This window comes from Toxorhynchites rutilus, chromosome 2, assembly GCF_029784135.1.
Source record: "Toxorhynchites rutilus septentrionalis strain SRP chromosome 2, ASM2978413v1, whole genome shotgun sequence".
NCBI classification, from domain to species: Eukaryota; Metazoa; Arthropoda; class Insecta; order Diptera; family Culicidae; genus Toxorhynchites; species Toxorhynchites rutilus.
In genome coordinates this window covers 315,279,119-315,331,380 of record NC_073745.1, presented here as the reverse complement: position 1 = coordinate 315,331,380, position 52,262 = coordinate 315,279,119, and the positions used below count along the sequence as shown (strand labels likewise).

Sequence of the window (52,262 nt, the reverse complement as noted above, 5' to 3'; positions counted from 1 at the left end):
TAAATATAAAAATGTCACATTAAACACTGAGCTACACTTGTTTTCTCTCGACCAATAATGTTTAATCATTATATCAAGCTTCAAACTACCAAACATATAATAAAAAAAAGAGAGGATTTTTGGATATTAAAATTTGATGCGGGGTGATTTGGTCATGTGTGTTTCATCGTTCTGGGATCAACACCAGGTGTCTTGGCCAGATTCCATTTAAAATTCCGCATGGATCTTTTCACTGTTTTTCGATCATTTTCAAACACTCCCCCTTATTCCTCGCGGCGAGTGACGTGAGACAGCAGAGTTTCTCGCTCCATTGTGAAAGCTACCTTACTTTTCAACATCTTTTTGATACTCGACACGACTTCAAATCTCACCTAGTGACAAATTATAGTCACGCCATTCGCCTACGGGAATGCAATGACTTGAGCTATCTCACCTCACTCGCCGCGCGGAATAAAGGGGACTTTCGTTGCTTTTCACAAAGAAAATACATCCTTGATGGACTGTGTTGTTCTTTCGAGCTCTTCCTCCAACGTTGTCTGCCGATCCTTTTTTTGTTTTTTCGCGGCATCTGAAATCAATTAGAGCGAGAAAAAGGCTTCAAACCTGTATGACCAATTCACCCCACAGGAACGTGTCCATATTACCCCACACAACATCCAAAAATTAAAATACAATAAATTCAAACTTACATTTTCGCTACATCAAATTGTTCCTCTTCTGTAGGCGAACAGAACTTTAATGCAGAATGCACAAAAGGTTTGTTTAACCAGCGAAAAAAAACCTAAAACCACGACCGTAAAACTTACATTTTCTGACAATCAAAGTGCTTGTTTCGTTTATGCTACCTTTTTCTTCTCCTTTTCTACGTTAGGTACATACGACATTGTAAAAAATCCTAGTTGAGTGGTACTTTTCCAAATCGCTCCGTATGTCCAAATCACCCCAACTTATCCTACTGTTGTTTGCTCGCTGCCTAGAGTTACACAGAAACACTGAGCTTACTGAATATCCAAGTAGTTTTTCATTATTTCTTAGCTGAATTTCATTTCCAACGCTCCAAACAGAACGGCAACAGAAAATCTGAACCGATTCGGGTGTGTGACCAATCTTAACTTCGATGGATTTTTTTCTTTTATTCTTTAATAGAGAGGTGTTCAGCCTCCTGGGCTGGTTTGCCCCTTTATCGACGGCATTGCCGCAAGATTTCGTTGAGAACAGATTGCACATAAAATTATCACATAAAAATTGGACATAAAAATTAAACACATATAAATCCTTTTACGAAACAAAACTTAACGAAACTCTTGCTGTTTGATTGTGGATCAGATGGCAAGGATGTCCTCGGACCATGGCTCCAGACGAGTGGAGAGTAAGCCGTGCCGCTAAAGATGCCGAAGTTATTTTTCCCCTTCATCGCGGAACAAGGATCTTCTTGACTGATCCATTGTTCAGACGCTAGATCTTGAAATAAATTGAAATAGTTCGGCATCTTTTAGGTAGCAGAAAAGCACTGCTACTCTTGCTGAATCGTCCCTCAAGATGTATCTTACACTCCCGCTAATTCCATGAAGATTTCGCAGATCATCAAGTTTCGGGTAACCACACAAGAAGTGCTCGACGGAGTTGTGGATTTGGCAGTGGTCGCAGAGTAGATGGAAAGGTCCTCTATTGAATCCGTGTGAGACCGAGCAGTGACCGGTCCTCAGTCTGGACAGGATTTGTTGTTCTCTCATTCTTTTTACATCGTCAAACCTGACAATCGAGCGCTTGATTTTTCTGAAAAACTGCCCTCTCTCTGCGAACCACCCTTCGGTCCAAAAGGTGCGGAAAGAGTTGGTGATCCACAACTTCACGTCGTCAGGTGGCACATCTCTAGCGAAAAACGGTTCAGTGTGACCGATTCCGGCAAACCGGTCGGCCGCTTCATTCCCTGCGATGCCGTTGTACCCAGGGACCCACATGAGCACAGTGTCGGGCAACATGTACTTCCTGATGGTCTGTACCCATGGACGTTTGGACCTGCTCGCACTGATAGAATCAATGGCGTTTGCCGAATCGGAGACGACCAACAAAGGCTTGGAAGATGAAGTTGTAGTTGCCTCGAAGATGCCGACCACTTCGGGGGAAAAGACCTGGCAGATTTCCGCGAGTTTCTTGCTGGAAGTCAGACTATTATTACTATCGCTTACCTCAAATCTAACTACTGATGGTCCTTTTGAGCCGTCAGAGTATCTGATCTTGCGGAGAATGTATTTTGCTGTTATAATGACCTTGAAATGTTCTAGCAGACCGGTCGAGCTCTCCCCGGCTCCGAAGTTGTTTAATACCGTTCTCGACTAGAACAGTTGGGAACCTTCAGTCATTCGCACCAAACCAGGATTGTTTTGCCACCGGAGGAGGTTGTAATGCGCCACCCGCTGCAGGGTCGTGTTGCTAAGGGCGGTCAGGAGTGTCCCCCCTCTACCGCTGGTTTTCGACAAGAAACTGGCAGTCCTGGCTACGATCGCCGAGTCTATGATTAGATCGAAAGGAGGTTCTCCCATTTCAGTGCAGACAGAGGCAGCTGGTGTTGATGGCAGTAGACCGGAGACAGTCCGTAGTGCTTTGTTGTAGATCGGTGCCAGCGTTTTTGGGAGCTTGTCTCCAGCCAAACACGTCAGTTCGAGGCCATAGGTAAGGCGGCTGCTGTTGATAGCTTTGGCCACTCGTAGCAGGATATTTCTGTTGTTGCTCTGGTGAGGTTTGGAAATGGTTTTCAACAGATTCAACCTGGTGACACAGTTCTTAACTTTCTCCAAATGACGGAGGAAGCTAAGTTTGTGGTCAACCAACACTTCGAGGATCTTCAGCGTTTTTCGGCGAGGGATGTTGTTTTTGTATAGCTGGACCCTGGAGTTGCATCCTATGGGTGTCACTTCGATGAACTTTCAAGCAAATTAATTGATTTTCGTGATTTTATTTAGTTATTTATTTATTTTGGCTAAGCGTCTTTACAACATGGCCTGATTCACAATTTGTCTTGTGTATCGTTCGTTGCTTGGTGTTTTAGTGGTGCGGCTTGCAAGGCCTGCGACCAACCTCACTATCTCGCAGGAGGACCATTCGCTTAGAGGAGCTGTTTCCGGGTTTTTGCGGCTTTTCTTGGGGACTGGCAATGCCCAATGCTCATCCCACCACACCCTAGACAGTTCCCCTTTACCAGTGCAAGCCAGAAAAACGATCTATGACGATAGAATTTCTGACCCGAACGGAAATCGAACCCGAAGCCCCCATCTTGGCAAGCGCAACGCTTACCACTAGGCCATGGGGAACACTTTTTCGTGATTTTAATAGTTTGCTTTCAAAGCAATGTTTTGAGCTATGGGAAAGTTGGATTAATAAATAATATCCTTGCACTCCGGCATGAAAAACGACACGGTACCCCGACACCGTACAAAATTACATATCTATTAACGTGCCAATGAAAATGGTCATCTCCAATTTCAAAAAGTTACCCCATAAAAAATGTTCACCATCTCGAAATGCTCCTCGATGCGAAATGTAAGCTCAATCGGACATGAGGGAGAGTGGCGCATTGGTCAAAGTTTGAGTTTTTTTTTTAATTCGACCAAGGGTGGAGAGTAAAGGAAATTGTGGTTTTCAAAAAAAAAAATGCCAAAATGCCAAAAAATGATGCCAAATGTCATAAAAAAAATTTTCACTGTTTTTCCGTCTGAAAAGTTGATTTTTGACATCTTTGAGATAACTGTAAACCTCGACGTGTCATGCAATTTTAAGACATTTTGCATCAATTTTTTTTTTAAATCCCGATTTCCGGCGATTTTTCTGCTTTCAAAAAACTTAAATTTTAACGTCTGCGACACTAGTAAATGATGTCCGATTGAGCTAATATTATGCATTGAGTGTTTTTTCGAGGTGGTGAACATGTTTTATGGGGTAACTTTTTGAAATTTTAGAGTAAAATTTTCCCATACATTTATTGGTACCATGAGTTATATGAGAGCAATAAAAACATTTCTGGACAATCTTTTCATTGTGCACCACTTACTCAAACTGTCAAACATAAATTAAATACAAAGTCGTTCGAGAAGTAGTCGGCCGACAGTTGACTAGTGTGCGTACTCTTGACCAACCCTTTGGTTGGCTCGGTGTGCGCACTAGCTACCCAACCCGACCAAACAATCGACCGAAAAGAAGTCTGCAGTGAGCGGGGGCTCTTACGCATTGAAAGTTTGTAATTTGCGTTGATTACATGGCTTGTTCTCGCGACCCGTTAAAGGGTTAAACCTGTTCCCATCCCAAAGCACAGCCTTGTCTGCGCTAAGATCTTCATTAATAAAATGCATCGACTTTTGCTTTCGCTTTATTATATATTAAACAAGATCCTCCAAACGTCGCAGACGATGGGGACTTGCGTTTCCTAAACCAACAAATTCAAATCATTTCAGGATGTTTCTAGATGTTCTTGCTTACACAAGACAATGTGAGATATTTTTTCTTCTGGAATAACGGCGTGTGTTTCTCGCTAACTACTTTTCCCTTCCGACGCACACGCTCGCTTCCCGTTACTGCGTTTACAAATGTTTACAATCTTCTTATTATGTTTTTTGAGTTAAATACTAGGCCATAATGACAGGAGCAAAAAAGAAGCGCTTTCTTATTCGAAATTATTTTGAAGAGCCAAATCCTTTGGGCGGATCGCTTTTCAGCGGGAAGTGCGCGCTTACTCCTCGGTTAAAGTGACTCTGTCCTGTAAGGTTTACCTCTACACTAGAAATCGAATAAAATCAACTTCTTTTCTGGTATTTTGTTTACAAATTCAAAAGCAATTTCAAGAGCATTTTCGATCTAAACCTAAAGCTCTAGCAAATTGTAAATAAAATTTGAAAAAAAAGCTGGGATTACAATTATGTAATTTTAAAGGTAAAATAAACATTTTAAAATATGATTAGTTATCAACTAATATCACCCCCTAATTTTTAGCATCACCCGAACTATTCTAAAAAATAAAGGACGAATCTGAAGTGAAACTATCATCGATCCTGCCCTTCTTCCACACCATTTCTCTCTCTCTCTCTCTATCTGCCTCTCTTCGGCAACCCTTTAAATCACTCCCGACATCTGCACAAATTCAAGTTAATTCTTGCTATCTTCATTGCTTTTTTCGCTTGTTTTTACTGTTTAATGCTTGTTGTGGTTATTCACTGTGAAAGGAAGTATGTACTTATCGACACCTATGTCGGATTTAAGCAGCGGATCCCCTCTCATCCAATTGGTGATGTAGTTGAAGAAAATGATTACCCAGAAAATGTCGCTTAGGCACTTGCCTGTATAACTTGCGGTTGCGCAAAGTTAGCAACATTGGATCTGTCCTGGTTATTCCGACGACGCCTGGGTTGACGCTGGCGGAACTTTTTGTCGCCATTTGGCGAAATCGGTTGATTCATGTTGCTGCCTTTGTGGTTATTGTTGTTCATATCATTTTTGTTCATGTTGTTAGTGTTGTTGGCGTTATTTCGTCCACCGATGGGCTTCCGGTTTTCTTTGTTGATCGCGTTTCCTCCCTTATTGAAATGGGGATTATTTTCATCCATGGAGGTGTTATTGTTGTTTCTGTTAGCGAAGAACGGACGACCTGTGGAGGGATGGATAATACAAATATAAACTGTATACCGATTGTATATTGAGGGGAAAGGACAACCTCTTGAGGTACGACGACGAGCACGCTTCACAATTGGCTTGAGCTGCTGCTTTTCCGGATCGAAGTGGCAATCGAGTAGTTCCAGTAATTCGTTGCGTTCCTCCTCCTTGAGATCGGTAATATTGGTAATAATTTTCTCCAAACCCTCACGCTTATGTTCGGTCCAGACTTGATGCAACGATTGGAAGTCGTGTCCGTACTCGGCTAATACTCGTCTGTACGTTACAGCCTTAACTCTGGAATAGGAGTATCCGTATCAAACAACCTCATTTAAACAACAACTCTTGGATGATACTAACCTATGGTAGATCGTCGTCTTGAAGTACTGCAAAAACACCGGACGGAGTGAATTCTGACGCAAGAGAATTGTTTCCTGCTCGTCTAGTTCCGAAATCTCGCACGTGATGGGAGAAGCCAAATCGCAAAGGACGGTGCACATCTTCTCTCGCTCGGCTTCGGTTGTTGGCCGCGAGCGTGGCTGCGGTTCTGGAACTGTCGTCAGATGACCAGTGACGGCATCCACATCGGTCGCATGTAGTTGCTGATCGTCGTCGGTAAACGTTTCACCGTTCTCGTCAACACTATTAGCAGGACCACGCTGCGGCTTGGGATGCTCAGTGTTATCCTCTGTCCCAGCGACGTCGTCCGGTTTCTGTTCGTCACCGCTCTCAAGCTGGCAGAAATCGCTGCTCGATAGGTTGTGGCCTTCTAGTGAAATGTGTAATTATACACGAAGACAAATGAAAAATAAAATATATTAATGGCTTTTTTCTGATTTCTTTGAACTAGGATTAACATTTAACTATTGTTTGATATACAATGCATAAAATGGCCGCACCATAACAAAGAGGAAACAATAGCACTTCAAAACAAAGAAACAAAATGGCTCCACTCACCATTGGCCAGCCGCCGCGTGATCTGATAGGCAAGCCGCGCCCGATAGGCCGCATTGCCCTCGAAGCCATCCTTGGCCTCGCTTTCATCCAGCACCAATTTAGCCAGCTGGCGGATGGAGAAGAACTTGATAGTCTTGCTGCATTTCATCTCAGCCAGTTTGAACCCGTTAGCGAAGGATTTGACCGTTTCGGCAAAACGATTCAGCAGGTTATACTTCTTGAGCGCTTCGATCACCATGTAGGGTACGAATTTCCGCTGCTCGTGGTAGATCAGAACAACACCATCGGAACCCTCGTCCTCGCGACGGCGCTCCTCGATCCAGTCGATGAACTCGTTCAGAGCCGAAACTTCCGTTTTGGACTTTACAACGCGATATGTTTGCATGCTTTTCAGCATGCGGAAGAAGCCGACCGTGATGACACGGACCTGGTGGCGCTGACGCGCTGCCGGGTTCAAGTTCATCAACGGCATGATGTATTGCGAGTACTGGTGGTCCGGAGTGTAAGCGGAGATCTGGACAATCTCGTCGATCAGTCTACGGCCGGTCGTATCGATGTCGATACCAATCAACGTATACTTGCCGCTTGGGAGCGGATGTGTATTGATTGATGTATCCGTCTTATCGAACTTAGACGAGAGAGTACCGGCGGGACACCCATCGCAGTCATCAAGACCACTTTCATCCAACTGGTGGACATACTCCACTTTACTTTCGTCGATTCCTGTGACCACCATTTTGTTGAGCTATTCAAAGGAGAACGAAGAAAATTATAAAAAAATGGCCACTTAACTTAATTTTCTTTTAATTTGTACTTACCAATTAGAGAATTTAGTTCGAAGAAATTCACAATTTTTCTTTGCTGTTCACTGCGCACTGCACGTGACTTTTAATAACTTTTTTTTCCACTTCTAACGGTTGACGATAAATCGTTGAAAAACACGCGGCTTCCAGAGCTGGTGAAAACGATGTTCTTTATTCGCTTGATGAGTTGAAAGTGAAAACCTTTGTTCTGAGGGGTCATCGGCAAGCCTTCCGAGAAAGCGGAATTGTACTAGAATGAGTGACAAACAAAAGTTAACGGTAGCTTGGTTGCGAAATCCCCAAGTGTATGGCACGATTATAGCTATCTCACTCTACCTACGGTCACAAACTATCTCACAATCCATCTGCTGTTGTAAAAGTTCATCATCGACATCACGATCAAGGCGCCTAGAAGTATATCCTAAGGTGGGCCAACTTGCTAAAACCACTCTTCAGCCATCTTGGAAGTCTACTGTGTTTTGTTTGTAAACAAAACACAATACGCTAGTGCCGAAGCTCGCTCGTGATCAGTCTGTCTCTTTCTCGCTACAAGCAAATAATTCCCCTTCTGCTTTCTTCCGTACTGTTTTCATATACCGCTCTCATAACTAACTTAGTGACGAAACGGCCTCACCTAGTACCATAGACTAGAGGTGTGCAAATCAGCTCATCATGATGAACAGCTCTGATCATATCAGCTCATCTAAATGAGCTGTTCTTTATGAACAACTCTTCAGCTCAGTTGTCAGAGCCGACTTTCAATTTGGGTCCCAAACTCGATAGCCACGAAGCCAGTTTGAAAATGTTAAAATTCAAATGAAAATTTTCACACCATATTATTAATTACTTGAAACACGTATTCCAGACTATTATTTACAACAGACTCGGCGAGTACAACATTTCCGACATTTTTACTGAGGCTTTACATTACAATAGAAAGTTTTCTTCAAAAAAAAAAATCTTATGAGATTTTTGCACCGCCTGCAAACAAAGTGTTTTTCATTGAAATAGAATACTCATTTGATACACAGAAGTTAATTTTCATTAATAATTTGAATTTTAAAAACGTGTTCATTCTGCCTGAGAGCCAATTATTATTTTTGGCGCCCCCTAAACTGGTAAACAAAGCTCAATGCCGTCAACGCGAATATAACAGTTGAAAAGACGAGGGACAAATGAAACTAAACTGATGTCTTAACACGAAGAGCGAGAGACGGTCAGTTCATTTGAATCTTACAGCTCACACACTCTCTTCAATTCTACAGCTCTTTTCTCTCCTTCATCATCATCAAAGTGAGCTGAAGAGCTGTTTGATTTTTTTTTGCGAGCTGTTCCGCGTCAACTCACTTCAAAGAGTCGATTCTTCGGAACAGCTCATGAGCGGATGGCACATCTCTACCATAGACCCGTCTTGATTACCACGGCTTATACTTATGACAGACATACAGCTGTACTTGCGTTGTACTTCGAAAATTGTATGTCTGTCACCATGTACAGCGCTAGAACCATGCAAGCAACTCGGTACAATCGCTGTACCTGTACCGACCTGTTTTACCGCTGTACATGGCTACAGTTGTACTGTGCACAGCGTCATAGACGGTTAGTGGTGGGTAGCATGAACAAGCAGAATCAAATCACTTGATAAACGTTCTTTTCATTGACTTTCTCTTAAGTTAATAACTCAGATTGGAAACTTGTTTGTTGTGTTTGATAGTTTAGACACTAAATAAAAACCTTTTTCATTGAAATATGTGGTGGAAATTGGAAAAATATCTGATTGTCAGTTTGACATACGGTACAATGTACAACCAAAGTATGTCTGTCATGGTACGATGGTACCTGTACAACGCTGTACACGTACAACGCAAGTACAGCTGTATGTCTGTCCCTGGTATTACAGAGACAAGGCTAGTTCTTTAGCGAGTAAACATTTTTTTTTTATGACATCATCCGAATTGTCAGTGTAAACAGTCGCCAGTTGTATTTTGTTTTCCGACTTACGCGTAAATGTTCCTGTAATGAAAAATCGAAAATGGTTCAATGCGCTGTGAGCGGGTGTATAAATTATGGAAATGACATTATCGGACCAAAAAAGAGATCCTTTCGCTTTCCGAAAAACCGTGAATTATGTTCTTTGTAGATAAATGTTTTATCAAATTATTCATGGTGTTTAATATAATCAACTATATTATCAACGCACAAACTTACAAAGCACGAAAAATAAAAAATAAGAACACATTGTTTACTTCAACGACTCAGATGACGTCACTAAAAAATGACTGATCCGGAGTAGCTAGCCTTGTCTCTGTAAGCCGTGTTGATCACGATATGTCAGGTGGTGGTAAATTGGCAAGGTACGTAGAACAAGAAGGTATTCTCCTCCCTGCTTTGTTCAAGTAGTGGTAGGCAAAGAAAAAAAAGCAAAAAATAATAATAAACCATCGATCGAATCCATATAAATTCGAACATTTTTTAATTTTTTTTAAATTGTAACACAAGAACTGTCTCAAAATATGCTTTGAATTATCGTACCTGTATTATAAAAATTATGCAAAAACCGATGAACAATTGTGTGGAGAGGTTACATCGAAGCAGTGTTGTTCCCGCAAATTGGTAATATGATGGAAGATTAAGTCCCACACTGCTGATTTTTCCTCTCTTAATAAATCATCCATCAAAAGTCATCGCGACGCTTACATTGGTTTTGGTTTGGAGTGTTCAGCCGTAGTGAGGCCACTTTGAGGGACCAAATTGGTGTTTTTGGAAAACGAGGAAAACTTTTCCTCCATCCCGGTTATCTTCCGAAGTGATTGCAAATTATTATTTTGCACTTCCGCAAGAAGAAGTGAGGTAAAGTGAAAATATAAAATGGGATTTGCGTGTGAAACCATTGGAATTATTCTGCTCCGGCATTGTGGGACGCGGCACTTCGACATTTTGCTGAAGTAAACAAAAATTGTTCAGTATGAAATCGATAAAATATCACAAAAAACATTACCTTCAGTGAAAATGCGGTACACTATCGTGTTCATCGTTGGCTCGACTTGCGATTTTGTTGTTTTTTATGGTTTTTGAGAACTATTAAAATCAAGAAATATTGAAAAACTTCAGAACATCCAACAAATTGAGGATTTTTTATAACTAACTTCTTTGGGTGTGTAACACATGCGCTTTCCCTGAGCATACATAGGAAATCTCCCTTACCTTATATTCTACGTACTTTGGTAAATTGGTAATTCACGATCAAAGTACGTAGAATAAGAAGGTAGCCTCCTCCCTACTTTGTTCAAGTGATAATAGGCAAAGAAAAAAAGCAAAAAATTGTAATAAACCATCGATCAAATCTATATATTTTGACGTGGGATTACGTCTTTCGGGAACATATTGGGGTACAAATTGAAAATCGAAAATCGAGCACATCGTGAAAATTGTCCAATTTCAAACGCTTATTGCTCAGTCATTCCATGATGGATTGATGAAATTGTTGCGTCAATCGATTTCGGTACTCCATAACAATTTTTAATACTGAAGAAAATAATATATGTCATGAAACTAACTATCGAACAATTGAAAAATCTCAACCCCTATCGTAACGGAAATACCCACTTCTGGTTGGTCGAAATTGACGACACATGCGGCGGGTCCCTTACAGAGACATCAAAACCAAGATAACTCGGAGGATTCGGCATTTCCAATACATCAAAGTAGGGGGAGCTTTTGCTGCCACTGAAATGTGTTCCATAACAGAGACATAAAAACCAAGCTGCCTGGGTAAATCGACATTGCAAATACATGAAAGTAGGGGGAACTTTTGTTCCTACCGAAATGTGTTCAGAGACATCAACACCGAGAGACATCAAAACCAAGCTGCCTGGGGGGAATCGGCATTGCAAATAAATAAAATTAGGGGGAGCTTTTGTTCTTACCGAAATGCATTCCCTATCAAAACCAAGGTGCCCGGAGGAAATCGGCATTGCAAATATCTGCAAGACGGGGTATTTTTATACTGCAGGTAAGGTAAGTGATTCGATTAATTCTAGCAAATAAAATTTAAATTTGGAACTTTAATGTTGGTTGCTTCGTGAAATTTCTTATCAATGACCGATCGTGTGTTGTGAAAAATTTAGTACAAGTGTAAATGTAAAATTGTATATGGTAGCAGTTGTGTTAAAAAGAACTTGATATATGAAATGATTCATTTGAATTTCCATAAATAAAAACCAAGGTGTGTTCCCGCTCGAGAACGGGTCGTTTGGTTTAAGCTGTTTGTTTCGTTGTGTTCATTTTCACCCAAAGAATGTTTCTACGGCGAGAAAAATTGGAAAAGTGAAGAAATATTAGGCAAAGTGATTTCCCATATGCTCTACATATAGTATTAGTTGTTGTTAGTCCAATTAAAATTTTCATTGGGTTGAATGAACTCTCAGAAAGTAAAGATTATAAATGAAAATTACCATTTCATTTCAAATATGTTTTCTCTATATTAAAGTAACATGTTTTACTGATGAGGAAAAATGATAATTGTGTTCGCCATTGGTAATTTTCTTATATTAAATTGGTGAGTTTTTTTTTAATTCATCCATACATAACATAGGAGGCATCTCGTCTAGTATCACAGAGGGCGGTTTTCATCATATCTCGTTCCACTTCGGTATCTTCTACCTGATACGCACCATCCAACGACTGTTTACCATCCTTCTGTCATCATCACTTGGTAAACACTGTTGGTATTAATAAACAATACCCAACAACCAAACAAAACGGCCCTTTTCAGAGCCACCAAATCATTATCAAAGAGTTTAACGAAGTGATTCTTCAAACATATCCAAAATCAACAGATAGCCTAACGGAATCCTACGTCAACTATGCGGTCGTGTCCTGGGCACAACCCTCCTGTGACTTTTTTTTTAACTGTACCACAAGAACTGTCTCAAAATATGTTTTGAAATGATGAAATAGCAGTCTACTTAATCATTTTAAAATTTAAAACAATAAATTATCGCACCTGTATTATAAAAATAATGCAAACACCGATGCACAAATGTGAGGAGAGGTTATTGGCGATCTAACGTACAAATCTACACCTAGGCGGCACTGCGGTGAAAGTGATGATGGTTTTAAGTTTTGCCATGTGAGTTTATGGAAGGTTTGTAGTTCTTTCCATAAATTACAATGTTATAATCATAAAAGATTATTTGATTGCGATGAGTTTTTAAGAAATTTATATCTGCGCATTTTTATATATATAACATGTAATTTTCTTATCTCTTTCAGTAGTGATTTCTTGATTTTTCAGTAGAAATATTGACAATGGTTGAATCAAAGACGGAAATTCGAGAGCACCATCAAAAAAAAGTAGAAAAATGCATGGTTCTTGCATGTGAGAACTACCTTGGAAAATCCGGAAGTAAAACATACGTGATTTGTTTTTCAATTTTAAGTTACCTTATCATCATTTTCTTAGTTCAAAAACAGAATCCAGATGTCTCACAGATCGTTTACGTTTTGCGTTAGATCGCCAATATCGAAGCAGTGTCGTTCCCGCAAATTGGTAATATGATGAAAGATTAAGTCTCACACTGCTGTTTTTTTCTCTTTTAGGCGGCGGTGACACTGAATTCAGAAAAGGGGTCGTACAAATTGTATGCAATAGTGAGAGAAAACAACCACATTGAATTGTAATGGTGTGGTTACATTGCTTCGTTGGAACTCGTCAGCTTCTATCGAACAAAATTGTTTGTTTCTCTCCGTACAATCAAATTTTCGTGCGTACTCCGAGCCAGTGTCATCTTACCCTTATTAAAGCATCGTTCGAATATTCATGCGAAAATTGCCAATACGAAACATTGGAATGGTTTCCGGTAGCAGCTTCAGCAGATTCTCTGGTAATGTTCGATACGCTACTAATGGTAGCGGGAAGGCGCCTAGAAGTATATCCTAAGGTGTGCCAACTTGCTAAAATTACTCTTCAGCCATCTTGGAAGTTTACTGTGTTTTGTTTGTAAACAAAACACAATACGCTAGTGCCGAAGCTCGCTCGTGATCAGTCTGTCTCTTTCTCGCTACAGGCAAATAATTCCCCTTCTGCTTTCTTCCGTACTGTTTTCATGTACCGCTCCCCTAACCAAGTTAGCGACGAAACGGCCTCACTTTAGGATATACTTCTAGGCGCCTTGTCGTCAATAAGTGCGCCAGTGGAAACGGTATGAATATACAGAGGACTGTGGAAAGGGATTTGACTGCAAATAGAGATGTCTAAATGTTTTGTTTATTCGATTGTGGATTAATCATGGGGTCATTTTTGAAAATTCGATTCATTCGGATAATTGTTTTTCAGTATTGGATTAATCGAGCGAATATTCATTTCGTGTGATCAAAACGAACAGACATTTATAATAAAAAAAAAATGTCATAATTTTAAAAGTTAGATGAAATATAATTTTGAAATAAACATGGTGCAGAATAATGATTTTTGAATGAAATGGTATTTCGGTATATTGATAAATTTACCATTTCATGATTTTTCGAGGACGATTGAAAAAAGAGCACACCATGAAAATGATGCACAATATTTTTATTTCACCAACATAAATTTTTTTCTGTTCAAAATTACCTGTTTTTCGAATGTTGTTGAAATAGCTGATTTGTTTGAATTTTTCTGCTTGGTCCCTATAAGTACTAGTTCAAAAGAAGTATATTTATAGAATCATTGACCACTAGTATGGTAGGTTTTCCTTTTCCTATGAATTTGAATACTAATATTAGAATTAGAAGAATATTAGAACGGGAGCTGAGACCACCTTCTTCAAGTTCGCATTTTACTTCTGCAGACCTTGAATTCTTCTTCCCAGTCTCCTCCACCACCAGGGAATCATTTTTATGCTTCAACTGTAAATGGTTTAGCATATTCGATGTATTTCGACGAAACACCATGACGGTTAAACAAATTTTGCACTGTATTTTTCGAAAAAATGGTTCCCTTTTTCATTAATCGCGATTACCTTGATAATTATTCGATGTATTCATGTTTTGATTTTTCATTATTCGATACAAAATTACTCGATTGAAATTGCAGATATTCGATTATTTGAATAAATCGAACGATTAACCGACGTCTCTAACTGCAAAACGCGGGAAAAATATTTCCATCACCAATCGACACCGAGAGTTGATTTCTCGCTTAACTTTTGAAAAGGTCCTATGTAACAAAAGTAAACAAATCGAGTTAATGGATGCACGCTCTTAGTTTTCAATCATTGAATGCATTACAAAAACAATTGTTCATGTATCTATCTTCTTCATCTTTTTATCGTCGATACAAAAAATATCCAATGTGCAGATTCGTATTTTAAGCACTCGGCTGTTACTTCGGACGCCACTTTCCTCCGACGCTCGGAACGTCCGAAGTAACAAAGCAGTCAAAACAACACAAAGTCGTACTTCGGTCGTTTTGGGTTTTTGTTTCTTACAGCCGTTGTTAGCGATTTCAGTGCAATTCAACGAATGATAACAACAATAATACGTCTTTGAAACGAAATGCTGATATTTGAATTGCTGTTTAGTAGTTAGTTTCAGATTCGCATCGTGCAACGTAATATGTCCAATGTGCAAACGCGGCAGTCAAAACGTCCAATGAAACATTTTTCGTTCCTAGGCTTCAAATTTAACAAATTTTTACGATTGGTTTTACAGAGTTATTCTTGACTGTTAGTGGTGAAAGTAGCGATAGACATCGATACTTTTCAATACAATTCGCAGATTAATGTTCGGGTCTTCAACTTCGTTTTTCTCGAGTTGACGAAAATGTTACATTGGACCTTTTCAAAAGTTATGCGAGATTTGTTCTCTTGAGCTCAAACATAAAATAAGTATATTACAAACCTAGCCTTAACCGTAAAAGACTTACCTTTCAACTTTTCAATGCTCTTATTGCCACCAAAACAATTCCACACACAAAAACAAAAAAAAAAATATTGCAAAAGCTTTCCATTAAAATATATAATATACTAGCTGACTCGGCAAACTTCGTCCCGCCCAAAATTTGATTTTTGTTATCAATAGCAATAAAAAAAAATCAATACCTTCAAACATTCACGTTTTCTTACTAAATGCAAATTCATGAGTCCAATCCCAGAACTGTTCATTGATTGATTTTCTAATCGACCCCGTTGAATTTACCTTTTACTAAAAAATTCCTAATACTTCTACCAAAACTCATCATTATAATATCAGATTATTTTCAGACACAATTCTCGTTCAATATTTTTCAAACACTTGCAAATAACATGTTTCTCCGTTACATAGAATAAAAGTTTGATACAGAAAATATGATAGAAAAAAGAAAATATGATAGAAAAAAGACAAACCCCTCCCCTCTTCTCCCCTTAGAGAGAGAGGAGGAGTGTCTAACCACCATAGAAACATTTTATGCCCCCTAAAACCTCCACATGCCAAATTTGGTTTCATTTACTTGATTCATTCTCGAGTTATGCAGAAATTTGTGTTTTATTTGTATGGCAGAGCCCCCCCCCCCCCCCTTATAGAGAGGGGGTGGAGTGTCTAACCACCATAGAAACATTTATTACACCCTAAAATTTCCACATGCCAAATGTTATTCCATTTGCTAGATTAATTCTCGAGTTATGCAAAAATTTGTGTTTCATTTGTATGGCAGCCCCCCCTTAAAGAGGGGGGTGGAGTGTCTAACCAACGTAAAAATATTTATTACATCCTAAAATTTCCGCATGCCAAATGTTATTCCATTTGCTTGATTAATTCTCGAGTTATGCAAAAAATTGTGTTTCATTTGTATGGCAGACTGCCCTTAAACAGGGGGGGGGGGGGGGGTGGTGGAGTGTCTACCCAATGTAAAAATATTTATTACACCCTAAAACGTCCACATGCCAAATTTGATTTAGTTTGCTTGATTAATTCTCGAGTTATGCAGAAATTTGTGTTTCATTTGTATGGCAGCTCCCCCTTAAAGAGGAAGGTGAAGTGTCTTACCACCGTAAAAATATTTATTACACCCTAAAACCTCCACATGCCAAATTTGGTTTCGTTTGCTTGTTTAACTCTCGAGTAATGAAGAAATTTTTGTTTCATTTGTATGACAGCCCCCCTTAGAGAGGGGGGAGGGGTCTGGAAATATCATGAGAACCTTCCCGACCCCAAAAATCCCTACATACCAATTTTCATGTCGATCGGTTCAGTAGATTCCGAGTCCATAAAAATCAGACAGACAGACAAACAGAAATCCACACACACAATTTTTGTATGATATTTTTTCAATACTTTCAAAAGTGACTTTTATTTAATTTGATTTGGGAAAAACAATTTTCATTCATAATTTTTATTTTAAAAGAGTGTTCATTTCTTCTGCAAACCCATATTGTCATGCCTACTCCCCCATTCCGTAATACAAAGCTCAATGCCGTCAACGCGAATTACATTCGAATGTCCCTCATAGCAAATTTGAAGAATATGGCATCGATTGTTTACGAAATTCTCCTTTTTAACTAGACCAAAGTCCAGTTAAACCTGGTTCAATTATCGAATATTTACTGTACCTTATGCCATACTGTTTTGTTTTCCTCCGCTAGATTAAGAATCATCACATGAAACCTGAAAAATATAATAATGAATTCAACTTAATTCCCTGAAACGATTCAACAGTTAATAAATGATAAATGACCCGAGAGTAAGTTAATCCGACAATATGCTCGCTTATATCGTCAAGCTTAACCTCACATTTGTGGAATTCATTTTCTTATGGTTACATTTCAGGAAGGTTATCATTTGTCACAAAGAAAGTTTATTTGGAAATTTAAATATACTGATATTTCTAAACTGAATAATTCCATTTAACAATTTATAATAACCATAGGTATGACTACCAGCAATCAACCTTAATACCATACAAAACCCTTTCCCCAGTCTGTCATAAGATTCCTATCAGTCTTCTCACTCCTCGTCTTTGATACAAGTCTCCACCAATTGCCTCAGATTGGGGTTTTCCATCGCGGCTGCTATTCGTTCTTTATCATTAATCTGCTTGTTAACTGTCGATGAAGTAAGTAAGCATTATTGTAAAGATGAGTGATTACCTTTCTTTTATCTTACTTTCGTCCTCTGTTGAGTGTGCTCCTTTCTTAATGTAGATGTCCAGTTTGAGATTGTGGTTGATATTGCGCTGTACCTTGACGCGGATGCACAATCCGATGAGTGTTGCCAGCGAACAGTGGGGCACCGTTGGATTGAACTCTATCCGCACGATGTACACGTTCCCTTCGGTTGGCTTTTGCACGAATATTCCATCCTCGTATACAACTTTTAAATCTTCCAACGTGTTTGGTTTCTCCGGATCTCTAATTGTGCGTAAGAAGTCTATAACCGAATTGTAAGTATTTCGTTGGTCATAGTTCGTGGCAGAGGAAAAACTACTAACCGTAGATGGTTTCCTTCAGGTCATTTTCGTTACGGTAACCGAGCTGAGATAAGGATGGCGATGGCAAAACCTCGATACCAACTTCCATCCCGCTCGACGAAACTCCAAGGTCTTCCGATGTTTTTCTGCGGAAGAATGATAGCATTTTATGCAAGCAGTACTAATTGTCGTGTATAAAAACGGAAGCGAAAATCAGTTTCGTTTTATCACAGATGTTGTTTTGATCTTGCACAACACCAATTTCTCCTTTCTTTCTGAATTGTTTTGACATTGACACTATCTAGCCGCTGCTCGATTCTGAAAACAGGGGTGACATTGCGCATTTCGAAACGAGTAAGGGTGCTCATACACTGTTTGACCGATGACAAACATTTCTAGAGCAACATGTCAGCAGGACCTAACTCGAATGTGACAGTTTCGAGAAAAATGACTTTGAAAGTTTAATTCTCTTTTTCAAATCCGATTTTAAACAGTAACGTAATTATAATCATAATGACACATCGACAAAATATATACTTCAATTATTGATACGGCATCGTACGAAGAATCACCACTAACATCACCAATTTTTGGAATGAACGAAAACATAAATATGTAGTCCCTTTATACGTGTTGTTTTGATATAGATCCTTTTAGACACCTGGGTGACGTCTTTAGAGAACCTTTATTGAACTGAGAAAAGCAGGGATGCCAGGTTTGAAGACATGTCTTCATTATGAAGACATTTGACTTACTGTGAAGACATTTTGAAGGCATTATGAAATATGTGAAGACATTTCAGTATGATAGCGCACGTAAATTTTTGAGAGATATTATTTTCATAAATTTCTAACTATTGAGCGGAAATATCGTCAAAAGAAGTAAGGCTTTTGTATCAGTGTCATTCGATCGCATTTTTATCAGTGTCACTTGTTTACTTTTGTTCTTAATTATCAACAGAGACTTTTGCCTCGGATTTTTTAGTGTTCAACTAGCAACAATCACATCTTGGATAAACCTCAATGGTTTTGATATCGCCACTGCGCAAAGCTAGTCTAGTTTCAATCTTTCCCAAGCAGAAACTCCACAAGTATATATAATGAATTCAACAACGAGGGACTTTTAATGTCCTTAGAAGATATTGCACTAGAAAATTTGAATGATTTTAACATTGTATTTTTTATTAATTTGGACCTATATTATACAATAAACTAACCTAGATCTTTCAAACGACCGCTTCACAAAAGGAAGGTTTTCCGGTTACATACCGTTTCAATAATCAGTTTTATGGATATGGTTTGAGCTACAACCAAAACTTCAAAGCTGAAATAAACAAATTGAGTTATCACAGTTCCGTTTTTGTGGAAACCGGGGCGATATTCACTCAATCAAAGGTATATCAGGCTTCTGAACTCATGAAATTTAGTTCGCAGTTGTGAAATATATTCTTTGTTTACATTTATTGAAATAAACTTCAAAACCTCAAGGCAAGTTAAGTGAAATGCGCTATATAACAATGCCAATTAATATAAACATTGAATAAGTTATCAAACTTTGTCCAAATGTAAGCTATGAATTTTAGTTTTTTCGATATGACTGTGAAGACATTTGAAGACATTTTTTCGTACCATGTGAAGACATTCGAAGACATTTTCACGTACCATGTGAAGACATTTGAAAAAATCACCTGGCATCCCTGGACAGGAGCCAACATATCTAGTATCCCACGGACATTTTCCCTTTGTTTCCACATAAATTGGGTATCCCACTGACAGTTCTGCTTGAGATTTTGCTAATGATCCTGGCACCAATCATAGCACCTTTTATAATTTGACATTTTAATTAGATTCTTTTCGAGTTGTTGCTAATTGATCACTTTGATTGTTTTCAACCAATCCTACAACCAACTTGAGACAGATGGGAAGAAACTTCGCTCCAAAATTAGCAGCCTAGAGCAGAGCGAAAACGAGACGCATCAACGGTACGAATCTAGGAACAATAACATGAAGACGTGTTTGCAAGCAACACGAAAAGAGTGCGATGAACTGCAGAATTGATACCAAAATTTGGCCAGAAAGCGCCAGCAGGAATGCCAGAATATCCAGGCGGTACAGCGACGATTTGGCGAAGGATGACACCACCGATAGTCGCTGGAATCTCAACTGCAGAATTTACGCAAACATCGAAAGTAGACGGAGGAGAAAACTGCTCGTGCTGAGTGTGGTGAGTAGTGCGATCTCATGCGCCAGCAATTGGAGATGGAGATTCAGAAACTAATATGTGATCCGATCAACTCGGAGGACGCGAAGCACAATGCTTAAAAGCAGAATAGTAACATATATTCAAAACGTTTAGATGTGTAACAAAAGGTACGCGATTGATCGCGATCGCAAGGGCGAGTTCTGAATAGTATGTCGAAATCACTTTATCGACTGAACATTGGATGCATTCGCATGTTATCAATAGAACTGTTACGATGGTACGAATCTGTGGGTTTGTTATGATGGCACACTTGTCTTTATATGGACTGGATTTCAGTGAAGAATAGTGTACTGTTGGGTTCTCAAATCGGAAGCTTGCCCGATAGGTACCAGCATTCATATCCAACCATTTGAGAAATCTGAAATCTATGAGCATGTTGAATGTTATTGACAAGTAGATGGAATTCAGACAATCTAGGTATACTTATATTTACAGGAGCTAAATTTAGTGGTGCATACGAGGGTACACTGATATTTGATATAGCTCATCTCGTCAATCTTGCGCTATAAATCAAATGGCGAATCCTCTATGAAGGACAACCCAGCAAACATTAAATCGCATAACAAGCGTATATATAACATCATATGCCCTAAAATTTGGTTGGCATATAATGCGCCTAACTGGCATACGCATGCAAAAGTGGAAGCCATATACATACATGGCAAATGCTTACCGAATTTGTTTGGATGAATATGCAACTTTGACCGGCTATAATAGCGATTATGTTGGAATTGAATTGCGATCTAATATGAATATATTCATGAATTGTCAAAGTACCAAATACGACTTTCGCCATACTCCTATACGAATTATCACAGACATAGAAAAAAACAAATGGCGCAAAATATTTTCGTGAAATGTTTATTACAACCTCACGGATCGCCATTTTTATATATGAGTATTTATGTTCGTAGATATAATAATTGTTTAATTGACTTGTGTTGGGAGTGGAATATGAATGTTTAAAATGCCACAGATTGATGTTTGGTGAAAACTGCTCCGATGTGGGTTCGAACTCCGGTCGTCTGGAATATCATCCACCAGCTATCTCGCGCGGCTATCTGAAATTTAATTCAACAGCGGTTAAAACTTTCAAGTGCATCAGCATTTCATTGACATTTCAATATGATGTAATGTGTTCTTTATTAGGATCTAATATGATTACTGTTCCATGATTTTCTTCAGCATGCAACACGATTTACTACAGTACTGAATCGATTAAAATTATACGCTTATACGACACATAAACTACATCAGCGTAATATACGCATATGATGCGGATTAAATTTATTTTACGACAATATACATCATAAAATTGATGTTTATTATACTGAATTGCGACTTAATTTGATAATGGTATATAAAATCGAGTTTTTACATTTTATGCGATTTCAAATATACACGATACATACTTTGATTGATATTATATGCCATTCTGATTTATTCGGATTTCTTGTAAGACTTGGCACGTGCAAAATTATGCGATTTAATGTTTGCTGGGTAACGCGACACACCGAGTCTCCACTCAGTGTCGCATTGGAGGAGATTTTGACCTGTAATCGGACATTTTCGATAAGAGTGGTACAGTGTCGACGCCTGTTGGCGACTTCCAATAGGTCGTATGAATAAAAAAAAAAGTATTTACTTATTCTGCCCGTTTCCAAGTAAAGTAAACTTACCTAGTATTTACTTGAATCCGTATGAATAAATATTTACTTTACTAATTTCATTTTCGAATTCGAACATAGTTTTTACTTTGTCAAACATCTGTCAACTGATTGTTTAGGTTTCGTTTCAAAACATTTTTTGGACAAAGCGTGAATTCACGATGAAAAAGAAATAGTGTCGACGTCTGGTGGCGACTTTCAATTAGGGACAATAGTTTGGGTCCCTATCTCGTTAGTGTAATACCTATCATATTAGAAGACACGAAGCCAGTTTTCAAATGTTAAAATTTTAATGAAAATGTTCCCTTCATGTTATTTAGTCACTTAAAACACTTTTTTCCGACTTTTATTTAACACTTCACACACTGTCTACATTTCCAACATTATTACTGAAACTTTTCATTATAATATAAAGTTGTCTTGAAAAACATTTATCGTACAAGATTTTTTCACCACCTGCAAACAAAAGTGTTTTTCATTTAAACAGAATGCCAAATTGGTACGGAAAGGTTATTTTTCATTCATAATTTAAATTTTAAAAACGTGTTCATTCCGTCTGAAAATCAATCAATTTTTTTACGCTCCCCTAAACTAGTAATCGAAGCTCAATGCCATCAATGCGGATCGTTAACTTGTTGAACTTCAAGCGCAAGATAGCAGCATTAAACATAAATAGGATATGAAATCAAAACGAATGAAAGTGTTTTCAGATCCAAAGTATGCTCATGAGCATACTTGATAATTACAAAGTAAATACTTGATGAATGCTGTTTTATTCATACGAAATCAGCTAAACATCCATTTTTGAAAAGTAAATACTTTGTTGTTTCTTTTAATCATACCAAACGTAGTAAAAACTTAATCTCACTGCTCGAATGAAGTAAAGTTAAGGTGAATTTTGTTTTTATTCATACGACCTAGTGTCGCATTGGAGGAGATTTTGACCTGTAATTGGACATTTTGGTACAGTGGTACAGTGTCGACGCCTGTTGGCGACTTCCAATGTGGGGCCATAATTTGGGCCCGAACTCGATGTTCACAAAAATGTCCAATTAAACGTGTCGCATTACAGGTCTGTCCAATCAGCTAAATATCGCATTAAATGTAAATTACTGTAAATATAATTACTCGAATAAAATGTTTTGCTCAAACCGTATTGCACTAAACCACTGGGTCTCGGAAGATGACATCAAAACAAACACGCCAAACGTCATCATCGGGTTTGTTATTATTATCATGCTCATCATAACGTGGATTTGCATCCTCCTTTTTCCTCGCGAATTGCTGTACCCAGCGCTCGAAGTTGATCCTCTGCTACCATTGATGGGAGGGGGCTGGTGATCTTCTGCATTGTGTGTGGGTGTTTCATCTAGTAGAACGACGTCGTATTTTCTGCTCAATCGTTCAAGCCTGACCGGACCGGGCCGAATCGCTAGAGAGAGTCGAGTCGTGTTAGTGAACAAACAATCACCATACATGACATCAAAAACCCGAATCGGCACGGGCACAGCATTTTCGCACTTTTCACCGAGTGGGTTGGAAGAAAGAACATTTTCATCACGCGCATAGTGAAAATTCGACGTAAGTCGGTTCGAGTCGCAAAATTGGAAAGCTCGTCGTGGCGCGTCCGTGTCGCGGTTTATACAGACAAGTGAGGGAAACAGTGGATTTCTATTTCATTACATTGGCAGTGAAAAAGGACGACGAATCCAGCGGAATTGGGATTTGTGAAAGCCAGCTAACATGACGAAGGATATGCCGGATAAGGGTCATGAGTTGAACACACTCTCGTTGGTACACCGTGTGTATTACGCCTGTAAGGATGGGTTCGCGAAGCTGCTTTTGGCCACGCTGAAGGATATCGAAAGTGCAAACGATCGGAAGGCTATCGTGGATCAGGTAAATGAGTTATGGGGTAGGGTATTTGATCCGAGGTGAAAATCGCAGGTTTTTGTTTTTGTTTCTCTGTCGGTCCCTCTGCAGAGGATTCGCTTTCTTTTTGGCAAACAGCTTGAATAAAGCTGTTGGTGTTTTCCCATCGTTAGCTTTGTGTGAGGAAAAAGTGTTTCCAACTGAACCGTTTTAAACAGTTTTACTATGTATATTAACGATGCTTGTTTTGTGGAACAGAATATCATAATGATCATTTTCCCCAGATCGATTCTATACTTGGGATAACAAGATTTCTTTGTGCGGAATCGCAAGCAACACTGGACATCATTTCGTTTACATACGTACTCCGTTTCGCTATGACGGTGTGCTCCGCGAAATCACGCCGTTAATGAACTATAAAATATCCTCGCCGTTCTCGCGGCTCGCGTTCGTACACATACAGCGTTTAATTTTAACAATTTCGTCACCAGGAAAACCTCAATTCGTGGCGTAAGGTGTACATTTTCAGTCTCTTGGGAAAATGGAATCGCATCTCGCTTCCGTTTATTTGTGCGGAAAACAAACACGCAGTTTCGCTGTAAGCGGTCAGTGACCAACGAACGAGTCTTTGAAGGTGTGTAATACTTGCTCCGCAAAATATGTTGGTGTTCGATGTTCCTTTGAGTCAGCTCAGAAAACACGACAATTCTTCGGAACGCAAAAGATAAACGTTTCAAAGGATGGAAACTGCGTTCTCATTCGAGGTCTTCCGGAAGATTTGCGCATCGCCAACAGACAAATCTACAATTGTATTGGACAGATCCTACGCTGATATGTGTTCAAAATGGAAAAAGAAACATTGGAGACGTTTGTATGAGTTCATACTTCTGGGTCATGGCAGTATCAGTAGCTCGCATGGTTTATTTCATTCGTTGGCGATTATTGACGAGTCGAAACAAACAGCTGATTCTTTTTGCGATGTTTGGTATTTTTGGAATTTGTCAGCGGTCCGCCTTTGAAAAGGTACATGCGGCGCGTGCCGATAAATAACATTTCTTTTCGGTTATGTTCGATGTATCGATTACTCATAAACCCTTTTGTTCAAAAAATGATCATAATGAGATATTAATGAATTGTGGAATTTTTGATTGCGAGTTTCCATGGACATTTTCATCCCCTAGGTACCTGGAGTTTCCTTTAGAATATGATTCGGGAGCTCGTTTGTGTGGATTAGAGAATGGATGCAGCCGGAATCCCCATGTTAATTCACGGTCAATAAAGATGAAGATATTGGCACCGATTGGAAAGGAACTGGCAGGGTAAGGACATTTGAAAAGTGCCCCAAACCAAATCACCAGTTCTATGGAAAACATTGTATAAGAAATTTTGGATATTTTTTTAACCCATAAGTGGTTCAAAAAATATCCTTTGGATCTATGGTGAAAAAAGCACTTTCCATTTTTTTGCAGGCCATTCTAAATACCTTCGGACAGTGTTTGCCAAATGATCCACTCATTGAAAAAATCGCTTTCGTTCGTTCAAATATGATCTTTCAGGAAACATTTCCCCCAGCGGTATTCTATTGTTATGTGCTGCAAATCACGACACAAAAGAGAACGAGACAACTCTGCATCGGATAGAGGCGAATGAACTGCAAAGTTTAAAGCCTCTTAAAAACAAAGAAACAAACAATCTGCATCGGCTCGCACTTCATTGCACACCAGCATGCAAGCAAAGCTATCATATACGCTTTCGGTGCAGAAAGCTTATTTTCTTCTTTGCATCTACCATATGCATACCGACCTCTCCATGCATCATGAAACAGCAGGATCGTACGGAAAACGCAAAGCGAAAGATTCATATTCAGCTAATGTAGCAGATCCTGATTTTTAAGTCTCAGAGAGTGCAAACTATATGATTATTTAGCTCGATAGAGGCTAAGGGAAGGGTAGTCAGATTAGATTTTCCATTTTTAACGCCTCTATTCCTTGAAATGTGAATATTCATATAGACCGCACAGTTTTACTAGCAACACCGCTCTCTTTCCCCATTTGTTGCTCTCCGCAAATGGTGACCGAATGATGACGTAATTTTTCTTGTATCATTTATTGCTTTGCACTTTCCTGTGCAGTGGGTTTCGCTATAGTAAAATGGGTCGATATAAGTGCGATTCACATACAACATACACGTCACGTTCACGTCCCGTCACGTCACCATACGTCAATGATTCTACCATGCAATTCTCATGAAAATATTCACATACACCAGCAACGTAACGACCCGTCAGCATACGTTCAACGAAAACGACCGGCAGGGTTTGTAGAAAAGAATAATTGACGGAGACGGACGGCTCGTTTGGTTTTTGTCTGGGCTTTGTGTCTCGGCTTTTGTTTTGATTTGGTTGTACAGTAATTTACATCTACATCGACATTAGGCTAATTGAACAGATCTGTGATGCAACACGTTTAATTAGACATTTTTACCTCTAGTTGGACATTTTTGTAAACATTGAGTTCGAGACCCAAATTATGGCCCCACATTGAAAGTCGCCACCAGTCGCAAATGTCCAATTACTGGTCAAAACCGACTCCAATGCGACACTGAGTGGTGCCTCAGCATATCGCTTTATAAGCAACTTACTGTACTTTTCATGCCAACATATCTCTTAAGCCGGGTTCAGACGGTGCGAGCAAGCATACGAGTCGGTCTAGTCAGTTACTGCAGTGCAGCTACTCACACCGTGTGAACACATCATGCCAGTTATTGTCATGTGTGATCCGGCGTGCGAGCTACTTCAAAGTTTTTTGAATTTACTCGCACTCGCATGCTTCAAAACGTCAAAAACAGAATTTAGCGTTCGAATCAGGGATGCCAAATGTAAAGAAATGTCTCTATTTTTAAGATATTTGAAAATATGCGAAGATATTTATAGACTTGAAAATTATTGGAAAAACAAATAAAACCCTCATAGTTTCTTAACGAAATCATTGTTATTCTGTTTTGCACGCTGGCGGGGCACGCTTTCTTTTTGAGATAGTTTTCTGGAGAATGTCTAATATAGAATCATTATCAGGCACAATTTTCATTCAAAATTCACTCACAACTTGCGAAAAAAAGTAAGGTTCTAAGAAACAGAATACATATTCGATTTAAAAAAGTACATTTTCATTCATTATTTTAATTTTTGACGCGTGTGAATAAAATTTTAAAAAGTCTTCTAGACTATCATTTAAAGCATCACATACTTCCGGAATTATCTTAGCTATGGATGCTTTCGAGATTCTAAAAAATATCGACAACAATCTGAACAATATTCCAGAAGAAAGGCATATCAATGTCATTTATATTATCACTCTTGCAGGTACAGCATCCTTCATGAGTGTATCTTGGCGTTGTATTTGTGGAGCAATTAAATTCAACAGTTTTTCCACTTGTTCAGGTTTTATTCTCAACACTGCTCTGTAATCTCTATAAAATTGTGTAATGATACATTCAACTGAAAACCTAAGATGAAAACTACCAATAAAGAAGTCGATTTCGGACCAATCATTTGACAAATTCGGACCTGATTGCTGTTTCTGACTATTTGATGGACATTTGAAAAATCGCCTGGCATCCCAGGTAAACCCGTGCCGTAGTATCTAGTTTCTCGCCAGCAGCTCACACTATGTGAACGGACAAGGCGAGTCAACCAATTGTCAAGCGAGTCCACCGGGTCAGTAGCTGCTCATTGTCAAGTCAGCTACTAGCAACGTATAAATGGGCCTTTAGCTCCAAATTTCGGAGTGAAAATCATTTGCGACTAGTTGAAAGAATTATTCTATTTATTATTATTGTTGCGTGAGGGTCGGACTACGGGGTTTAAGCATTTAAATAATTGAATTCAATGATTCTCATTGAATTTTTCAAAATTTAGAACTGATTCTAGGCATGCTGATTTGAAAGAGGACATTGCAATTTAAAATTGTTGTAGGTGGCGACACCATGAATAAAATTAAATAAATCATTCGTTTGGCATTTGACGGGACGGTGCTGGTGGAAGCATTGACTGCATGTGTGAATTGGTGGAGACGTTGACGGAACGTAGACGTTCTTCTCCGTAACGTGCTATATGAATCGCACAATATGCGGTTCAAACTTGTATGCAGGCTTCGAAAATGGTATGCGATGTTTGATACAGATCGGATATGCAATCAACAGTCTTCTATCCTCTCTCAGTCTAATCACTAAATATTACACAAGTGATTACTGACATTCATACAAGTATCTGAATGATCCTCTCATATTTGGTTATATGTTCGTGAGAGTTTACTTGCATGACACATTGTGTATCATTCGATTTTGATCGAAATCCAAACACTGCCTTCGGAATTAAAATTAGAAAACAAAATGCATCTCTATGCATCTTACTCTGGTTTATTGAAAAATATTATAAAAAAAAATCATAAATTAGTACCAATTTTTTTTTTGGGATTTAGAGATTCGTAACTGCTCTAATGCGTATTTAAATGTGTCCCTACGCCTTTTCTAGGCATGTGTGTTTTTTTTTCAGAATTATAAAAGTGTTGCGGGGTACAAAATATTTTTTTTAGATTTCTAAATTCTGATTTTTGTTTTAGAATTTTGAGATCCAGTACTGGTCTAATTTATATTCAAATGCGTTAGTATGTCTTTTTTGATATGTGTGATTTTTTTTTCAAAAACTTTGAAGTATTGCGCGGTATGAAAATATCCTTCCATTGTTCCATTGTCTGCATTTTTCCTTTTTTCTCAATTCTCTGATTTCCTTGTATCCATTCGTGAAGATTGCCCCCAAACCCCATCACCAGCGTCATGAAAAACATTTTTCTCAATAGCTTGGAAGTGGAAAATAAAAAAAAAATACTCAAAGTGCATCTTACCATGATGTACCACGATGATATGTCGGCAATATGTAATATTTATCATATTCAAATTTCTCTTTATCACTTTCTTTCTCTTTGTCTCTCTCTATCACTCTCTGTCTCTTTCTCTTTATCTCTATCACTTTCTTTTTCTTTGTCTCTCTCTGTCACTCTCTTTCTTTTTCTTTCTCTATTCCTCTCTTTCTCTCTCTCTTTCTTTCTTTCTCTCTTTCTCTCTTTCTTTCTCTTTTATTCTCTCTCTCTCTCTCTCTCTCTCTCTCTCTTTTCTCTCTCTCTCTCTCTCTCTCTTTTTTTTCTCTCTCTCTTTCTTTCTCTCTCTCTTTCTTTCTCTCTCACTCTTTCTTTCTCTCTTTCTTTCTCTCTCTCTCTCTCTCTCTCTCTCTTTTTTTTTCTCTCTCGCGCGCTCTCTCTCTCTCTCTCTTTTTCTCTTCTCTCTCTCTCTTTTTTCTCTATCGCTCTTTCTCTCTCTCTTTCTCTCTCTCTCTCTTTCTCTTTCTCTCTCTCTTTGTCTTGTCGCCCATCGCTTTTGCAGTTTCGCAAGTTTCGCATGCTGTGCGTGTATTCGTAGTAGACACTAATTAAACTCGTATTCACGTAAATTAAGTACAGTAAAACCTGTTTTTGTGCGGTTTTTTTTGTGCGATTTTCTCTTGTGCGGTTTTTGTTGTGCGATTTTTTTTTGTGCGGTGTATGAAAAGAAGCATATTTGACGAAATTATCGTCCATTTAGTCCATTTTTCGATGGTTTATATGCATTTCAGTGCGAAAAAAGCATATTTGCGTCTCAATTATCCACTTCTGAAATCATTCCCCTCCTCTCATCAAATGCTCTAAGTTTTTCTAAGTTTTTGCATGACATGATTCCTAACACGTTTCGACATGCAACAAAAGCACAAAAAAACCACGCGCAACCGAAAAGGCAAAGTGTCCCATCGCAAAGCAGGGAAACAAAAGGAAATCGAACGGTGAATGGCGTGGATTTGAGTTATTTTCTTGGGGGAAACTTTTTTTTATACGGTCCCTATCTACCGCACAAAAAAGTTTTCTTAAAAATGTGCCCCCGCACAAAAAAAAAAAAGGTTTGCCTGTACATATATTGAAAAAAAAACGTTTCCTTACACATTCTTACACATCCTTACACATTTGCAAAGAGCGTCGTAATTCAAAGATCAAAACTGTCAACCTACAAAATACAAAATTCTACAGATAGTTTAGATGGTTAGTCTTATAAATTAATTTCCACTAACACAGATAAATTATCGATTTCGTGAAAATGAGAAAAAAGTAGACGGTGAAAACACATTTCAAAACAGTACTGGGCTCAAAACTTTATTTAAAAATTCCAGAATTCCGAATTTCCAAAAATTGAACCCCTTCTGAATAAAAAAACGAATCAAAATACGTACATTTGAATGAAAATTATGTTTTAATTAATATAAGAATAAAAAATATCCGAACAAAAATTTCGAAATGAAAAAAAAAATTGTTGAATTTTCGATATAATTTTTCATGTCGCAGTACATCATGCTAGATGCACTTAGAGTATTTTCTCATTTTTGACGTAGAACTACGTCTTTCAGGAAGGGTGCCAAATCAGAAAACAGGTCACGTTTTTGTGAAATAAAGTTAACGTTAACAACTATTTTCACAGCGAACAAATTCTGATACTTTGCACACCAATGGAATCGGAAATTCTCCCAGATTCGTTTGATATACTATACAGTACAATCCACTAATGCCCAAACAGTTTAAATTGATGAAAACTGGAAGCATTCTCATTTTCCCATACATTTGTTCTGACGATTTGTGTGCATTCCCGAACAGAGCTGTCAATAACGAGCAACTGATACATTCGTTTCTGCCCGTTTCCAACTATTTGGTTTAAATAAGCCAGCTGCGATTTGAAGCCACACCACTTCTTGTTTGGTGGTCATCGAAGAAACATGGTTGCCGCAGAACATCAGGCGGGAGAGGATTGTTTTCTTGTCGGGTGAAGGAGGAGTATGGAATAGAGTTTCTTTCCACAAGGGTGCTTCTCGGAGCTAGTGGTGGAAACCAAAAATAGAATAGAATAAAAACACAGATGTGAGTGAGCTAGCATAACACAACGAGCGGATATCATTCATGCCTAATGCTGATTTCACACACATACACACACAGCTCGATACAAGGAGAGGAAGCGCTCTGTATCGAGGTGTGCTACGATATAGAAGAGCAGCATACGATAATTTTTGGGTGCTAGTGCGGATATGGAAGAGTATCCAGAATTTTGGAATATAGATATACACTGAACTTCATGAAAGTATGATTTCACATTCCAGCAGGGTAACATTAATGTTGCATGTTTTGGGGTTCGATCACATCTCGAGCGAAGTATAGGAGCAAAAGGGTTCATAGTTTGTGATCGATATCTGAGTGGGAAGGAGAAAGTCTGATGCGAGTTGAACCAAATAAACGAGAAGTGCTGAGTCTTTCGATTCTACTGAAGCAATAAAAAAATAAATAGCTAAAAAAAGATATTACCAAAATTTTGATGCATTCTAAAATAATATCCGAAGTGATGAACAAGTGGATTGAATAATATATTTCCGTAGTTCTAAGTCAAAAACTGCGGCCATGTCCTAGATACAACCCATTACAATATTTTAATTTTTTTTTACAAAAAAAGAAAAATACGTTTTTCATCATAGCCTTATAGTTGAGTATATAGGGATTCAGAAAAATTTCCTAATTTTCTATATAGTATATTTCATAAGTGATAAGGTTTGGATACACAGTTTACGAATATACGAATACAAGCAAATCATAGTTATTCATACGTAGGGGAACCGCGAATAAGACGGATAGTGGAGGTATAATGGACAGGTGGTTGATTTGTATAGTTGCAATATGAATTTCATATTTCTGTTGATGGGAACCCCTTCTACATGCTATTCTATAATATTTGAACCATCCTATGACAATGGATACAAAGGTGGAATACGGAAACAAAAACCGAAAATCAAACATGATTCCGCGTGTGGATGTAACTTTTATGGCTTCGATATTAAGCATTTTGAGTGGTGTAATTGCAAAATTGAATTCGCTGATGGTTATATTTCGGTTTGTAGGTTGACAGAGAAGCGATATTAGGTATGTACGAAAATAAATTCTTTCGTAAATGATAAATTTAAATTATTGAAATAATCGCACTGGTGGGGTTGAAATGGACACTCACATTCATAATCACATCCAATGCATGATGGAAAGTGAAGGGAAAATTATTCAACTCTTTTTTATATTGCTTTATCTTTTTGTTTTCAGTTACTGGACACACAACCACTGAGAGAGAGCGAAATTATTCTTCTCGCGAGTGATAAATTTCGACGCTTCATATATTATTAACCTGTATATATTTCCCCCACTACATGTCCATTATACCCGCATCGATAAAAATGAAATGTTCTACTTTTCGGCTTGTTTTAATTTCAGTAAAAACATGAAAAAACACATTTTCATAACACATTTGGCCAATTATTTTGAAAACCAGTATATTGAACTGTAAGAAACTGCTTTTATGTTTTGGAAAATATGAATTTCCAAAATACAATTGAAGTTCTTCTTAACATGTCCGTCTAACACTCATTTTCCCTTTCCCTTTCGTTATTTCTATCCTCGCGGTTGTATAAGTTAGGTAGGCACACAAATCGACAGAACAAATGTAAGGGAAAATGGGATTGCTTCCAATTTTCATCAATTTAAACCATTTACAGAGTATGGGATTGTTATATATAGCATATCAAACAAATCTTAAAGATTTGTCGATTTGATTGGTATGCAAATCGTCAAATTACGTTCGCAGCAAAAGTGGTTATTACCGTTAACTTTATTTCATAAAAACGTGACCTTTTTTTTTGATTTACCCTCTTAATTGAAGACATAGTTCTAGGTAAAAAATGGCAACACATTCAAAATTCTGAAAAAAACACATATTTCTACACCCAAAGATAATTTTTAGCACATGCTATGACATCCCGTTTTATTACATTAAATGAGCCGTGTATAATACGTGTATATCATTTGTATAATATACTAGCTGACCCGGCAAACTTCGTCCCGCCCAAATTTTGTTTTTTGTTATTTTGTTATCATGTTTTCTTACTATGAGCAAGTTCATGGGTCCAATCGCAGAACTGTTCATTGATTGATCTTCTAATCGACCCCATTACGACCCCTTTTACTATAGAATTCCTAGTATTTCTAACAAAACTCATTATAATATAAACTTATTTTCAGAAACAATTCTCGTTCAAGATTTTTCAACCACTTGCAAATAACCCCCCTCTCAATTCCAGAGGAGGGAGGGGTGTCATACCATCATAGAAACATTTCTAATACCCAAAAATCCTCACATCCCAAATTGTGCTTGATTAGTTCTCGAGTTTTGCAGAAGTTTGTGTTTGTGTACCCCCTGTAATTTGTGTTTCATTTGTATGGCAGAGCGCATTTGTATATCTGTTCTCATTCATGCTTTTCTTTTTCCTCTTAGAAAACATTTTCCAACTTCATTTTATGATGAGGTGTAATATTATCATGTATTTCTATAACCGCACCAATATCTATATGGATAGCGTGGTCGTATGAGACAGCTTTGCATTCCAGCCGGCCTTGGTTCGATTCCCATTGACGTCGCATGGCCTGTTTTTTAAAATAAGAATTTTTTTGATATTTTTTTAAATTAAGAAAGAAGTAAGAAAGAGATGTCTGCTCCCATACATACAAACCTGCAAACCAAAGCTATTAAAACAGCTCAATATTTGCGCATTTGACCCTCCAGCACAAGAAATGGCCAAAGATGAAATGTTTTCCAACACTAGGTGTGTGGGTGTAGGAGTAAGAAAGCATTTAAATACGCATAAGAGCAATACTAAATCTCCAAATAAAAAAAAAATCAAAATTTCTAAATATTTTTCGATAATATTTCTCGATACACCCATAGTAGGATGCACTTTGATTATTTTTTATCTCTGAGCTATTGAGAATGCCGAGCAAAAAAAGTACGTTTTTCACGTTTTGTTATGGTGAACATCATGAGGGTTCAAAAAATATACTAAATTTCTTACTTAGTGCCCTAAACAATATTTTCCATAGAGCTGGTGGTTTGGTTTGGGTGCACTTTATTCTTCTTTATCCATCCAGGCCCTTTTCTTGACTTTTCTTCTATTTTGTTCACTGTTTCTGCTAGATGTTACGAAGGAGAAATGTCTTAAGGAAAACTTATTCTGCTTAAACCTTTGTAGGGGAATGAGATGGGATCATCGTCATTCATCAGATTTATATTGTTTCAATCTATTTTAACTTTTCATTATGTTAAGAATGTGAATTAAAAACCAATAGAATGAGATATTGAATAATCATTCTTACTAAACATGCATGAAATTAATTGAGGGGCTTAGAATGCAAGGGGTGTAAGTGACTTGATCGATTTATTTTCATCAACTTTTTATTCAGTTAATCAACTGCAAAAACGTTCCAATTTAAGATAGCTATACAGTGGGGGAAAATCCTAAAAGCGCACCTGGGTTTTCTGAAAATTCTAGATATATAGTAGATAAAACCATTCCTTTTTTACGTAGTGATTTCCTAATGACTAAATGAGTACTAACTTTGTTGTTTAAGTCATCATTGGTGCAAACATATTTTTTTACTAAAACATTTTTAAAATTATGGTGCGAAATTCTCTTAAGCGCAACTGGCATTTTAAATATTGTCCCACCAATATGTAAACATCTTGGCCATTTTTCAACACATCCTGGTAAGGTTGTAACGTGAGAACGAGTTAACTACAATCAGCTAAGCAGTGAAGTAGCGCAATTGAATTTGAAGCACGATGCCGAAAGGAAAGTTCTTGGACGAAACTGAGCGGAGACTAATATCCGAATTGAAGGATATTGGTTTAAGCAACCGGGAGATAGCAAAGAGGATCGATAGAGGAGAAACAGTGGTCCGGAATTTTTTCAAGAAGGGCCCAAAATATGGCATCAGAAGGAAGAATAAAGGTAACTGCAAAATTTCAAACCGCGACCGGAACCGCATCATTCAGCTTGGGGAGACTGGAAAATTTAATGCTTCGGAAATAAAGCAAGAACTGGACCTTCCCATATCCAAACGACGTGTTTCCCAAATTTTGCGAGGATCTGGACATCTGGTTTACACGAAGAAGGCAAAGAAACCAAACCTCACCTCAAGGCACATTAAAGCAAGAATGGATTTCGCTAAACAGCACATGGATTGGAAGGCAGAGTTGGATGAAGTGATCTTTTCCGACGAGAAAAAGTTCAATCTTGTTGGTCCCGACTGCTGCGCGTATTATTGGCATGATCTACGAAAAAATCCCGAAGTGAAGTTGAGCAGGAATTTTGGTGGTGGAAGTCTCATGGTGTGGGCTGCGTTTTCAAGAAAAGGGAAAACTCCTATCGCCACTATTTCGACAAGGATGAACTCCGACAACTATGTAGAGCTACTGGACAGTGTTTTGGTGCCATTTACAGAAGACATTATGGACGAAAACTTCATCTTCCAGCAGGATAATGCTGGCATTCACGTAAGCAAGAAATTATTGTCATGGTTTTCCGAAAGAAACATTCAAGTTATGGACTGGCCAGCTCGTAGCCCGGATCTCAATCCCATCGAGAATCTCTGGGGAATCCTGGCAAGGCGAGTCTACAGTGGTGGACGGCAATTTGCAACAGTTCGTGAGTTGGAGAGATGTGTAAGGGACGAGTGGAATAAAATTCCACATGAAATGTTGGATAATCTGATTGAGTCAATGCCAAACCGTGTCTATGAAACTATTCTGAAAAATGGTAAACCAACCAAATATTGAATGCTGTCATTTTCATGTATAAATCGTTCTTTGAGAATAAAGTCTGATGTGCGCTCATAAGAATTTCTACCTTGAAAACACGTTTTTCTCATTCTGAATAACTGTTGAGAATAGGATTGGGACTTCTCTTGGCAAGATAAACTTGATGTTCGAAGGTCATTTAATTCCCATGAAAATATTTTGGATGTATATATCAAGTTAATCTTACAGCCAAAATATACATGTGCGTTTATAGGAATTTCTCGCACTGTAGAATCCGAAAGATGAGGTTCTGACCTATCTTCCACATTGTTAAATATAGCTGGGAATGCTTTTGCAGCTAAGTTATGACCAAAAGAGAGAGTCGATGTGGAGAAATCGATCAAATCATTCACACCCCTTTCATTCTAAGCCCCTCAAATAGTGAAGCGCTTTCCCACACATTCTACTCATGCCGTAGTTCCGCATACCAGCGGAAAATGTATGCTTCTACTTATAACCTGTTACAGTTACAACATGTCCATCTTCCCATCTCCTTTCCCGAGCACGCTAAGATAATAAATTTTCGCCTCTGTTTGGTGATGGTGCCGCGAAACGACGCCTGCATGATCGTGTGGGTCGTGATCCGCAACGAACTTAACCAAGGTTGGCAAAGGGAGTTTTTCTCAACCGATGTCTGGGGAGAAGTTTCGACGTTCTCAGCTATTTCAGCGCTGGAGAAGCTAAAAATAGACCATAAGAGAGAGATTTGAAGCAGAAAATGCAAATGCACCCATAAAAATACCGTTCAGCATCAGCTGATTGAGCTGTAAAAATTAGCGAAAACACAAGTTTGACACGCGGAGGGGGTTGTTTGGCTTCAGCGACAAAATGTTCGGTTTTGAACACATGGAACCATGTTTGGGAAAGAAACATGAGTTGTTTTCCTGGGGAACGAATGTCGAACACGCGCGCGGTGGAACCTATGTCGAAGTCCATTTCATATGTTTTTCTTTCTCTCAGAAATGAGATAAATGGAAGCAGACAATGAAGTGACAAAAATAAAACAAAAATAGGTCTTCTTTGTACTTGTTAACCATAATTCAACGGTTTGATAGTCGATCCGTTTCCGTTTGTAGGAAAGCCATTTCGCGAGTAGAAGTGTTTTGTGGCGTAGTGAAATCAAAATGTGAGAAAAAACAACAGAAAAACCGTAAGATTGTCGTCTAACGCGGCAAAGCGTTTCTTTTGCGTGTTTGCAAACAAAGCGGTCAAAGTCTCTGATTTGTGGTTTTTGTGGGTGTTCCTCTTCGCTGGTTTCTTGTAAAGTAGTGTGGGGCAAACGTGCGCACCTAGCTGTTGTCGTCCAATAACTCTTGAAATAAAAGCAAATAAAATTCAATTTGCTTACCGAATTGTAACTATATATATTACCTTCGAAACGTAGTACAAGAATTTCTCGAGTTTTGTTTGTAGTTAAACAAAAATCTATTTAAATACAAAAAGGCAAATGCGTACTTTTGCCCCATAGTGGCGCACTTTATTGAACTGTACTTCAAAAATAAATGGTTTATCGTTACCAGCGGAAGAAGCATCATTACCAGAGTGTGTAGACACCACCCAGTGGAGAGGAGGGGGGGGGGGTGCTGTTTGATGTTTTATGGGTGGAGATGAGTGGGTGTTAGGGTCGAACATACCACGTGGATATTTTTGGGAGGGAGGAGTCTGACAATATAAGAAATCTGAAAATGTCCAAGATTTGAAACAGAATTCTTTTTAGCTGACCCGACGAACTTCGTCCCTCCCACAATTGATATATTGATATAAATCATAATGAACACTCAAGTTCCCACAGAAATTATTTCTATAACAATAATACATAATCTATATTCGCGGTATATAATTTCTTTTTTGACATATAAACCTAATGCAGACTAAGACGCATCAATCCTGATGTTGACTGTTTAATCCCTTGCTCCGTTCTTGAGTTAAATCGGGAGGAACGGACACCAAATCATTTTTATTAATATAGATCAAGTTTATAGATACATAGTAGCCTTCACTTGATTTATTTGAAACTCATTGTTGAAAAAAAAACAATATTTATGAATGAACTTCAATCATTGTGAAAACATAAACGAAACATAATCGTTGTTGAATTGAATGCATTTTTTCATTTGAAATTCATTTAGAATTATTTTTAAGCAATTGTTTATTTTTCTTCCTCATCTTGGATTCGGTTCTGAGGATTCCGGCGCTTTGCATTGGAGCGCTTTTGCTTCGTTGCGCTGTTGTGGGGTTCGAAGAGATAGACGATGGTTCTTCAAGAAGCTGGAATCCCAATGCAGTGGTCCACCAGATCCTCAGACTGCTCACTCGTGAATATTTGTCTGAACCGCCCTAGGTGCTCGCTGGCACATCCCAGCAGAAGTAGAAATGTCAATCAAAGAAGATTCAAATCATAAATCACTCACTGATATGGGCCTCTTCCTCAGAGCTGATTCTGAAATATCAAGGTCTGCCGCAATCCGACGCTTCGAGACTCCCTTCCGAAGCCTCTGTCGGGTCATTTGATCATTTCTGGAGTGCATTTCTTCAAATGAGTTTTCTTCTTGTGGGTCCCGTTAAAAATATGGTTGAAAACATGTTATATTTTTTTAGAGCAAAACTCTGGTGCGAACTTTTGCCCCACAGCCAGTGCGTATCTTTGATCCACAAGCAATTTTTGAACTAATCGAAATTTTAAAAAAAGCTTATGAACTTTTTCACTAAAACGAATACGCACAATCATCTACTATAGAATGGAGGTTTCCTTGACAGTATACTTTCGAACTTTCCAGTTATTTTAGGTAAGTTAATTATCATCTCCAAAACAGAAAAAAATGGAAAAAATCGCAAAACTCTTTTACCCCATAACTTTTTGCCACTTTCATGAAATGTAAAATTTGCCACTTGTATGTAAATGTATGTGTGAGCTACTGGTGTAATAATGTATCAAACGAATACACTGTTGTCGAAATTATATGCTCGTATGCTTCAAAGGGCCAATGCACACTTTTGCCCCGCACTACTCTATTTGTTCAAACAAAATATGTCCCACATTTATGTGTGAAAATTGAAAATCTGGGTTAAAAACGTTATAGCACCAGTTTCACAATGTTCAATATGTTTGAAATAACCCAAAATATTTTTATTCAACTTGGAAACCTTAATCATCTGAATAAGACGAAAGGACGAAGCGATACGATTTTATATTGTTTATCAACCGCCTGGAGGTGGATTTCGGATGTTTGTTGAAGCCATTGGTGAGGGTGTTCTTTGTGGCGGCGGCGGTGGACTTGATAACAGCTGCTGTTGGCGGCTATTTCTTGCCCTGAATATCCGTCATTGGATATCCACGATTGGATGACAACACGCATTTCTGTACTTAGCTGATTTGCCGTTTTGCACTCGCGTTAACGTGAAATGGCAGAGTCCATCGAAGGTGAGTGCTCACAATTCTAATGAACGACTGAGGTACTACTTCCGAAAGAGACTGTTCACCATTGTTTCAGTGCCCAGCTGAAGGGCAAGTTTCATGTCGACGGTTCTAGGGATGTGAAAAAACCAAACCAATTCCTCTTTTGCCTGCGTTTTTATATCGGTAAAAAATCGTGGTGTTTAAAATCGGTAAATTGAGTGTTTCTCAGGATATCAGGAAACGTGCCATAAAGTCTGGGATATCAGGAAGGTTGGCATCTCTGGTCATAGGGAAAAAACTACGATATATGGTCAGCTTGTGTATTGTTCTCGCGAGGGCTACAATTAATCATCAATCACCCATCTTCAACTGCTTCTACAAAAAACCACGCAAACCATCAGCCCTTTTCGGTGTCTCCAATCCTTCCTACTAAACGTTTATTACAAAATTTCGATGCATTTCAAAATAATATACGAAGTGATAAATAATTGATAAAGTGTTCGGAATGTAACGCGGTTCAACTTTTGTTTTGCACTCAGTTGAACTCTCACTCCTTGTACACACATGCGCTCGGGCAAATCAACGTATACTGAAACATAGTTGAAATGTTTTATTGTCAACACCGTTTGCTTTATGATTCGAACTACAGATGGACGAGCTCACGAGCCGCTCATTTGAGCTGGTTCGTCAGAAGGAGCGTACGATTCACGGTTCTTTACAAATGAACCGCGGTACGAAAAAGAGCCGCTTTCGGTAAGAGTCTCGGCTCAAAAAAGAGTCGCGGTTCAAAAGAAAACCGCTTTCCAAAAGAGTCTCGGCTAAAAAAAGAGTCGCTTTTGGAATAAGTTTCGGCTCAAAAAGAGTCGCGTTTAAAAAAGCCGCTCAAATGAGTCGGATTGTTTCAATGAACGAGCGGCTCTGAGCCGCTCACCTGAATGAACAGTTTTGCCCACAAATTTTTGGAAAAAAATTTCGCCGACAAAAAAGTTATTATTAAAATTAAAATTCATTTTTTTCAAAAACGTATTTTTTTCAAATTCCCAAAAATATATATATATATATGAATAGCCCTTACAATTTCCAACAAGTCGTCCATACATCGGAAGATGGGCACTTTTACAGGGAAGTTTTTCTAACAACAACTTTATCATGTTTTCTTTGAAAAAAAATACAACTTATCCACAACATCCTTACTGCACCGTTTCCTCACACCGGTTTATATATCCAGTTTTAAACCGCGGTCGAATCTGGTTTGTCTGCTCTGCTTTCTCTGTTGAGTTATTTTTCATCACACAAGTGTATACGGTTGGTATTAAAGCGCGCTGTTGTTTTTGTGCTTTGTTTAGAATAAGCGAAGACAAAAGGGGCGCTAGAATTTGATGTGTATGTGTGTGTGTGTAAAATGAGGCGGGTATTACACAAGGAAGAAGCGATGTTTAGTATCTGAATGCTGTGCTCACTTGTTTCAGAGTTTAGTGCACTTCGTACCGAGAGAGAATACGTGTTTGATACTAACGCGCGCTGATGATAATTAGACTCGAGTGCAGCGCTGCGTATATTTTCTGAAGACTGGTGATAACAAACGTATTGAGTAAAATAATTTTTCACGCCAACAATGTAGTTTTGTCTTGTACAGAATACCCTATTATTTTTAGTTGCAAAGTTCCCAGCAGTTTTGAAGCAATTTTAAATCACTTCTCTCTGTAGCAAAATAATGTTCACCAGTTGTGTCGAAACACGTGTTTGGAGAGTGATTTGAATTTCATAGTTATTAATAATTATGGAGTTGTTTGACGAAGATACCTCGTGAAATCTCATGACAGGTCCTTGTTGCCTTCCTGTAACAAGGTCCTGCCTTGCCTTCCGGAAGGAATTAACATTGAGCCGAAAGTTGAATAAAATAATAAAAAAACACTCCAGCCTTTTGTAAATTTTTAACAACGGCAACTGTTGTATCACTTTTATACTTATGATTTTGACATACAGTAATTTTTGAGTGCATTCTGTTTCATTCATAACGATTGTAAAAATGTATATTTCATATTTCAAATGTGCTACATGACGAATTTCATGCCAACTCGACTGGCCGTTTGCAGCACCATCTCAGATAGCAGTGAAACGTTGTGGGTGTAAAGACACGGGTCATTTAAGCAACTTTGCATACTTGAAATATTCGAAAATCAATTAGACTACTTTTTGGAAACAGCCAATTTTTTTACAAAAAAATATAATTAAAAAACTATGATACCTACAAAATTCATGTCAAATGATAAAATGTAGGGAATTGTTTAAATTTTTACAAAAAATACAAACAAATTTCGCTGAAAAAAAAGCACACAAAAATGTTACGAGCAAAACATTATTTTTTCAGGAGTCTTCATACAAAAATGATTTATATTCCAAAAACTATAAAAGATCGAAAGTTTATGTCTTCGACAGAAGTTTATATTTCAACAAGGTCTAAAACTTTGTCGAATACACAATATCGCTATCTGGACTTTAAACAATATTAGGATAAGTTGTATTTTTTTTCAAAGAAAACATGATAAAGTTGTTGTTAGAAAAACTTCCCTGTAAAAGTGCCCATCTTCCGATGTATGGACGACTTGTTGGAAATTGTAAGGGCTATTCATATATATATATATTTTTGGGAATTTGAAAAAAATACGTTTTTGAAAAAAATGAATTTTAATTTTAATAATAACTTTTTTGTCGGCGAAATTTTTTTCCAATAATTTTTGGGTATTTTTTTTGAGAAAATTTAAACAATTTCCTACATTTCATCCTTTGACAAAAATTTTGTAGGTATCAGACGAGTTGGCGTGAAATTCGTCACATACATTTGACACAAATGTTGATTACTCAATTGTCAGATATCAATCATCATTTCAATCAAAAGTGAATAACAATTGCTCTGATTTCTTATTTTTTTTATAATATCTCTAGCGTGGGATTTTAAAATTAAAATTTTCTTGAGCTTTTGGGGTTGAGGTTTTGTTGGAAACAAATTCATCCACATAAAAATATTGCATCAGCTAATCTCATACTGTACGCGAGGATGAAAATGATTCTTGTTTTCGATCAAATCACTGCGTAAACGTAGTGTAATGTTCTAGAAATAACTTAATCTACTTGATTTAGTTTAGATCAAGATTAAGCTTAGAACAAAGAATGTTCCAATGTATGATATAAATGCATCGTTTTCATAAATGAAAGAGCATCTTATTTCAATTCAGATTTCACATTATTTGTCATACGGGAAAAAAAACTAACCAAATTTAACACATTCAGTTAAACATCAACGAAGAATTTCAAGTGTAGACAATCTTGCGTTTACGAGTATTATTCACCTTCCTTCTGAACTTAGTCATTTATTATATTTCCAGGTTTCCTCATGCCACGCATTTTTACACATATTATTCACTCCTCAATGTTTTCATTCTATTTCCCACCCATTTTTGCCGCCATCGATTACTCTCAGTCGTGCACCTCGCGCCGACGTATTTATTTCAACCCGCGTGACTAATGTCGCTTCTCTCTATCTGCTCTGTTTTTCCCCTTTTCCCTTCTAGGAATTCTGCGAAGATGATCGCCAAGTGTACACCCCGCTGATCGTGGCAGCGATGAACGGTCACTACGATGTAGTTCGCATACTGCTAACTCAGGTGCGACCGGACCTCGAGAGGGAAGGCTGCGTCAAATTCGATGGCCATCTGATTGAGGGTGCCTCCGCGCTGTGGGTGGCAGCTGGGGCGGGTCACTTGAACATTATTAAACTTCTGGTAGAGCATGGGTCGGACGTGAATCATCACACGAAAAATCTGTCCACCCCGGTGAGGGCTGCCTGTTTCGATGGAAGGCTGGACATTATCCGGTACCTGATAGATCACGGTGCGAATATCAACTTTGCCAATGCGTATAACAACACCTGCTTGATGATCGCCGCATACAAGGGGCATGCGGATGTGGTGGAGTATCTTTTGGAGAATGGAGCGCTGCCAAACGAACAAGCCAATTGTGGAGCCACCGCATTGCATTATGCGGCTGAATGTGGTCACACTGATGTTTGTACGGCGCTGTTGAATTTTGACGCTGTGTTGAAACGGAACGAATATGGAATGACTCCGGTGATTTGCGCTGGGGAGCGATCCAGGGAATCGGTGGTGCTATTGTTTGTGAACAGACCAAACTTTTTGACACGTGAGGAACGAATTGACGCCCTTGAACTGCTGGGAGCTTCATTCGCTAATGATAAAGATAACTACAGTTTGCCGAAGGCGTTTCACTATCTGGTCTCGGCGATGGAGTTGAGGTTGGTTCAAATGATTTGTCTAACAAAAAAAAAAAAACTTTACTTGTATTGTTTTGAAACTTCCAGGTACGAAGACAGCGACAACGTTATCCGAAAACCATTACTTCCGCCCATAGCCGCGTACGAGCATTGGATCGAGTGTCAAACGATGCAGGATTTACAGGCCATCCGTTACAATCACAACTCCCTGCACATGGAATCACTCACAATTAGGGAACGCATTCTGGGCCGCCATTGTCCGGAAGTTGCTCTGGCGATTGTGTTCCGTGGAGCTGTTTGTGCCGATAATGGGCGCTTCGATCGTTGCGAGAGTTTGTGGCTTCATGCAATGCATCTCAAGCAGCAGAACTCTCTCTCCATCCAACGGGATTTGCTCCGATTCGCCCAGCTTTTCTCGCAGATGATCTTCATTAACGTCCCGTTGAGGTTCGCCAACGTGATCGATGTGATGACCGCTTGTATAGATGAGTTGGCTCGGAATCAGGTGAAGCTGGCACACCCGGACCCGAAGGATGTCCTGGAAGTGATAGCGGAAGAATACGAGCTCAACATTGTGACGGTTTTGTACTTAATCACCATCATCACGAAACTGGTTCGGCTGGATAACATTGAAATTACGGAGGATAATCTCAGAGAAGTATACCGGCTGGTGTATAAACTTAACCGAATGTCTGTTCGATTGAGAGATGACCAGACTCTGTTGCACTTATCGGTGAATGGTGTCACGCCGGTCGATGATTTTCACACGGATGATATATGCAGGTAAGCTTTGGAGCAATTCCAAATGAAATCGACAAATGAAAACATGAGTATTTTTGATTCGAACAAAAGTTTGTATTCCGTTTGGGTTCGAAGAAATATGAGTTTCTCATAGCATTTGGGAATTTTTTGGCTCAAGTGTAACTTTTGAAAAGGGGCGTATCGATTTTACTAAGAGAAATCGTTGATAATTTATATCTCAAAAACTATGAGTCGTACCGAAATAGTGTCTTAGAAAGAGTTATAGAGTATTGATGTCAAAACGTGAAAAAATATACACTGAGAAAAAATTAGTACTCGTTTTTCATTCACAAAAAAACTTTATTTTGCAATATCTAAAATACACATTTTTGACGTAGAACTACGTCTTCCAGGAAGGGTGCCAAATCAGAAAACAGGTCACGTTTTTATGAAATAAAGTTAACGTAAATAACTATTTTCACTGTGAACGAATTCTCAAGATTCGCATACCAATCGAATCGGAAATACTCTAAGATTTGTTTGATATATACATTACAATTCGCTAATCTCTAAACGGTTTAAATTCATGAAAACTGGAAGAACTTCCTTTTTTTCCCATACATTTGTTCTGCCGATTTGTTTACTAACCATATCTGTATTTCGAATGCTTATAACGCGAACATTTCTTAACAGATCGGAAAGATGTTTGCATCAATTGATAGGAAATATTTCTACGCGTCTATCACAATTCATCAAATGTTATTTTTCATGAGATGAACAATTTAATAACTGTAAATTGTCTGCCAAGTTTTGATTGACCGTAAATCGGGTTTCCCCAACACAGACTTCAAAATCGATGTATCTGTGGAAATCCGCTCTGTAAATATACAATGGAGGTCGGGGGTATTTTTGTTCCCACCGAGCTGCGTTTCCCTATCACGGACTTTAAAATCAATGTGCTTGGGGGAATTCGCTTTGTCAAAACATGCAAGTAGGGGGTAATTTTTTTCCCACTGAGCTGTGTTTCCCTAACACGGGCTTCAAAATTAATGTGCCTGGGAGAATCCGCTTGCAAATACATGCAAGTCGGGGGTATTTTTGGTGTTGAGTACTTTTGTACTCGCTCGTCGTTGTGCGTCCGAATATGTTTCCTTAAAAATTCCTAAAGGGATGAGCGAGAGTAGTGAGTAACCTGGCTACCGTAGTGGTTTATGTGAAGTTTCTACGTAATTTTCGCCTCGACGTGGACTTATTCTGCAACACGATTCTTCTAGAATCATCACCGGATGCAAAGCATATGAAGTGCCACGCTCTGGATTAGCTACAATCTCGTCTTCAAACTAACTCTGTTGTGCAAATCCAACATATTCTACATCTATAGCCATTGTTTCATTGGTAACTCATTTCACGATTGATCCGTCATAATAATCGGCTACGCTCAGAACGGGTTCATCCGCTACCATCAGAAGCAAAACAAAGTGCTTTTACGATGGTGAGAGGCAAAACAAACAATAACACCTTGGGATTGAGCTGCGACGGGAATGCAAATAAACGTTCGCGCGAGGAACTGGATAAAATTGATGATAAAGTCGAAAGCCTATCGGAGCTTCTAGTGCGTATGCAGGACATGTTTAAGAACACAAACGCTAGGATTGATTCCTGTAAGCAAGATCTGCAGATGGAAATTTCGACGCTACGGAATGATGTTCAGCTTTTCAAATCGGAGTGCAGCAGAGAAATCAACTGTCTATCTTCATCTGTAAACAAGATTCGTACTGATGTCAACCAGAACTATAATCGAGTACGTGCAATGGAGAAGAGTTCTGACTTGCTGTTGGCTGGTGTTCCATATACTACAAATGAGGACCTAAATGAAATATCTCGGAATGTTGCGGTCGCCCTTGGTTACAATGAACAATGTAAGCCATTGATCTATGCCAAACGTTTGGCTAGGGGAAACATCTCGGTTGGCGCCACTCCACCAATTGCACTGCAATTTGCGTTCAAACTGGCTCGCGAAGACTTCTTTCGTCGTTACTTCTCATTGAGAAATTTGTCATTGATTCACCTTGGATTCAATGTTGACAAGAGAATCTATATCAATGAAAATCTAACGGAAGAAGATAGGAGGATCAAAGGTAAAGCTATCAGCCTGAGACGATCGAGAAAATTATACACCGTGTTTACTAAGGACGGATATGTGTTTGTCAAAGCTACGGTTGACGCAGAAGCAGTTTTGGTACGTACGCTGGAGGATTTGTCGCAGTTTAATGATCGCTCCTGATGAAGTCGAAAACCTTTCCTTCGAAGCTTTTGTTTATTCCTTCTCAATTATGTCCATGAATCCTTTCCATATTACATCCTTCTCTCCATCCTTCCTAAAAGTAAGGGGGGACGGGTATACAGATGAGCTGAGGCGGCTGCTGTTCCTGTGTATGCTGTTGTTACTGCTGTTGCTGTTGTTGCTGCTGTTGCTGTTGTTCCTGCTTTTGCTGCTGTTACGACCACGTTATGATAGATACATTCTTCACTTGAACCACTTCACAAATGTTAATTGAAATAATCGAAATACCAATGAATTGTTATACGAAAGATTACTCATTGCTCTATTCAATTGTTGATTCTAACGGGTTGGGCTATATGACGCATTTTTTGTGGTTTCCACTTCTTTTGTTTTGTTTCGATGTTAGTTGATGGTGCCTACAATGCTCCTGCGAATGTTTGTATCCCTCGTATTGTGATGAATTGTGCACTAAAGACAGATAACATAAATATCTGTCATGTAAATATTCAAAGTCTTTGTGCGCGCCAATTAAGTAAATTAGATGAATTCAAAATGTGCTTTCATGACAGTAAAATCGATATAATTTGTTTGAGCGAAACTTGGCTGACTGCTGATGTCCCAGATTCTCTTATAGGAATTGATGGTTACAACATCGTTAGAAATGATCGCAACTACAGCCGTGGTGGGGGCGTTTGTGTTTATTACAGAAGCTTCTTGAAGTGCAAAGTACTTTCCGCATCAGATATACTTGTCGGGGTTGGTAGCATGTCTCGCACTGAATATATGCTTCTAGAAATAATGCATAATTCGGAGTAGTTTCTTTTGGGGGTTTGTTACAACCCTCCTAGAACAGATTGTTCTGAACTTCTTTTTGACAAACTGCGTGATATATCTGTAAATTTTCAAAATGTTATACTTTTGGGTGACTTTAATACCAACTTCAATAGAACTGATAGTGGATCAGAAAGATTGAAAAGTTGTCTTGATTTTTATGGTTTGAAATGCATAAATTCTACGAACACTCATTTTTTCTCAAGTGGTAGTTCGTTAATTGATTTATTTTTAACAAATAATGCAGACTTTGTTTTAAATTTAAACCAAGTTTCTGCACCAGCATTCTCAAGACATGATGTTTTATTTTCATCCATTAAAATAAGTCGATCTCATGTCGATTCTATCCATACCTTCCGTGATTATCGGAATTTGAATTTGTCGTCTCTTATGGATGCTTTTGAGAGAATTAATTGGGCATATCTCTATAGCATAACTGATGTCGATTTGGCTTTGAGCTTTTTCAATGTAAACCTATTAAACCTGTTCAATTCTTTTGTTCCATTAAGGACAGCACGTGCTAAAAAGAATCCATGGTTTACTAATGAAATCGCGCAAGCTATTCTGGAAAGAAATATTGCGTATCGTTTATGGATCTCGGATAGATCTGTTTATAACCAAAATCAATTCAAGCGTCTTCGAAACAGAGTCACTCACATAGTAAACACTGCAAAAATTAATTATACATCCAATCAGCGAATTTCGACACATTCGAGCAAGGACTTGTGGAAAAAACTGAAAAGTATTAATGTGTGTCAAAATTCACAACATGTTGAACTGTTTGATAATAATAACGACGAAATTAACGAATATTTTAACTCCAATTTCTCTACGGACACTGAATTATTCCCTATTCCTCCAGTAAATACGAATGGTTTTGCATTTTCAGAAATTTCTGATAACGATATTATTATATCAATAAACTCAATTAAATCTGATGCAGTGGGTTTTGATGAAATTCCTTTGAAATTCATCAAACTTTTATTTCCTTCGGTTTGAGATTGTATTGAGATTTATATTCAATCTTATTATAGTTTCTTCTAAATTTCCGCAAGCTTGGAAATTTTCTAAAATAATTCCTATTCAAAAAAAAAAGGGAAAAGCGTTAATTTGGCTAATTTAAGACCGATAAGCATTCTGTGCGCCCTGTCAAAAGTCTTTGAACGATTGATAAAAATCAAATTCAAAACCATATTAATAGTTATAATCTAATGCACCATCTTCAATCAGGTTTTCGCCGTGGACATAGCACAACTTCTGCCTTTTTGAAAGTGCACGATGATATTCACTCGGTTATTGATAGGAAAGGTGTTGCTGTTTTAATATTGATCGATTTTTCTAAAGCCTTCGATAAAGTATCGCATACTAAACTTTTGAAAAAATTATCCTCTGAGTTTTCGTTCAGCCGTTCAGCTGTTAGCTTGATTCACTCGTATCTATCGAAACGAACGCAAGCTGTTTTGGAAAAAATGGAAATGGAAAATATTCCAAACACATTCCAATTATGTCTGGTGTCCCTCAGGGTTCAATTTTGGGCCTCTTGTTATTTTCATGCTTTATCAACGATCTACCATCTGTTCTGAAGCACTGCAAGATTCACATGTTCGCGGATGATGTGCAACTTTACTTAGCCGTAGAAGGTTTACGCGGTTCTAGAACTACGTAAACATGAGATGTGCAATAATTTCAGAGGGAAATGTGAAATACAATGATCGTTTGACAATTCTTCCGTTTACATATTTTAGTAGTCCTAGGCATCATATCAAACGTAAAAGGACGTTTATCAAATTTGTTTGTAACGAGGAACATAATCTATTACGAAAATATGCGGTCGTACCATCAGATAAACATTTCTCGCACAAAAAACCCTCACATTCCAAATTTGGTTCCATTTGTTTGATTATTTCTCGAGTTATGCAGAAATTTGTGTTTCATTTACATGGGAGCCTACATGCCCTTAGAGAGGAGGGAGGAGTGTCGAACCTCTATATGATAAGTTTGATTCCATTTGTTTGATTAGTTCTCGATTTGTTCAGCACCCTCCCTCCCCCTTTTTAGAGAGGAGAAAGGAGTGTCAAACCACCATAAAAACATTTATTGTTCCCTGAAACCTACACCTCCATCATTTGTATGGCAGCTCCACCTTAGAGAGGAGGGTATAATGTCTAATCATCGTAAAAACATTTATTACACCCTAGAACCTCCACATGCCAAATTTGGTTTCATTTGCTTGACTAATTCTCGAGTAATGCAGAAATTTGTGTTTCATTTGTATGGCAGACATTTTTTAAATTTTTTACATGACTTCTATTTTATATGAAAAAATTGTAAAAATATTAAAAAAATATGTATTTTAGATATTGCACATTAAAGTTTTTTTGTATATTAAAAAAGAGGACTAATTTTTTTTGTCAGTGTATATTTTTTCGCACGTTTAACGTCAATACTCTATAACTCTTTCCAAGACAATATTTCGTTACGACTCATAGTTTTTGAGATATAAATTATCAAAGATTTTTCCTAGTTAAAATCGATACGCCCTTCTCAAAAGTTACAATTGAGCCAAAAAATTCCCAGATGCTATAGAAAACTCATATTTCCTCCAACCCAAACGGAATACAAACTTTTGTTCCAATAAAAAATATACGTTTTTAAAATCTGCATTTTTAGTTCGATTCCTTTTGGAATTGCACTTTGAACGAATGAAAAACTGAACTGAAGCTGATCACTTAAACAATTTCCCTCGTCTAGATTTCCGTGCTTGGAAACGGTGAAAATACTTCTGAACTGTGGTGCCTCGGTAGATGTTGTAGATGCCGACCGGAATTCTCCCCTCCACACACTCTGTTCCACTGTAAGTAAAAGTGCAAGTATGAAAAAGCAATGAAACACGTTAACACGACATTTTTTTTTCAGCTACAAACTGCCGTCATTCGGATGTCGGATAGCGACGTGAGAGGAGTGGTGAAGAATCTAGTCGAAATTTTCATCGATGCCGGTATTCATCTCGATGCGGTCAATAGCGACGGTCTGAAGGCTTCCCAAGTTTGTGTGCAAAGTTAGTGAACGGGATAAGTTTCATTTTCTGCCGGTCATCATTACATAAATGTTTGCTTTCTTTCCTCCAGACTCGATGGGAACGTTCATCAAAGCCTACGAAACACGTGAGATCAATCTGAAATGTTTAGCCGCTCGCTGTATAGCGCTGCATCGTGTGCCTTACAAGGATCTGATTCCGCGACAGTTGGAGGGCTTTGTGCAGCTGCACTGCGCTGAGAAGTTCTGAGACGCCATTGTCCCGACGAGAAAACGTTGTAAGTCTTCCATTGGGAAACCAGGCAATCGAGTGTTGAGAAGATGGTTTGAGATTCGTATAAAAATGCTCAAAGGGTGCTGTCCTAGACGAAGAAAGTATGGATTGAGTGAAGATATCGAATGAAATGTGAGGAAGGAAATCAATATTTATATAAATTTTACAACGTGACTAGAATTGTGATTTTATTTTTTATTATTTTCGAGTCCGTCAAGCAAACTTGTCGGAACCTCGCATGATAGTTGTTTTTTACTTCTCATTTCGATTGATCGCATATAAGTGTCATCGAACGTGATAAAACTGAGCCATAAGATTATTTTCTTGCAATTTTGCTGTAGTAAAATTAAAATAGAAAGCGAAACTAGAACATTTGCTTTGTATTCGTTTTTCCGAAAGTCCAACTCGTTGTCAATAATTTTCAATGTCAGAACTGTATGCAAATCTTTCCAACAATATCACATTTTTGACGTAGGACTACGTCTAACCGGAAGATATAGGGGGTGAAATGGAAATCTAGGCACTGAACAAGTAGGAAAAAATGCAAGATTTGAAACGCTTATAACTTGAGCATTTCTCAATAGATCGCAAAGGTTTTTGCATCAATTGATAGGAAATATATCTACGCATCTATCATAACGAATAACATTTCATTTTTCTTGAGATAAATAATTGAATAATTGTGAAATATCAAGCATTGTCAAAATGCACTATGTGCCCATTTTTGATTGGTCCATTTTGTGCTACTCAAATCGTACCGACCAAAACGGGCAACCAGAGCAGCAGCGAAATAGAATGAAGCACGATTGGAAAGGAAAAAGGAAAAAAAGAAAGAAACATTGGTCGCAGTCTCACACATGCGTAATTCTCGAGCCAGCCAGTCAGCTTAAAAATCCCCGCACCGCTGCCGTAACGATCATTCTCATTCGAACCGTACACCACATCGGTTCGCATCACAACACATCAACAAACCAACCCAAGCAGCCATGTCTGGTCATGGTAAAGGAGGAAAAGTGAAGGGAAAGGCAAAATCCCGCTCGAACCGTGTTGATCTGGAGTTCCCCGCAAGGGTAGCTAGGCCGAGCGCGTTAGTATCAGTGCATCAGTCCACCTAGCCGGCGTTATATAGTTTCGGCCGCCGAAGTGGAAAAGCTGCTCGCGACGATAAGAAAACTCGCATTCAGAACAGACCACATTCGGTTCGGTGGACATCAAGACAACAACAGGCAGTTGCAGCGAGTGGCAAACGCAATCGCAAAACGACAGCAGGTAGCGGAAGAAAAAAGTTTGTTCTTTATACAATCTGCTTTGGTGGCAAAACCAGAACAAGGCGGCATCGAGGGCGTTCGAAATGGTTTTTCTTAAAACCACGAGTACTAAGTTTTCTAAATTGGAACCATTCCATAAAACACGGCGCTTTTCAGGGCCAATAAACCTTCCAAAAAAGAGTTTAGGAAATACAGTTCAATGCTTTCTAAAACATTATCCAAAATAATAATAAAACACAAATTGATTTTTTCATAATTTGTTTGCCAGAATCTGATGAGTATGTAAATTTGGCAGTTGTTCTGAGCTTATTGATTTTCACCAATTCTTAAATTGTTTCTAGATTGAAAGTACAGTAATTTACACTTATCTCGACATTTAGCTAATTGGACGGACCTGTAATGCGACATATTTAGTTGGACATTTTTGTAAACATAGAGTTCGGGGTCCATATTATGACCCCACGTTGAAAGTCGACACTGTATCACTGTCATCGCAAATGATCAATTACAGGTTAAAATTACCTCCAATCCGATACTGAGTGGTGGTAATGCGACGTGCCATTGAATTTTCACGTTTCTTTGTTTTTAAGAGGCTTTAAACTTTGCAGTTCATTCGCCTCCAGCCCAGTGAAGAGCCACAATAAAACCAGTCCAGAGGGGACTGGCGAAAGGGAAACCAACAAAATCACTCATCAGACCTGTCCGCTCGACTCTCGGTTAAAG

General features: G+C 38.3%; 3 protein-coding genes and 1 pseudogene across 6 annotated transcripts; 1 reads left to right on the top strand and 3 right to left on the bottom strand.

The window, feature by feature from the left end:
• Nucleotides 1-4,347: 4,347 nt before the first annotated feature.
• Nucleotides 4,348-7,602, bottom strand: LOC129771207 (maternal protein exuperantia). 2 transcript variants are annotated; one of them, XM_055774624.1, is made up of 5 exons: nucleotides 7,416-7,602; nucleotides 6,598-7,342; nucleotides 6,001-6,406; nucleotides 5,702-5,937; nucleotides 4,348-5,635 (listed from the first exon to the last, which is right to left on the bottom strand). In XM_055774624.1, the coding sequence occupies exons 2-5, from the start codon at nucleotides 7,331-7,333 to the stop codon at nucleotides 5,316-5,318; spliced, it is 1,698 nt and encodes a 565-aa protein (XP_055630599.1). In that variant the 5' UTR covers nucleotides 7,334-7,342; nucleotides 7,416-7,602; the 3' UTR covers nucleotides 4,348-5,315. The 2 variants fall into 2 exon arrangements, with proteins under 2 accessions (XP_055630599.1, XP_055630598.1); XM_055774623.1 differs by having other exon boundaries at nucleotides 6,001-6,409; nucleotides 7,416-7,601.
• Nucleotides 7,603-16,736: 9,134 nt separating this feature from the next.
• LOC129768924 (MIP18 family protein galla-1) lies at nucleotides 16,737-18,116 on the bottom strand. Of its 2 annotated transcripts, none has more exons than XM_055770868.1 (3): nucleotides 17,848-18,116; nucleotides 17,507-17,786; nucleotides 16,737-17,024 (listed from the first exon to the last, which is right to left on the bottom strand). In XM_055770868.1, exons 1-3 carry the CDS (start codon nucleotides 17,990-17,992, stop codon nucleotides 16,961-16,963), a joined length of 489 nt encoding a protein of 162 aa, XP_055626843.1. In that variant the 5' UTR covers nucleotides 17,993-18,116; the 3' UTR covers nucleotides 16,737-16,960. The 2 variants fall into 2 exon arrangements, with proteins under 2 accessions (XP_055626843.1, XP_055626842.1); XM_055770867.1 differs by having other exon boundaries at nucleotides 16,737-17,461; nucleotides 17,523-17,786; nucleotides 17,848-18,113.
• A 680-nt stretch (nucleotides 18,117-18,796) lies between these two features.
• On the bottom strand, nucleotides 18,797-18,878 carry LOC129772267 (U4 spliceosomal RNA; annotated as a pseudogene).
• Nucleotides 18,879-23,011: 4,133 nt separating this feature from the next.
• LOC129768925 (protein fem-1 homolog B) lies at nucleotides 23,012-50,643 on the top strand. 2 transcript variants are annotated; one of them, XM_055770869.1, is made up of 6 exons: nucleotides 23,012-23,654; nucleotides 42,387-43,126; nucleotides 43,193-43,888; nucleotides 49,713-49,815; nucleotides 49,878-50,019; nucleotides 50,090-50,643. In XM_055770869.1, exons 1-6 carry the CDS (start codon nucleotides 23,499-23,501, stop codon nucleotides 50,245-50,247), a joined length of 1,995 nt encoding a protein of 664 aa, XP_055626844.1. In that variant the 5' UTR covers nucleotides 23,012-23,498; the 3' UTR covers nucleotides 50,248-50,643. The 2 variants fall into 2 exon arrangements, with proteins under 2 accessions (XP_055626844.1, XP_055626845.1); XM_055770870.1 differs by lacking the exon at nucleotides 23,012-23,654 and adding an exon at nucleotides 24,073-24,261.
• The last annotated feature ends 1,619 nt before the right edge of the window (nucleotides 50,644-52,262 follow it).

What these genes read in the sequence shown, in the direction of transcription:
- LOC129771207 (XM_055774623.1), bottom strand. Translation starts at nt 7,333, where the DNA reads ATGGTGGTCACAGGAATCGACGAAAGTAAAGTGGAGTATGTCCACCAG. An exon ending in CACGCGGCGGCTGGCCAATG is followed by an intron (nt 6,410 to 6,597) that starts GTGAGTGGAGCC and finishes ACATTTCACTAG; the next exon opens with AAGGCCACAACCTATCGAGC. An exon ending in AAGACGACGATCTACCATAG is followed by an intron (nt 5,938 to 6,000) that starts GTTAGTATCATC and finishes CTCCTATTCCAG; the next exon opens with AGTTAAGGCTGTAACGTACA.
- LOC129768924 (XM_055770867.1), bottom strand. Translation starts at nt 17,992, where the DNA reads ATGCTATCATTCTTCCGCAGAAAAACATCGGAAGACCTTGGAGTTTCG. An exon ending in CCTGAAGGAAACCATCTACG is followed by an intron (nt 17,787 to 17,847) that starts GTTAGTAGTTTT and finishes ATTCGGTTATAG; the next exon opens with ACTTCTTACGCACAATTAGA. An exon ending in ACACTCAACAGAGGACGAAA is followed by an intron (nt 17,462 to 17,522) that starts GTAAGATAAAAG and finishes CTTCATCGACAG; the next exon opens with TTAACAAGCAGATTAATGAT.
- LOC129768925 (XM_055770869.1), top strand. Translation starts at nt 23,499, where the DNA reads ATGACGAAGGATATGCCGGATAAGGGTCATGAGTTGAACACACTCTCG. An exon ending in CACACGGATGATATATGCAG is followed by an intron (nt 43,889 to 49,712) that starts GTAAGCTTTGGA and finishes TCCCTCGTCTAG; the next exon opens with ATTTCCGTGCTTGGAAACGG. An exon ending in TTCCCAAGTTTGTGTGCAAA is followed by an intron (nt 50,020 to 50,089) that starts GTTAGTGAACGG and finishes TCTTTCCTCCAG; the next exon opens with ACTCGATGGGAACGTTCATC.